This window comes from Nicotiana sylvestris, chromosome 6 (genome assembly GCF_000393655.2).
Source record: "Nicotiana sylvestris chromosome 6, ASM39365v2, whole genome shotgun sequence".
Classification (NCBI taxonomy): Eukaryota; Viridiplantae; Streptophyta; class Magnoliopsida; order Solanales; family Solanaceae; genus Nicotiana; species Nicotiana sylvestris.
In genome coordinates, this window is record NC_091062.1 from 70,322,909 (window position 1) to 70,394,997 (window position 72,089).

At 40.8% G+C, this 72,089-nt stretch overlaps 1 protein-coding gene across 5 annotated transcripts; it reads right to left on the reverse strand.

The window, feature by feature from the left end:
* Positions 1-21,821: 21,821 nt before the first annotated feature.
* On the reverse strand, positions 21,822-54,784 carry LOC104232558 (uncharacterized). 5 transcript variants are annotated; one of them, XM_009785788.2, is made up of 22 exons: positions 54,618-54,784; positions 54,249-54,436; positions 46,223-46,285; positions 42,603-42,943; positions 42,344-42,434; positions 42,180-42,257; positions 42,038-42,097; positions 41,820-41,924; positions 40,657-40,767; positions 39,639-39,680; positions 39,435-39,527; positions 39,162-39,346; positions 37,470-37,741; positions 37,010-37,131; positions 36,806-36,848; positions 36,640-36,731; positions 31,683-31,731; positions 30,386-30,456; positions 30,138-30,257; positions 24,131-24,231; positions 23,677-23,722; positions 21,822-22,267 (listed from the first exon to the last, which is right to left on the reverse strand). In XM_009785788.2, exons 2-22 carry the CDS (start codon positions 54,387-54,389, stop codon positions 22,217-22,219), a joined length of 2,277 nt encoding a protein of 758 aa, XP_009784090.1. In that variant the 5' UTR covers positions 54,390-54,436; positions 54,618-54,784; the 3' UTR covers positions 21,822-22,216. The 5 variants fall into 5 exon arrangements, with proteins under 5 accessions (XP_009784090.1, XP_009784093.1, XP_009784092.1 ...); XM_009785791.2 differs by having other exon boundaries at positions 42,180-42,242; positions 54,249-54,441; XM_009785790.2 differs by having other exon boundaries at positions 37,010-37,125; positions 54,249-54,441.
* Between the last annotated feature and the right edge of the window lie 17,305 nt (positions 54,785-72,089).

Below are 72,089 nucleotides of genomic sequence, written 5' to 3' on the forward strand. Positions count from 1 at the left end.
AGCTAAACTTCTGTCATTCTATTCTCTCACAGATGGTGAGGACGCGAGCTACCTGACGAGGTGGACGACCACCAGTGCCATCCACTGAGGCCACCAGAGGCCATGGACGCGGTCATGGACGTGGCAGAGGCAGAGTAGCGAGGGAAGCACCTGCAGATCCACCAACTGCCCTAGCTCCGGATTAGGCTCCAGTTACGGATGCTCCAGCAGCACCAGTTCAGTCACCAGTTGTGCCTATCGTGATTCCGAGTCTTCAGGAGGCCTTGGCATATATCTTATCGGTTTGCACTAGCCTGGCTCAGGCAGTTTCAGCCACTACCGCAGCAGCTACTTCACAGGCCGAGGGAGGCAATTAGACCCCCGCTGCTCGCACACCTGAGCTGGCAGTGCAGGGACTACAGACGTCGGGGGAACCTCCAGCCCAGCCGATTGCACTAGTTCAGGAGTTCGTAGTACCAGTTATGCCGGATGAGGAGCAGCGTTGTCTTAAGAGGTTTGGTAGGCTACAGCCTCCGTCGTTCAGTGGTGCTGAGGGTGAAGATGCCCAGGGTTTTCTTGACAAGTGTCAGTGGATGCTCCGTACAACAGGGATTCTTGAGTCTAGTGGTGTGGCATTTACCACCTTTCAATTCTCGGGAGCTGCTTTTACTTGGTGGGAGGATTTTGAGAGGCGTAGGCCTGTCGGTGCAGCGCCCCTTTCTTGGCAGCAGTTCTCCGCTCTCTTCTTAGAGAAGTATGTACCGTAGTCCCGTAGAGAGGAGCTGCGTAGACAGTTTGAGTGGTTGACTCAGGGGGATATGACAGTGACCTAGTATGAGGTGAGGTTTTTGTAGTTGGCCCGTCATGCTATTTGGATGATTCAGACAGATCGTGGGAGGATTAGGAGGTTTGTGGATGGCCTTAACTATCATCTCCGTATTCTGATGACTAGAGAGAGTACTGGGTGCCACGTTCGAGGAGGTGGTTGATATAGCTAGTGAGATTGAGACGGTCCACCGTAGAGAGCGAGAGGAGAGGGAGGCCAAGAGGCCTCGAGGTTCTAGCAGTTTTGGTGGTCCTCCGTCTAGGGGCCAATTCCAGCGTGGTAGAGGTCATTCTTTTAGGCCTGCTCAGTCGGACTGTCCAGAGTATATTGGGGCATCTTTAGGCTGTGGTCATCAGGGGTCTCAGCAGGGCCAGTCATCACTTAGTGCCCTCCCAGCTCAGGGTTCATCTCATGCCCCGTCAGCTTAGGGTTCTTCCATGCCAGGTCCTTCTACTGGTCATTCTGGTGCTAGGAGTTCCCTTCAGTCCCCATCTCCAGCACCAGGTAGTTGTTATGAGTGTGGAGAGTTTGGACATATGAGGAGGCAGTGCCTTCAACTTCGTGATGGTCAGCTTCAGCAGAGGGGTCAGCCCTCGACTTCTGCTCCAGTTACTTCACCACCTGCCCAGCCAGCTAGGGGTGGAGGTCAGGCAGCCAGGGGTCGCCTTAGAGGGGGAGGTCGATTAGGCGGTGGCCAGGCTCATTTCTATGCCATTCCAGGCAGGACAGATGTTATCGCTTCAGATGCTTCCATTACAGGTATTATTTCAGTCTGCCACAGAGATGCCTCTATATTATTTTATCCTTGTTCCACCTATTTTTATGTGTCCTCATATTTTACTCATTATTTGGGTACGCCCCGAGAGTTTCTTGCTTTACCTGCTCATGTGTCTACCCCGGTGGGCGATACTGTTGTTGTGGACCGTGTGTACCGGTCATGTGTTGTGACTATTGGGGGTCTGAAGACCCGAGTTGATCTATTGCTATTGAGCATGGTGGACTTTGATGTTATTTTGGGCATGGATTGGTTATCTCTGTGTCATGCTATTCTAGATTGTCATGCTAAGACAGTCACTTTGGCTATGCCGGCGGTACCGCAGATCGAGTGGCGTGGCGTGACTGATTATGTTCCTAGTGGAGTGATCTCTTTCTTGAAGGCCCAACGTATGGTTGGGAAGGGTTGTCTGTCATATTTAGCGTTTGTGAGGGATGTTGGAGCTGAGACTCCCAATATTGATTCTGTCCCAGTTGTGAGGGATTTTCCCGTTGTGTTTCCTGCAGACCTATCGGGCATGCCACCGGACAAGGATATTGATTTTGGTATTGACCTGGTGCCGGGCACTCAGCCCATTTCTATTCCGCCGTATCGTATGGCACCAGCAGAGTTGAAAGAATTGAAAGAACAGCTTCAGGAACTCCTAGATAAGGGGTTCATTCGGCCTAGTGTGTCACCGTGGGGTGCATCGGTTCTGTTTGTGAAGAAGAAGGATGGCACGATGAGAATGTGCATTGATTACAGGCAATTGAACAAGGTAACAATTAAGAACAAGTATCTTTTGCCTTGCATTGACGATTTATTTGACCAGCTTCAGGGAGCGAGGGTGTTCTCTAAGATTGATCTCCGTTCGGGCTATCACCAGTTGAAGATCAGGGATTCAGATATTCTTAAGACTGCTTTCAAGACTAGATATTGTCACTATGAGTTTCTTGTCATGTCTTTCGGGCTGACCAATGCCCCAGCAGCGTTCATACATTTGATGAATAGTGTATTTTGACCTTATCTGGATTCGTTCGTTATTGTATTCATTGATGATATTCTGGTATACTGGTGTAGTCAGGAGGAGCACGCGGAGCATTTGCGATTTGTATTGCAGAGATTGAGGGAGGAGAAGCTTTATGCAAAATTCTCCAAGTGTGAGTTTTGGCTCAGTTTAGTGACTTTCTTGGGGCACGTGGTGTCCAGCGAGGGTATTCAGGTTGATCTGAAGAAGATAAAGGTGGTTCAGAGTTGGCCTAAATCGTCCTCAGCCACAGAGATTCGTAGCTTTCTTGGGTTGGCAGGCTATTATCGCCGGTTTGTTCAGGGATTCTCATCCATTGCATCGCCCTTGACCAAGTTAACTCAGAAAGGTGCTCCATTGGTATGGTCGGACGAGTGTGAGGAGAGCTTTCATAAGCTCAAGAAAACTTTGACCACAGCTCCAGTGTTGGTTTTACCATCAGATTCAGGTTCATATCATATACAGTATATTGTGATGCTTCGAGAGTTGGGATTGGTTATGTATTGATGCAGGAAGGTAGAGTTATTACTTATGCTTCTCGTCAGTTGAAGCCCCATGAGAAGAACTACCATGTTCATGATTTGGAGTGGCTGCCATAGTTCATGCATTAAAGATTTGGAGGCACTACTTGTATGGCGTATCTTGTGAGGTATTCACCGATCATCGCAGTCTTCAGCATTTGTTCAAGCAAAAGGATCTTAATTTGAGGCAGCGGAGGTGGTTGGAGTTGCTTAAAGATTATGATATCACTATATTGTATCACCCGGGAAAGGCCAATGTGGTGGCCGATGCTTTGAGCCGAAAGACAGTGAGTATGGGCAGTTTGGCATATATTCCAGTTGGGGAGAGACCCCTTGCAGTTGATGTTCAGGCCTTGGCCAATCGGTTTGTGAGACTAGATATTTCTGAGCCCAGTCGGGTGTTGGCTTGTGTGGTTTCTCGGTCTTCCTTATATGATCGCATCAGAGAGCGCCAGTATGATGACCCGCATTTTCTTGTCCTTAAGGACAAAGTTCAGCATGATGATGCCAGAGATGTGGCCATCGGTGATAATGGTGTGTTGAGGATGCAGGTCTGGATCTGTGTGCCCAATATGGATGGGCTTAGAGAGTTGATTCTAGAGAAGGCCCATAGCTCGCGGTATTCCATTCATCCGGGTGCCGCGAAGATGTATCAGGAATTGAGACAACACTATTGGTGGAGAAGAATGAAGAAAGATATTGTGGGATTTGTAGCTCGGTGTCTCAATTGTCAGTAGGTGAAATATGAGCATCAGAGACCGGGTGGTTTGCTTTAGCAGATGGTTATTCCCAAGTGGAAGTGGGAGAGGATCACTATGGACTTTGTGGTTGGACTTCCTCGGACTTTGAAGAAGTTTGATGTTATTTGGGTGATTGTGGATCTGACCAAGTCTGCGCACTTCATTCCTGTGTGTACTACTTATTCTTCAGAGCGGTTAGTAGAGATATATATCCGGGAGATGGTTCGATTGCATGGTGTTCCGGTTTCCATCATCTCAGATAGGGGTACTCAGTTTACTTCCCAGTTTTGAAAGTCTGTTTAGATATTGGAGGACATGTTGCGTGCTTGTGTTATTGATTTCGGAGGTTCATGGGATAAGTTTCTACCGCTTGCAGAGTTTGCCTACAACAACAGCTACCGGTCGAGTATTCGGATGGCTCCGTATGAGGCTTTGTATGGAGGCGGTGTAAATCTCTAGTTGGTTGGTTCGAGCCCAGCGAGGCTAGAATATTGTGGACGGATTTGGTTCAGGATGCCTTAGAGAAGGTGAAGGTGATTCAGGAGAGGCTTCGTACAGCGCAGTCGTGTCAGAAGATTTATGCGGACCGGAAGGTTCGAGATGTATCCTACATGTTTGGTGAGAAGGTCTTGCTGAAGGTTTCACCCATGAAGGGTGTTATAAGATTTGGAAAGAAAGGGAAGTTGAGTCCGTAGTTCATTAGGCCTTTTGAGGTACTTAGGAGGATTGGGGAGGTGGTTTATATGCCTGCTTTACCACCCAGCTTGTCGAGTGTGCATCCGGTATTTCATGTTTCTATGCTCCAAAAGTAAGTTGGGGACCCGTCTCATGTTTTGGACTTCATCATGGTTCAGTTGGATGATGATTTGACCTTTGATGTGGAGCCGGTGGCTATTTTGGTTCGTCAGGTTCGAAAGTTGAGGTCGAAGGATATAACTTCAGTGAGGGTGCAGTGGTGAGGTCGTCCCGTGGAGGAGGCTACCTAGGAGACCGAGCGGAGATGCGGAGTAGATATCCTCATCTGTTTGAGGCTTCAGGTATGTTTCTTGGCTCGCTCGAGGACGAGCGTTTGTTTAAGTTGGGGAGGATGTGACGACCTGACCTGTCGTCTCATGAGTTACCGCTCCATTTTCCCCATTTCTGCTTCTTTATACTTCGTTATCCGTGTTTTATGTGGTCGAGTTGATTGGATTGTGTTTGGTGTGATTTTGGTAAGGAATGAGACACTTAGTCTCTTTTAAGAAGGCTTAAGTTGGAAAAGTCAACTGGATGTTGACTTATGAGTTAGAGGGCTCGGATGTGAGTTCCTATGGTTCGATTAGCTTCGGAAGGTGATTTATGACTTAGGAGTGTGATCAGAAGTGGTTTTGGAGGTCCGGTGTAGAATTAGGCTTGAATTGGCGAAGTTAGTATTTTGGCGATTTCCGGTTGGTAGATGAGATTTTGATCCGAGGGTCAAAATGGAATTCCGAGAGTTGTTGTAGCTTCGTTATGTGATTTGGGATGTGTGTGTAAAATTTCAGGTCATTCGGAGGTGATTTGATTGGATTTTTGATCGAATACGTGTTTCGGAAGTTTTAGAAGAACTTAGGATTGAATTCGATGTAATTTGATGGTTTTGGTGTTATTTGAGGTGTTTTGATGATTGGAACAAGTTTGGATGGTGTTTTAGCAGGTGTTGGTGCTTTTGGTTGAGGTCCCGGGGGCCTCGAGGTCATTTCGGATGGCTAAGCGGGAAGAATTTGGACTTGTGATGTTGCAGATTGCTGCTGTTCTGGTATTTTCGCACTTGCGGTTTGGAAGCCGCAGGTGTGGTGTCGCATATGAGGGCTGGAGGTCGCAGAAGCGGAAAGGCAAGGCAAAGGCTGGGATCGCAGATGCGGATAGGGGACCGCAACTGCGGAACCGTAGATGCAGCTATAGGACCGCAGATGCGGTCAGGCTGGACATAAGGAATTCCGCAGAGGCGGAGGTAGGACCGCAGAAGCGGCACTGCAGAAGCGGTTTTTGACCGCAGAAGCGGTTATGACTGGGTAGAAGGTAGTTAAGTTCTCCTTCACGAATTTTATAGAGTTTGTCATATTTCACTTCGGGCTTGGAGAATTATGGGCGATTTTGAAGAAGGGTTTCAAGGAGCTTCGATAAGGTAAGGATTCTTGGACCTCAAACACAATCCTATGGTGTTATTACATGAAGTAAGACTGAAAAATTAAGAAAAACAAGCAGTAAAAGTGGAGGTTAGGGCTTGAACTTAAGAGAGCTAAGATTAGGGATTTGAGGGGTCAATTGAACTTCGATTCTTGTGATTTTGATATGTATGAACTCGTGGCGTGATAAGGAATCTGTAGATGTAAAAATTTCTGAGTTTCAAGAAGTGGGCTCGGGGCTCGGGTTTTGCTAATTTCGGGATTTTTTATGCTTTTCGATTATTTTCGCTTGGGTTTTGTTCCCTTAGCCTATTGTAACATATCTGTTGTGGTTCTGGTCAGATTCGACGCGCGAGGAGGTCGATTTGAGAGGAAAGGGCATAGCGAGCTAGAGCTTTAGCCGGTTCGAAGTGAGTAATGAATGTAAATGATGTCCTGAGGGTTTGAAACCCCGGATTTGCACATCATAGTGCTATATTGAGGTGAGACACGCGCTTGATGGTGAGCATGGGGTCGTTTACTATTGGGATTGTGACTTGGTCCGTCCCGAGTGATGCTTTAACTGCATATTTGATTGAAGCATAATTGTTATCATCATTATTTGGACTCATTGCCATATTTGGGCTTTGTGCCAACTATTTGGACCCTTCGGGGATTGTTATCACTGTTTCTTCACTATTTGACATATTACTTGATCTCAGTCCTATTGTTTAATATTGTTTTACAAACTCAACCACTTTTACTCAGATTTGAAACTTAAATAATATTTCTACTGACGTTTTGGACTGAGGACTACTATTTTATTATTGCCCGAGGGGCTGTGATTTCTGGACTGAGTATGGGATCGGGCTGCGTGCCGCAGCGGTATTATATCGATATTGAGGCCGAGGGCCTAGTTGATGCCACGAGATGACTTGTTATTGCGCTTGGGCCGTAAGGCGACCCTCCCAGAGTCTGCACACCCCTAGTGAGCGCCGTCGACGATAAATAAATGGATTGGGCTGTACGCCGCAGCGGGTACTAGAGAGTACCGGTTTATGTGTTGCATTTCCTTATTTATCTGCCATTTATCTGCTTATCCGTGGGAGTAATTCTATACTTCGATTTCATTGGTTTATCGCTTTCATTCTAATTGTCTTAAATTGCATAATTATAGATTACCCTGTGCTTTTCTATGATTTCTTATTCTCAGCCATTATTTATGTTTATTACTCACTGGGTCGGAGTACTCACATTACTCCCTGCACCTTGCGTGCAGACCCAGGTGCATCTGAGGTTGAGTGAGGATTATTTCAGTTGAGCAGCGTATATCCGAGAGCATCGAGGTAGCTGTATGGCATCCGCAGCCCTGATCTCTCCCTTCTATCCTTGTTTTTAATTAGTATTCCCTAGATGGACATGTATTAGGTTTATAAACCTGTATTAGAGGCTCAGACTTGTGACACCGGATCCTTTTGGGCTATGTTGTAGGATTATTATTGAGATTCCGCATGTTTTAGCTCTTATTTCAGACTTCAAGTATTATGACTTGGTAAATTATCTGTGGTAATTAATCACGAACTGTGTGAGAAATGGGTTAAGGTCATTATATGGTCGGGTTTGCCTAGCAGTGTGTTGGGCGCCATCACGACCGGGGTTGGGGTCGTGACATCGATGGAGACTACATTTATAAATAAATCAATGACGGCTCTTTATGGTCAATAATAAGCAATAAATGAAGAACAATAAATAGAACACAATAAGTATAAGCAATAAATAAAGTGATGAGATCAAGAGAATATGTTAGAGAGTAGAGAGAATGTTCTTGTGTATTTAGTATTGAGCAACAGGTGTTTACAAAATGACAATGATCCCCTTTATATATGAGGGAATCCCAACATAGTACAGATGCATTGATTACAAAGATATGGGGCAGGTACAACCATTTAATGTCTTGATTCGCTTTTTGGACTAGTCCACTAGGCTTTGTCAGCTATATGTATGCGCCTTGGGAACTTTGCCATGTTCCACCGAGACCACTGATTTACATTGCCTAGAGGTCGGTCGTTATTTACACCACCTCGAAGTCGATCACTGAAAATCCTCGAGATGCCTTGATGATCGTAAAATCGAACCATCAATTTCTACCATATACAGATAGTCCTCGCATTTCCTCGAGCAAAGTGATAGGAAACGATTTTGAACTCCTACTCCTTAAGCACCATCATCATCATGACGTTAGCCTATCAGAGCATTAAATGCCATGACTCAAAAGCCGCGCAAGGATCGCCGTCAAACACAACTATCGAGAAGCCCACGAACCGCTATTGGTTCGTCTTTTTCGCTGCCCATATGGCTTCTATAAATACATCAGCCATTTGATAATTCACACTTTTACAACATCTTCAAGTTTTCAAAGCCAAATCCATCCCCTTTCACATTCTTTCTCTTTCGTTCTTGATTCTCTGCCTACTTTCTCAGAAAAGCCTTTTTACCATCATGGCTAGAACTTCCAAGATAGTTCCTCGGAAAGATGAAGCTACCTCTTCATCTCGAACATCCAAAGGAAAGCCCAAAGTGATACCCACCGTTGAACAATGCACTTCTACCGAATTCAACACGGCGAAAGATTTTTCCATCAACAGACCCTCGTCTACACCGAGCTGATGCGAACACGTGTCCCGGTATATTAGCGATGTGACCGACATAGGGAAGGTGAAGGAAGACTGCCAATAGAGGGAGGCAGTACTGGTTGAGATCCCACGTTCTAATGAGAGCATAACGGACCACAACGTTGGCTTTCTTTATGTATATACATACCCATTCACTTTGGGTCTGGTCGATTCTTCGAACCCTCCTTCCCCGGTGATAGATCCAGTCATTATCGACTTTTGAGGCAAGTACCAAGTGATGCTTGGCCAAATCTATCCATCTTTCTGGAGAATAGTCTACATGTTCCGCCACTATTCCAACAAGGTCGAGGGTGTGAACTTTACCCTCGACCATTTGATTAGATTGTATAGCCCTCGATTTTATCAAGGTTTGATTAAGCTTCACCATTGGTCCAAAAAACCGTTTTTCTCGAGCATCGATAAGGACAAAGATCAAGGGTGGATGAGCAGGTTTGTCTGAGTGAGGACCTCGGACATTATCCCTGCCGAAAGGATGCCCTTCCCGGAGGAGTGGAACACGCAGCGTAAGTACCTCTCCTTCGAACATGCTTTATGGTCTTCTTACTTTTCTCCCAAAAAATGATCTCCTCTTGGTTTTTGCAGCTACAGTTTGGTATCCTGAAGCGGTTCAGGATCTGCCGGGATGGACTAGGCGATTGGATGCCTCATTTTTGATTCTCATGCGGTCTTGGCCCAACCTGGCTAAAACGCGGTGGGTGGCCAAGAATCATGGTAAAGTCCTTCTTGCCACCTATATCTTATTTTTATGCTTCTCCCCTGTATCATTTGTGCTGATAAATTTTGGCCACTATGTTTGTGAAGGCCTTGGTGATGGAGTGCAGATGAGACCGCCTCCCGACGGCGAGGTAGAGTCTTTGAGGCCTGATAAGGGAAAGAAGAGGAAGAATAAGGCAGTTGATGATCCTCCTGCAGCAAAGAAACCTAAATCACGCAGACCTTGAGCTGCCGCCAGGACCTCAGCTTCAGCTTCCGGAGCAAGTCCCAGTACTGGGGATGAAGACGATGATGAGGACAAGTACCATTTGGTAAAAAGAATGAGGTTGGGCATAGATGTCCCGCAAGTGTCCCAACTGGAGGCCGCTGAACTGGAAACAGTCAATTTAGATCGATCCCGTGTGGTGGAGACCCTCGAGGAGGGTGCGAATGCGGTCTCTGAGCCCCTGATCGGATGTGGCGCAGTTCCTGCTAGGAAGACCGTTACTGCTGGTTCCAAAGGGTCCGGGCCCGAAGCTTTTCGGGGGCAGGATTTGCCCCTTGGTGACATTAATGCCCTGGATGGCCTTAATTTGGGTCCTCAATTCTCGTCCAGGGAGTTAAAAGACGCTCAGTACCCGAATGCTGCCAACGCGGGGGGTCCTCTCAAAGGGGGAGGTGTGCTTGGTAAGTTCCTTGATGACGTTGACGATGTCAGCGAGGACATCGAACTCGATGCTCCCAACGCTATCGAGGCAGTGGAGAAGTTCCAGCGGCAGGTGATAGTTGTTCATATATGCTTTTTTAGTCCCAAGCATTTTTCCTCATTTTTTTGACTCTTCTGTTGCATTGTAGTCTAAGGAGATGTATAATCACGCCTTCTCTAGGCTTCAAGATGAGCTTTCATGACGTGGAAAGGAGATCGAGAAGCTCACCTTGGGACTGCAGGAGTCGGAGGCCTCCTCTGCCTGAAAGGAGAAGGAGTTAAGCGAGCTTCGAGCGACCTTGGAGGGAGTGCTCCGAGAAAAGGCTGATCTTGCTGAGCAGGTAACTTGTTATTCATAAGTCCATTAGTCGTTCTCATAATTCGATGTTTACTGACTTACCTTTTCCTTTGTAGATCGGGCAAAGGAATGTGGAAATGCTCGAGCTAAGAAAGCAAAACGAGGTAGTGACCTCGGAATTGGCATCGACCCAGGGTCTTCTCCAAAATGCTCGAAAAGAAATTATTGCGCTATCTACGGCCAAGTCCGAGGTCGAAGAAAAAGTCGCTACCTATCTGAAAGACGCCGCTACTGCGAATCAAATAGCCCAAAATATATCGATGGAGGCCGAGCAAAACCTGATTCAAACTATCGCTCACGCTAGTGCAAAGGCGAGGATGCAAGCCTTAGAGGAAGCCAGTGCTAAGGGTGCTGATCTCTTAGCTGAGATCGAGGAGGCCCGAGAGTGGGAGGAAGAACTGGCACTCTTAGTCGCTTTTGACGAAGGTCCCGGAGATGGTTCGGAGGGTAGTGGCGATGAAGAATAGGTCTGCGTCGCCTTTGCTTCTCTTTTTTTTCTTTTTGTGTACATATTTTCGGGGAAACAGGTCTTGTAAAGACACCCCTTGTAAATATATTTTTTGGCAATGCAAGAAAATTTTTCTGCTTCAAATCATTGAATTCTTTATATTCCAGCGTTCATGCGGAGTTAGCCTTTGAATTTTGACCTTGGCTCTTCGGAGTCCATACTTGGAGTAATCGGGCCCCTCGAGATTAGGTTGATAGCTTTTTTAGAGCCGATGCTTGTAATGGCAGAAATCCTCGGGGTCTCGATATTTTTCGAGCACAGCATGACAGTATTATTCATGCGACATGGTAGTGGGCCCTCAGGGGTAGTCCCACCAGTACACTTCCAAAAAGTGGTGCTGTTATGGTCAGACCTAATTGGTTTTCTGGATAGGCAAAAATTTGCCACTTGCTTCTATATATACATTCACTCATTTCTCAACTGGAGATTCTACTATTCTGGGTAATCATCCCTCTCATAGAACTTTTGTTCTTTGCGCTAGTTTTCTCGTCGTTTCAACTCAAAGCCTTCACCCAAGTCTTCATCCTCCTCTTCCTATTTTACCATAGCCATGGCTGCTACATCGACATCCGCCCATCAAGGAGAGGGGAGTTTTACCTCTGTTCTGTGTTCGATCGGTGGTATACCGCCGGTATCCGGTAAGCGGGCCTCAAGGTGCTTTGTCTCGAGGAGATACTTTACGTTGGAGAGACCTCCTAATGTTCAAGGGCATTGGGAGCATGCATCGAGGTTCATCTCCTCAATAAGGGAGGAACACCCGAGACGATTAGGAAAGACTGCGGATGGGGAGAAGGAGTGGTACTGCATGTACCTTCCCTGGAGGAGAGCATCATGACCCATGTCTAGGGGGTTTTGAGCATGTATATGTATCCTTTTACATTGGATCCCCCTGACAGGGTCGTGCTTGAATTTTGTAAGAGGTATCAGGTTACCCTGGCGCGGGCTCACCCATCCCTTTGGAAGATAGTGCTGATGATAAGGTACTTTGCGGATAAGGCCGGGCTCGAATTCACCCTTAGCCATCTCGTTAGGTGATCACGCCCAACTCTAGTCCTAAAAAGGATAAGCGGTCGCTGCAAATGTAATCCAGTCTTAAAGTCCGGAGTCGAATCCCACAGAGAACTAAGGCTTAGCTATATCTGTTTAATATCACAAAAAAGACAAGTTTGAATAATTTTCTAAATTATAAAGATTGAGATTTATATTTCTAACTAATTAACTAGCAAATACTAGAAAACGGTAAAATTATCAACTAACGAGACAAAGGGTTGGAGACTAAATTAAGGAGGTCTAGAGTTATGATTTCCCCAATTGTCGGAATCCTTCTAGCTATGTTCCCTACAATTTTTCCAATGTATTCTCTACTGATCGTGAGCACTTTAGATGTCGTAATTCTCTCTCGAGCAACTACAACAATTTACTAGACATATTCTCTCAAACTACGCTAGTTGGCTTTATCTAACCGCTCATTATGACCACGTCAAGGCTTTGTTATTGCTAAACCTGCTTTAAACCCATTATTGATTTCTCACATATGTTAGGAGTGACGTTGTTCAACAACTACCTAAATTTGTACTCTATCTCGAGCACTACACACTAAATAGGCACAGTCAATTGATGGCCATTCAATCAACAACAACAAACACGTAGTTGAACAAGTAGAGAAATCCAACGACTCAATTATTTAAAAACATAACAAGAATTTATCCTACAAAAGGTTCTATCAAAATCCTAGATAACAAATTAGCTATTCATAATAGTATGTAAAACTACAATACTAAAAATCATAACCAACAATAAAAAAATAGGAAGAGGAAGGAAAAACTCGTAGAAGAATTCTCCGCCTTGCTCCTATTGTGCCTCTGCCTCCTTAGGTCGAATCTGTGTCAAATATTGGTCTCTTCCTCCTCCGTAGGTCTAAATTATGTCAAAAGTGTGTCCAAACCCTTAAAATACCATTTTCCCATGTTTATATACCAAGTAGGGTCGGGCCCAAACAATTATACCTTCTCCTACACAAAAAAGGACAGTTTTTTACATCTGGACAGTCGCAGTCGCGGTCAACTGCGGTACGGGCGCGGTACATTGCAAGGCTACTGTTTCTGTCCACGTTAGGTCCGCGATCGTGGTTTCGACCACGTGTTTCACCCTGTTCTGTTTGGAATTTGGAAAAATATGAAATACTAAAGTTGTAGCCCTTTGAGTTAACTTTCCAACCATATATTGTGGAACTCAAATGCATTTCTGAGTGAAAAGTTATGTGTATTTTACTAGACGGTGCGCAATATGCTTACTCAATTCTTTGTTTTGTTGCTCTATCATCCGTTGATCCCCGAATACGATCCCGGCTTAATTCCTTGGGCTTTTACTCAGACTTCAAAGCTCTAAATCACTTGAATTTATTTCATAACATCTATATAGCTCGGAATCACTCCTACAAGGCATAAAACACACCGTTAGTGCAAAACACTAGCAATTAAAGCGCAAAATCAACTAAAATGCAGTAAATTTGAGTGTAATAAGCGACTAAAATACGTAATTATAGCCTATCATTATTAGGTTATATCGGCCTCTTCACTACCGGGGCTTGATTACTATGCGGCATCGATTCACCCGATCTCCTGTTATTAACAATGAAGAGGATGAGCATCGAGGGTGGATGAGCTGGTATGTTCGAGCACGGACAACCGATATTATCCCTGGAGAGTTTTTGCCATTTCCTGAGAAATGGAATTTCACACGTAAGTGGTATGCTTGTATTTTTATTGCTTTGTCCATAGTGGAGGCGGGCTCCGTAAAGGCATCTTTTTATTCCTTTTTAGCGATTCCTTGGTTGCCGAATCAGGTCCCTGATCTGGTTAAATGGTCTCGTACGCTAGCAACTTGCTCAACCTATGATGAGCGCAAATAGCAAGACCTGTCCAAGGGGAGATGGGAGTCAAAGCATCACGGTAGGTGTTTTAGTGGCTTGTTTCTTCAGAAAGGTACTTTCTTTTCAGCGCACTAACTCTGACGCTGCAGGTGTTGGAGGTTTTTCCGAGATGAAGCCGTGCCCCTTGGAGGAGGAGGAGAGATTGCCGACCTAGGGGTCGAGGATCGATAATAAGCGGAAAGAGTCTCCGAGGTATGAGGACGCTCACGGCGGGGCGAACCCTTCTCTTAGGTTCAAAAGAGATGAGTCGACCGATCTTCTGACTTCGGAGGCCTCTGTTTTTGAAAGAACATTTCCCATTCCCATCAAAGGTACTTCGAGGGACAAGGGTCATGTGACACCTTCCTCCTCTCCTGCCGAAGGCACTTCGGGGGAAGCTAAGACATCGGACGTAGGCTCGACCTTTGGCGAGGCTCAGTGGATTAGCTTTATGGTAAGCTTTGGTAGCCGGTATAGGCTTCCTTCGGTTTTGCGCCCTCCCTTTCTTATTGAGTTTTATTTTGCAGGCCTTTGACAAACTTAAGTCCGAGCTGCTTCGCCGTGAGGCCAGGATGCGGAAAGCTTTAAATAGGAAGAAATACCTTAGGCTCCTTTGTACGAAAAAGGAAGGTGAGCTGGTATACCTATAGTGCGAGGCAAATCGAAGTCAGAACTACGAAAGTCGTCTCGAAAAATAGGTAACTTGCATTTTATGTCGATGTATGCTCCCCCTTCCACTTTCGGAGATTAATATTTTGATATTTTAGTTGGAGAGCAAAATAGAGGAGCTGGAACGACTTTGGGGCGAAGTTGGCCGGGTCAAACGTGAGTTTAATGAGTTAAAGGCTCAGGTAGATGCCCAAGTTGCGACCAAGGAGGGTGCTTTGGCTAAGGCTTCTTTCCTCGAGGTGCAAATCCGGAACGTTCATTCAAGCGATTATGTTTGTGCAAATATGATCACAAGGCTCGAGTCTGAGCTTTTGAAGGCGAAGGCCGAGGTGTGGATGCCCGGGCTGAGGCTGTAATGAGTCGCGCTAAGGCTGACCAGAAAGTGGCGGTCTATTTGAAGGGCATTGTTGATGCTAGATCTGAGCTGAGGAAGGCTCTCGACCGTGAGAGCAGTAATAAAAAGTATGTGAGGTGTAAATCTCGAAGGGAACCCTCGAGGAAATTCATGCCAGGGGCTTCGACCTCTCGGAAGAGATAAAGTAGGCGAAGGTGGAAGAATACGATGCTAAATTCCTTCTATCTGATACCGAGGATATCGAGGATGGGGCTGACGGTCCATAGTCATTTCCTTTTCTATTTTTGTATATAGTACTTTCAAAGTACGTTGTAAATGGAGCTTGTATTTCTCGCATGTATGTATAAAGAGGAAACCTCGAGGTTTTGTTTCTCCTGCATTTCTTTTTGCCTTGATTTTAGCCAGATGAACTGGTCTTTGAGTTAAAAGGAATCCTTAGATTCGTGGTATGGCCCTGGGGCTCAATAGGCTGGCCCGTAGGCTTTTACGCGTTTGGTCGATATGACCTTTTATTATAAGCCGGCGTTCGAGCTCTTATGCGTGTGCTCTTAGGCATGTATGGTCAACTGTTTTGGGTTCAGTCTCTGAGACGGGTATCGACTCGAGCTCATTTGACCCTCAAGTTTTTGAATTTCAAGCTGGCCCTTAGGCTCTTACGCGTTGGGCCAGTACGGCCTTTTGTGTGGGCTGGCGACAATAGCTCTTACGCTTTGGGTCGATGCAACCTCTTATGTGGGTTGGCGATAGTGGCTCTTACGCCTGGGGTCGATGCGACCTTTTATATGGCGGGTGATAGTGGCTCTTATGCCTTGTGTCGATGCGACCTTTTATGTGGGCTGGTGACAGTGGCTCTTACGCCTTGGGTCGATGAGACCTTTTATGTGGGCTGGCAATAGTGGCTTATACGCCTTGGGTTGATGTGACCTCTAATATAGGCTTTATTTTTCCCTCGATAAGGATTTTTTGAAATAATGTTTGCCTGACTCTTCGACGGTTTTTATGGCGATGATCGAGCACCTCGGGAGGTTTGGCTCGGTGGCTGAGTATCTCGAATCCTATATTTAGGAGCTGACATGGTCGAAGCTCTTTTTCCTATATCGAGGGTAGCCTATTTAACCGGTTCTTTTCGAAGTATATTCAAAGTAATTGAAGGCCTGTGATTTTATAGCGACGGTCTGGCATCCCTAAGTCGCGTTAGTTTGGCTGGTACAGCCTTGTGACCGTAGTCATTTGTATTTGGCCGGAGCTTTTTAGTCTTGAGTGAAGTAGTTTCGGCATCTATATCGAGGGTATGCCTTTTAGGCATATATAGCCTTAACTTTGAGATCGAGTTTATGCATTTAGTAAGGTCTTACAAGTTTTACATGCCTTTAAGGTCTTACAGTTTTGGATACTTGGTACAAGTATGGTTCATGCCTTGCTTGAGGTCTTACAAATATTTTCACTTGGTACAAGTGTGGTTCATGACTTGCTTGAGGTCTTACAGATATTGTTGTTGCCTTATATAGGTCATACGAGACCGAGGCTGCCCGCATGTGGTCTTACGGCCTCGGATTTTGATAAGTCGATGGAGATGGTGATTGATGGTAGTCCCCAAGTCGTCAAGGATTTCTCGGCTCGGGATCCATTACTTGTAAACTTGGTATTGCCTCATTGAGGGGTTACGATTTCAGAGTTTCCGACTCGAAGGTCATGTGGCCTTAAGTTTTCGACGCCAGTCCACGAGTGTTCGGGACGTTTTTGGCTTTGGAGCTGTTTTGTGATCTTGTTGTTGCCTCATTGAGGGCTTATGAGTTTGAAGCTCCGACCCGAGGGTCGTACTATTTCGAGTTGTTGATGCCAGTCCCCGAGTATTCGGGACGTTTTTGACAGAGGAGCCGTTTTTTGCAAAAATATCGAGTTTCCTTTGAAGCGTGAAATGCTTTGATGGAAAGTATTCTTCGATTACTTGGTACAAGTATACATGTTTTCGCTGTCAGGGGCCTGGCTATTCTATACGGACATGGTTCGTTCGACCATTTGGCCAGGTACATCATTTTCCTATCGAGACTTCATTTGGCGTATCTTGGCTTCTCCGAGTAGGTGACCTTCCGGGGGGATGCCCCCCCCAATATTCGAGGTTGATTGAAAAAGAAGCCTTGAATACTTGTTGAGTATTCCTTAGGTAGCATATGGATGTTGCCTCGTTAAAAACCTTGCCGGTAAAACCTTTTTTGATAAAAATCCAGTCGAAGGAAAAGAATGCAACGCATGCTTTTGAAACCTAAGGCCTTCGAGTTGGACGGTGCTTTGGCCGTTTCGACCGAATACCTGCACTCAGGTTAGTGTAGAATTTAATTGAAAGAAAAAAAGGAGACGGTCAAACCTTAGTGTAGAATATGCCGGCGGTGTTTTGAGTCCTGGTATGTTTCAGTCGCTTGTGATGAGGACGTGGTACGGTCCTCTACTTTGTTCATTCGGGTACAACCGAGAACATGCCTCGTGGTCGCTAGTTCACTATTTGTTTATCCTTCAGCCCCTTCGATGGTGGAGATATTGGTGTTTTGGGTTGTGCCGACCACACTGACTGGTATGGCGGTTTTCCCTTTCGTTGTTTTGTTCGCCGTGTTGAGTCCGTTGAGGACTTAGAAAGGCAGTCATAATTTGGTCAAGCAATCAGAGTTGCTCTATCACCTTCGATCTGATAATATTGGCCGAGCTACCTGGACCCACAAGTACATGTTTAATTTAAAATGTGTTCACAAGAAAAGAAGTTACTAGTGTGCCATTATGGGGCTGGGATAGAGCCTCGAGTTCGCGTTTCCCTGTCGATGGATGTTTTTGTTCTCCTGGCCGTGGGTTCCTGCAGGGCGCCGACACCTCAAAAGATCGTATGGATGACATGTTGCGGCTTATCTGCTTCGCTCTTTTTGGTCGTCTCTCTTTCCCGGAACTGATTTTTGGCCAGGTCGCTGAGGAATTCCCGGAGGTGACCTTTGCTGAGTAATCGGGCCACTTCTTCCCGGAGTTGTAGCAATTTTCAATCCTGTGCCCATGCATATTGTGAAATTCACATAATAAATTATGGTTCCTTTGTGAAGGGTCTGATTGTACAGGCCTTGGCCACCTGGTGTCTCTGATTTTACTTATGGCGAACATGATGTCCGATATGTCGACATTGAAGTTGTATTCCAACAAGCGAGGTGCCTCCGTTGGCCCTGTGTACCTGCCGAACCCAGTTCTGCCGACAAGTCCCCGTGGATTCTGGCCTCGGTCCATCCTTCGATCATTGCGGGGTATGTTGCACCTCGGGGCATTTCTTTTATCTTCAGTATATAGTTGGTATCTTTCCTTGTTTGGCTTTGGCTCTTTTGCTGGAAGCCTGCTGGGATATACTGAGCCCGAGGGGGCTCCTAGTTGGTCGTCTTTGACCCTGATCTTTGACTAGTATCGGTTGTGGAGGTCCGACCAGGTCACAGCGGGATACTCGACTAGGTTCTATTTCAGCTACTTCGAAGCCACCGAGCTTCGTTCATCCATACCTTGGGTGAAGTCCTACACTGCCCAGTCGTTGGAGACTGGTGGTAGTTCCATTCGTTCTATTTGAAAGCAAGATATGAACTCTCGCAGCATCTCATTCTCCCTCTGCTTGATCTTGAAGACGTCGGATTTCCTTGTTGCTACTTTGATGGCACCGGCATGTGCCTTTATGAAAGAATCTACCAGCATGGCAAACGAGTTTATAGAGTTAGGAGCTAGGTTGTGATACCACATCATGGCCCATTTCGAGAGTGTTTCCTTGAACTTCGTTAGTAAGACGGACTCGATCTCGTTGTCCTTTATGTCGTTGCCCTTCACTGCGCAAGTGTATGCAGTGACATGCTCATTGGGGTCCGAGGTTCTGTTGTACTTCGGAAGCTCGGGCATTCTGAAGTTCTTTGGGATGGGTTTTGGGGCCTCTTCCTATGGGAACGGCTTTTTCACGAACTTCTTCGAATCTGGAATTGTAGGTCTCTACCTTCTTATCGTTGGCTTCTATCTTCTTCTTGCCCAACTCAATCCTCTTTGTGAGGTCCTCGAGCATCTTTACGATGGTGGGGTCGGCTGCCGACCCGTTGTTGCTTGATCTCTCCGGTACCTGCTCGGCTGGGGGAGCCGTCCCTGGTGTTACCGTACTGGGAGTTTTCTGGTGACTTTGCAGCTGAGCAATCGCCAGTTGTTATGCCTGCAACATTTCAAAAATAACGTGAAGGCTAACCTCCCGTTCTTCCCTAACCGGGGTTTTCTGAGCTTCTTGTTGGTCTCCATGGTGCACGCTCCTGTTAGTGTGGGAGCTTATATCGACGTGTTGGGCATCGCGTGAGACCACGTCCACGGTAATTGGTTCTGGTGCATTCTCAGGGTTTCGTGGTGGTACACTGACACCTGGAACGTCCACACCATTCTATCCATGGTCCTCAAGATTATTGTTTCTGCCTCCATTTACCGAGTTAGACATTTTAACCTGAAATCAAAGATCTTGGACAAGAAAAAGTGTCAAAGGTAACTTGCGTTGTGTAGTAAAACTAGCAAGAAAATAATCACTATTATGTTTAGCCCCACAGTGGGCACCAAACTGTTTACCGTGAAAATGGTAATAACAATTAAATTTAATTTTGTGATTCTAAAAATACGTGATTTATTTCTATGCTAGTTGTTAGGGCAATAGATGCTAAGTGAGGTACTTGGAATCAAGAAATGAGCTTAAAGCAAGATGTTAACCAAACCGAATGGCTGTCGATCGGGGCCTCGAGCTTACTTATTCGGGGCTTCGGGGTCGAGTCTAATGCCCCGCCGAGGTAGTCGATGGAGACTAACAGTTATAAATAAATCAATGACGGCTCTTTATGACCAATAATAAGCAATAAATGAAGAACAATAAATAGAACACAATAAGTATAAGCAATAAATGAAGTGATGAGATCAAGAGAATATGTTAGAGAGCAGAGAGAATGTTCGTGTGTATTTAGTATTGAGCAACAGGTGTTTACAAAATGACAAGAATCCCCTTTATATATGAGGGGAATCCCAACATAGTACAGATGCATTGATTACAAAGATATGGAGCCGGTACAGCCATTTAATGTCTTGATTCGCTTTTTGGACTAGTCCGCTAGGCTTTGTCAGCCATATGTACGCGCCTTGGGAACTTCGCCCTGATCCATCGAGACCACTGATTTACATTGCCTCGAGGCCGGTCGTTATTTACACCACCTCGAAGTCGATCACTGAAAATCCTCGAGATGCCTTGATGATCGTAAAATCGAACCGTCGGTTTCTACCGTATACAGTTATAAAAGTTTCTCATTAAGGGTAAAATGAAGAATTTAAATTTAAATTATTTTCAATTGTAGAAATAGGTCATTCTTTTTTTAACAGACTAATAGGGAAAGTGTGTCATCTAAATTAAAACAGAGGGAGCACCATAAATGATTTAGTTAAATGCAAAGTTGCTATTGTAAAAAGGCCTCAAATAACTTGGCATCAATTTTTTTTTTGGCACTTCATCTCAGCTATGTTCCATTTTAGCATTCTAACCCTATTTCTATGTGTCATTTTAACACAAAAACTTTTATCCGATGTAAAAATGCAACACGTATTTATACTTGCTTCTAATGTGTAACAACCATCCAATTAGATTTAGACACTTGTTTTTTTTATCCTTGTCAACTGGATTTAACCCAAAAACTCGGTTATGTAAATTATTTACCCAGATCGGTTACCCTAAAATAAAAATCCCTTATTTTCTCTAATTCCCAAAGTCGTCTGTCCTAAACCCACTCCACAAGTCCCTAGCCTTAGGAGATGAAACCAACGATTATTGAAGGATTCTTTATCATATAAGGACAAGAATCATATTTTTATAAATTAATTCTTCATATTTCATTGTACAGTTGATAGTTAAGGCTCTTTTCGGGAGTAACCATTGTTTATTGTCGTGGTTCTTGTACTGATAGTTAGAGGCGGAGCCAGAATTTAAAGCTTATGGGTTCGGGATTCTAGTTCTTTTAAGTTACTGGGTTCAAAACTATTAATTTGTACATATAACATGAATTTCACAAGACAAACGCACAAAAGCTACTGGTTCAGCCGAACTCGTAAGCGGAGGGCTAGCTCCGCCCCTGCTGACAGTGTCCCTTTAGCCATGCATTAAAGTTTTTTCTTTTTGTTTTTCTGGTGGTTTGAGAATTGGAGACATGGGTTCACATGAAAAATTCAAGCTTCGGATGAAGATCTGGGTTTGGCTTTGGGATATTATTAAATGAAGAAACGAAACAAAGAATAAAGAAAGAAATTGCAAAAAGCCAGACTTTGAAGTTATCACGGAGATGAAGAGCGAAACAGACAGGAAATAAGGATTATTTTGAAGAGGAGATGGAAGATAATGGGAGAGGAGGGTGGGCATTTAAATGGACTTTAATTGTAATTTTATGGCCTTTTATTATTATTAAAATAAAATCTTACGCGCCTATCAAGTGAGGAAACTCAACTAATGTAACAAGTTAGCTTTTTGTGTTAAAATGACACGAAAGGAATGGGGTTGAAGTGCCAAAATGGAACATAACTGAGATGGAGAACATACCTGATCTTAAAAGCTTAACTAAACAGGCATCAACCCTGTGGACTCCATTTCCTCCACTTTAATTTAACGTTCCAACAATATTCATCTCAAGATTTCTTTTAATTTCTGTATGGCTTAATTGACTAGCTTAAGAAAAAGAAAAAAAAGGGTCAATTAATTATATAGATCTAAAAGGAAAATAAGATTGCGTCCACAGGAGCTAGGCATATAAAGAAGATAGTCTCCATAAATGATCTGGGACAGAAATAGAAGTACATAGCATCTCATTTTTAATGGCCAAATGATGGCATCTAACTTGACATACGAACCATTTTACTTGCGGAATGGAAAAACAATTCAAACGCCTAGACTTAATTTCTCATTTAGTTTAAAGGCCACCAAAAGTTATTAACCACAATCACTTCTGACATCATTAAAATTTTGTAAAGTTTTCGAGATTTACATGAATATTCAAATTACTTCAAGAAAATGTTTTTCCTCCAATTTTTTCTTCCTCTGTAATGATGCATATTTCATCTCTTTTTATCTTATTCGGATAAGTCTTTTCTCTTTCTTTTCTTGTAAGATATAAATAAAAAGAAAAATAATAGGTCGGGGATGGGGCCAATGATAACCTGAACTTACAAAATATAAGAGGACGATTAACCCAAAAATAACAAAAGAAATTCAAATCTAGAAGCTTAACTACTCACAAAAGAATACAAGTATCACTAATAAATATGGTTTTTGGTAGGCTGACAATGGCCTTTTCACTTGTTGAAGAACAACCCTCTCCTCCTTCCTTTTTTCTTCTCACCAGCCTGCAACAAGTTCAACAATGAGATCCAAAGGAGAATGTCACAAATAATTGGAGCTTCAAAACTGATGTTAGAAACAAGCTAACAACTAATGAAGAAAAAAAACACCTTTACATCAAGATTTTAGCACCAATCCTTGCCACTCATCACCTTCACAATTAACTAGCCATCTAAGAACTTCACTGATTTAGCCACAACAAGAAGACAAAATGCTCTAGAAATTTCATCGCTGAATTCCCAAAACCATGATTTAGTATCCACATGGTATTAATTGACATCAGTAAGCATGTGGTCATCCTCAAAGACTGGCGTATCAATACTCTTCAGTAATGTACAAAGATCACATAATTCTTTTTATGATGGTGGTGTTAGGGTCAGCTTTCGCGCACCCCAACTATTCCACCGGCTACCTACTATCTCCCACAAGCACAACTACCAGGTAATTTTGCCCACCAAGGCTTAGACAAATAGGAAAAAAACACCCAGTGTTTTTTGCCTAGGAAGAAATCATAATGATGCTGCAGTAACTTAACTAGTAGGTACTAAAAGATGCAGCAACAGGTTCCAATGTCAAATATGTGAAGAATATAGAAGTGCCGCTCCACAAAAAATAACACTAGATTATAAAGAAGCATCTAACACATGAAAGATATAACACCAGATACGCTGATGGTTGATTAAAGATCCTGTGTCGGTCTCATGTACTGGAGTTAACTCTATTCTGCAACTCTTTTGCCTAGCATCTGCCTGATGCTCTTTAATGATATCTTTTTACTTCATCATCAAAAAGAAAAAACCTGTGTCGGAATTTGATTAATGAAAAGAGAGAGCCTTTTGTGCAAAGATACACAGTTTTGCGGCTATTGTCAATCAACAACTATGCCTCAGTCCCAAACAAGTTGAGATCGGCTATATGGACCCTTCTTTCTTTAAGCTCAAGTCATATCATAATCACTACCAAAGTAACATAAAAGTGAATAATTGTCAACCAGAACGTACAAATTCATGTGTGGGAATCTTATATTAGATGCTAGCTGAGTTTCATGCTAAAGCAAAGAAATAAAAGAAACAGGTACAGTACAGATCTCGCCGGAAGAGCTTTTGGTGCTAGCTGACAGAGCTCTTCGTGCAGAGAAATTCACAGTTTTACCAAGACATACAAATTCACATGTGGTAATGCACCTATCAGATGCTACCCGAGTTTCTTGCTAAAGCAAAGAAATAAAAATTACATGATCTGAACCATGACTCAGAATAGGAGTAAAAGAAAAGGAGCACATGACAGATCTAGACCACAAATGCATTATGTTGTAACACTCAAAATAGCCCGTAAATTTCTTTGGAACCCAATAGAATACATGTATCATTCACATCATATTATAGAAATAACTTTCAGATTGTAGAAGTCATACCCTTATAATAAACAGTCTCATGGTTAGGACAATTGTATCCCTTGAACTGCAAAATAGAGCCACATGTCACTTAAATAGAGAAAATGAATTTTATGATAATTTGTTGGGAAAAGTAAAATGGACACATGCAGAAGAAGAAAGTGAAATATAAAAAAGGTAAAATGTCGATGACATATTGATGTGACATGAATGCTTCCTAACAGAAGCAGAACATAAAAATGATAACAGGTAAGGAAGTCAAGAATCTGCTATGTGTTGCTTCATCTGGGTTGAAAGATTTTGAGAAGCAGATGTTAGAACCACTTGAACAACTCTTTTTAAAAGCTGGTTTGTCCATAACTATGAAAAAGGAACATACCAATTGTTTTTTTCCTTTTTCTTCTTTATTTCAGTCTTTCTTCTTCTTTTCCCTTTTTTTTTTTGTGGGGTGGGGTGGGGGTGGGTTGTGATTTACCAGCTAATGTCTCCTTGATCGTTCTCAGCCTTCAAAAGATGCTCAACTCCCCGACTATCGAAGATTGAAAATTCTGTAGGATTTCCATATGGAATAGAAACCTAGAAGCCAACAGCATAAAATGGTGAGAATGGAGTGGAGATTTAGGAAACAATATGAACTAATACTATTATTTGAAGTTATAGCAATATGAACTAAAACTATTATTTGTAAACTAGAAGTCCTGAGAGAAACATTATACAACTAAGTACCCATCGATTTCAAGAAGCTTATGTGTCTCTTTCTAGTGTCTTTACATCGGAAAAAAGAGCTATCATCTATTAGCAATGCTTCTTAAGCTTTTGATAGAGTTGGAGTTGCCAGCTTAGCACTTCCATAGGAAAGCAGTTTATCATCCTTTACCTTTATGAAGACCCCAAAAAATTTAGCTTTTTATCCTCCACAAAATGTACAACTTTACTAAGACTAATCAACAGAAAAAATGTATGCAGTCACTAAGAAGTTGAGAAGGTTGAAGAAACAAATTATTTTGTCAAAGTTGTTCCCTGTAAAGTTCAGTCAAATGTGACTTAAACATGCTGAAGTTACTGGCTTTCAGCACATTCCAGCCAACTTTAACTACCGACAGAAATAAATAAGTGTGTGTGTGTGTGTGTGTATATATATATATATATATATATATATATATGTGAGAAGGCACGGGAGAAAATATGATATATTGATATTGTTTGTGATGCAATACAAAAGGTGTTATTTATAGCTACTCTATACAAAGGGGATACTACTCCTATTCCAATGTGGGACAATTACATAGCTATCTCTAACACTCCCCTCAAGCCGGAGCATATAAATCATATGTACCGAGCTTGTTACATATATAATCAATGCGAGGACTAGTGAGGGACTTGGTGAAAATATCTGCAAGTTGATCATTCGATCTCACAAACTTCGTAGTAATATCTCCTGAGAGTATCTTTTCTCTGACGAAGTGACAATCAATCTCAATGTGTTTAGTTCTCTCATGAAACACCGGATTTGATGCAATATGAAGTGCAGCTTGATTATCGCACACAAGTTCCATCCGACTGATTTCACCAAATTTCAACTCCTTGAGCAATTGTTTGGTCCAGACTAGTTCACATGTTGCCATAGCCATTGCTCGGTATTCTGCTTCTGCACTAGACCGAGCAACTACATTCTGTTTCTTACTTTTCCAGGACACCAAATTTCCTCCTACTAAAACACAATATCCAGACGTAGAACGTCTATCAGAAGGTGATCCTGCCCAATCAGCATCCGAGTACCCAACGATCTGCTCATGACCTCGATCCTCAAACAGTAATCCTTTACCTGGAGCCGATTTTATATACCGGATAATGCGGACAACTGCATCCCAATGACTATCACAGGGAGAATTCATAAACTGACTTACAACACTCACAGGATAAGAAATGTCGGGCCTAGTCACTGTGAGATAATTTAATTTACCAACCAGCCGCCTATAGCTTGCAGGATCGCTAAGCGGCTCCCCCTGTCCAGGCAGAAGTTTAGAATTCGGATCCATCGGCGTGTCAACAGGTCTGCAACCTGTCATCCCTGTTTCCTCAAGAATGTCTAACACATATTTCCTTTGAGAAATAACAATACCTGAGCTAGATTGAGCAACCTCAATACCTAGAAAGTACTTCAATCTGCCTAGATCCTTAGTTTGAAAGTGCTGGAAGAGATGCTGCTTCAGATTAGTAATACCATCCTGATCATTGCCCGTAATAACAATATCATCAACATAGACTACCAGATAAATACATAGACTTGAAGCAGAGTGGCAATAAAACACAGAGTGATCAGCTTCACTACGAGTCATGCCAAGACTAAAAGGACAACCAGGAACATAAAGAACGGAATCTAGGGTGATAGAAGACAATGGGTTGGCTTGTCCAACTCCTTGTGCCTTAGTTTGACATCCATTGGCTAAAGTAACAGTAGGAAGAGACTGTGAATATACAATATTCGACAAAAGTGATTTATTACCAGAGATATGATCAGAAGCGCCTGAGTCCATGACCCATGGTCCAAGAGTACTAGACTGGGAAACACAAGCAAAAGAATTACCAGCAATAGGAGTGTCAGTCTGGGCAACTGAGGCTACTTGTGGAGATGTTTGCTTACTTGCTCGATACTGAAGGAGCTCATTATATTCTTCTTTAGATACAGAAAAGCCCTGGTTACCTGTAGTCTCGCTCTGAGCAACGTAGGCATTTTTGGGTGGACGGCCATTTAAGGAATAACACATTTCGCGAGTGTGTCCAAGTTTGTGACAATAAGAACACTTGGGTCTAGATTTCCCAAAACGACCGCCTCCTCGTCTATTCTCCATAGCTTGAGATGCCCGAATATCCACTGTCTGGGATGCAAGAACAGAGGAATCAAGTATCTGTGATGAAATCACTGGGTGACTTGGTGCTGCAGCAAGGCGAAGTAATCGAGAGAATAATTCATCAACTGTAGGGACAGTCGGACTCGCCAAAATCTGGTCTCGTACTGAATCAAGATCATGAGGAAGTCCAGCGAGTGTAAGAACTAGAAACATTTTCTGTCGCTGCTCTTGTTGTTTTGACACACTAGCAGAAACTGGCATCAATGTCTCAAATTCCTCCATGACTGCCTGTACCTGACCCAAGTAAGTAGACATATCTAATTCTTGCTTCTTTAAGTTTGTCATCCGTGATATCACATCATAGAAGCGAGATATATCATTAGTGTATAACGTACGAGCCTTTGCCCAAACCAAATAACATGTCTGGAATGGCCGAAACAAAGGCATCAACTTAGAATCAATAGAACGCCACAAGATGCTACATAATTGAGCATCAATTTTTGCCCAAAGCGCTATCGCCTTTTCATCTCCTTCGCTAGACTGTTTAATCAGATGATCTTGCACACCTTGACCTTTACACCACAACTCGACAGATGAAGCCCAAGCTAAGTAGTTTGAACCTCCCATTAAAGGTTCCGAGGTAATCATAACATTAGAGTTTCCAGAACTCATGCTTTTAGACCCAAAAACATCAATTCCCAAAGACATCTTGTAAATTATTACCAAATAAGAGAAATAATCAACTGTAATCCACTGAAAATAGAGTAAGGAACACTGAACCAGAATAGTAAACTACTGTAGCAGTTGGAAAGTTACTGTTGCAGTCGGAAAATATTCAAAGTGGTCGGCATGAAATAAAAACAGTAGGGGTAGGATCGGAATTACCAGAAGACCCAACTGTTCTGAAGGAACTTTTTCAAAAAAAGGCCGGAAGTCAACTTTTTGAAATCACTATTCACGTCGGAAAAATAAAAAAGTGGTCGAAATTTGGTGTAACCTGGATGGGTAGGCTCGGAATTGCAAGGGAAACAATTTGTCCTGAAGAGTCGTCGCCAAAAAATGGCCGGAAGGTGGCCCACGCAACGTTGGAACTTTGCCGGAAAATTTTCTTTGGACAGCTACAGTACCGCCGGAGATTTTCACTGGGATTTGGTCGCCGGACAGTGACTACTCTTGTGGTAGTGTTGGATTTTGTGCACAACACTGACCGAGACAAAGCAGACGCAAAACAACTTTGAAAGTCGCCGGAAAAAAGGGTTCTGGTGACTGATTTTACTTCCCGGAATCGCTGGAATTTATGCACAGCGATAAATCTCTCACGATAGCTCTGATACCATGTGAGAAGGCACGGGAGAAAATATGATATATTGATATTGTTTGTGATGCAATACAAGAGGTGCTATTTATAACTACTCTATACAAAGGGGATACTACCCCTATTCCAATGTGGGACAATTACATAGCTATCTCTAACAATATATTTTGTTGAACATAATTTTATTTGATAGATATTGCAACATACACAAGTACAGACACTTATTACAAAAAACAATACGAAAACAAAAGACTAGGTGTATCCTTGATAGTTGGGTACATTCGACGAACTTGCACCAGGAGCTGGATTACCACCGCCACCCACACCAGCTGAAGGACATTTACGACAGTCGTGTCCTGTTTGCGAGCATATGTATATATATATATATATATATATATATATATGTTAGCATTGTATGTTAGCATAAAGAATAGTATGTTAGCATACTACATACTACATGAAGGTAGTATGTTAGCATTGTACCCAAATTTTGTTTCCATTAATTGCCCTTTAAAGCACATTGCTATTCTTTATTAGTGAGGATATTTTTGTCTTTCCACCAGAAAATTTTAATACCAAATAATCATTTGGTCTCTATCCTCTCCTTTTTTTTCCCCATTTCCCGGCAAATTTCTCCAGTCAATTTCGTATATCGAATTGCGCCGTCCATTTTTTCTCCTCCGATATCTCTCTTTCTTCGTTTCTTTCCTCCATCATCTTTTGTTGTGCTTCCATTTTTTTATTTTCCTTCAGTCATGAGTAAAGACAATAGGGGTTGCTCTGATGGTAAGCAACCTTCACTTCCAACCAAGAGGTTGTGAGTTCGAGTCTCCCCAAGAGCAAGGTGGGAAGTTCTTGGAGGGAAGGATGTCGGGGGTCTATTTGGAAACAGCCTCTCTACCTCAGGGTAGGGGTAAGGTCTGCGTACACACTACCCTTCCCAGACCCCACTAAGTGGGATTATACTGGGTTGTTGTTGTTGTAGTCATGAGTATAGCCAAGTGCTTCAAAAACAAATTGAAAGATACGCATATCAGATTTGCAATTCTGTCAGTTCAGTTTCAGACTCCGGAATTCCTTTCTTGTCAAATAACTTTCTCTGGTGAACTCATTGTCCTTTCTTTGTTTCACTGTGCCACTTCTTTTTCTGGGTATACTCTCCCTTTTTTCTATCGTAATAGCAATTCCAACAACCATTATCGTTTGTCAGATCTCCATTCGAGCCACCATCAGTTTAAGTTTTCAACCAGTAATGGGACCCCAAGCCTGAAACTGGTGTGATTGCTATTCTTAAAGTTAATTTCGCCAGAATTTTTTGTTCACGACAGATCAAGATGGAAACGAAAAGGGGAGAAACTAAAGGAGAGAAAGAGATTCTTTAGGCCAAAAGTACGAAAATAACCATGGAGTGGTAGAGTGACAAAAGCAATTTAATGGGCAATTAATGGAAATAGAATTGGGTACAATGCTCTATACACACACACGCGCGCGCGCAGACGCGCACACACAAAAATCATTTTAAATGACTTTTCCTGACTGATGCCAAAGGTACAACTCACTGAGGAATATGCTTTCCGAGTATGGTCTGTGGAAATGACAAACTTTCATCCTTGAAGCTATACTTAAATTCCTGTCCAAGTTGGATGAGATATTGTTGCTAAATTCTGTGGGTCCCAACAGATGGAAGTTGTTCAATGCAACTAAGAGAAGAACTGGAAGTATTTATGACCCATATCCATTTCGGTTACTAGTGGGCCTCCTTTACAGCTCTAGACAACCAAAGTTCAACAGAATTAATCTATGCTCAACCAAGAAAAAGTTTTTTTTGTTTGATAAGGTAAAAGTTTCAACCACGCAAATGTTTGATCAAGCCATGGTCTACCTCAGTAAATAAATAAGGGAGATATCCTCCGGAAGAGTGGCTCTCATGATTTAGGGACAAGTTCCCTAAATTTATTTATGTAGCGGATAATACTCCTTAAGCTGTGAGGAAAAAGTAAGTCCTGGGTCAAAGAGTAGGGAATATTCCATCTCCTGAGGGTGACAAGCATCAAATCGTGGAAGGCTACCTTTTGCTTGAAGATTAAACTAGTGAACGATAGCAGGCACAATTAGAATGGATACTTCAATGAATATCCTCAGCATTCAAAAGACTCATGAGCATCTTCAACACCACTCACCAGAGGGCTCACAAACATGGAGTTGGAGAGGTGTACAGATACGTCACAAACTGTTCATGTATACATAATTTAAGGTATACAGATACGTCACAAACTGTTCATGAATATAAAAAGGCAAAAGACAAGAAGACATACAATTGTAGATTGAGAAAACTTCTCACTGACTAGAACACCACCAGGCCCATTACCCTTGATGCTGTAACCATCTCTCTTGATGGCCAAGGTAGCAGGTTCCCATATATCAAGATATCGTGTCTGTACAACCAAAAAAGATAGAGCAAGGGAAAGTGATAGATCAACCACAATAATTATTTGTGATCATAAGAAACTGAATAAGGCCATCATGATATTATCCACACCTAGAAAATCACAAATTTCCTTACCGACAATGAAACTTTATACGAAGCATGACCACTATAAAGGGTTTTCTCTATGCAACTATGCATTACAGGATCTGCAAACATGGAAAACAGAGAGTTCATACAAAATGACTTCAAAGTATGTGGAGCAACCAAACAAAAATTAAGACCAAGCATCCCCGGATTTTAGCTTTCCTGTATATTGTGATTCATGCAAATATAAGACAGGAAATTTATTTGGCTCATGAAATCGTGACAGTCCACACAGGCATCACTAAACATGTAGGTAAAAGTCCAAGGAAAAGATTTTAGTCACCCCAAAGAAGTGTCATATATTGCTATCTGACTATATGAATAGAGATAAGTTAGAGACTGGCAGAAGGTCAGTGGATTTTCCCTCCACAGAGCTTAGTCCTTAGAAACCACAACTATTCCCAGATAATAAAATAAAGGGAAAGAGAAAGAGACAGCTCGCAGAATGATGGATAGATCTAGACAAATCTCCCAGTATTACCCCAAGGTTGTAGCATCACTTGCGAAAAACAAGATCAAGCAAACTCTAAATAGGGTTCTTTTCACGTTTCTCTATAATCGGTATGAAAAAACAGATCAAGCAAATAGAATATTGATCACTTCAGAACCCTGACAAAGCAGCTATGAAACTGACTGAACCCATGTTAACCACATAATAAATTTCAAAAACAATCCTCCCACCATCTTGTTAAATAGTGTTGGAGACAATATTAAGTAAATAAAATGTGCACTCTCTAACAGTTTAAACTTTTATACGAGAAGGACATACACTTCAATGTGGTACCAAAGCAAGCAGAGGTCAAGTCTAACTGCCGTCCATTATCAAAAGGAGTTTTAGCGTGCTTGGCTCATGAAAAAGAAGCAAACCCACACATGAGGGGGCGTGTGGAAGATGTAATTACGTCAATAAAAATATGCTCTCCAACAACTTAACCTTTTAGATGAAATGGCCACACATTTCAATAAACAGAAAGCCTATCTTTCTCCTTCTGAGATGAATGATGAAACATCACCAAAGAATAAAAAAAGAAAAAGAATAAGAAACTACTGACAGATTAAGCATTAATTCAAGCTTGCATCCTTAAACATTTATTCAATATCGTGAGCTTTCAAACTCGAAAATCCACCTTTCATGAAGTAACATGTTTGCTCAACATGGAGAATGATAGCAACAATTCTAAGGGGTTCGCATATTTGTCTCCTAGTATTGATGGAAAGAATATCGACTTCTGTAATTTGCAAAACAGTCAAAAGTTTCAAATATTGGATGAGAATCGACTTAAAGTACCACAAGTGATCTTCCTATGCTCATTTGCAAAGACCTTCACGAGTTCACCCTGATAATCAAAAGAAGAAAAGTCATTGCAGTATTTCCCTTCAAGATAAACCTAATAAAAAGAACAGCTTTTTTCATTAGAAAAAAACAGTTTTTATAAATAAATAAAACCACATTATTTTTGCAGTCTTCCTTTTTTTATTATTTATACTAAAATAAGCACCAAAGGATGTTTAGAAGCTGCAAAGTTGGATGTGAATGGTTGCAGTTTCACCCTACACCACAAGGTGCATGGCCTTCTTCTTCCCCCCCTCCCCAACAAGGAAAAATTAAAAAAAAAATACAAAACGGCCATACACGAAATATATTATGTTGACAAAAGGCTTGGAATTTTTTTTTTTCTGAAAAAAGAAAAACAGTAGCAAGTATGCCATCTCAATGAAAAGCACTAGAAACCATATGCCCTCCTTGCTATTTCAGGTGACAGACACTTCCATTTTGGAATGTTGAATAACATAGAAGACTTCAATGAATAACGAAATTTTGAGCTTTGGCAACTCTCGGTATGCTAATATCCCTGAGCATTTCAAATTAGCACAAGAAAATTCCTTTTCCTTTAGCAACAACTTAACACTTCAACATCCAACTGTAAATTGATACTCCCTCCGTTTCAATTTATGTGAAACACTTTCTTTATTAGTCCGTTCCAAAAAGAATGACGCATTTCTCATTTAGAAAAAATTTAACTTTAAAATTCTCATTTTACCCTTAATGAGAAGCTCTTACAGCCACACAAATATTACGACCCCATAAAGTTTTTAACCTTTAAGTTTTTAAGACCACAAGTTTCAAAAGTTTTCTTTATTTTTTCCTTAAACTTTGTGCTGAGTCAAACTACATCACATAAATTAAAACGGAGGGAGTACCTTATTCCATCAACATAAAAATTATATTATGTCAATGAAATTAAGATGAGATGGAATACGACCTTTTCTCAAAATTATAGGTAAAGGTTCATTGTTTTGCTACCCAGGAAACATAGATTGAAGCAGAAGATCAATAATGAAAAAGGGATAACACATTTTAAAAAAAAACTTGTAATTGTCCCGAATTTCAAATTGTACACCTGAACTTTGTGGAGGTCCTACGACTACTCCCCCACCCACAACCCCTCTTTGACCGAAGTAGTATAAAATACCACCTTTTCTGACCAGCACCAATATTAAGGAAACATTATTTTTAAAACCACCAGCAAAAATTTACCTCTTTATATTTTCCTCTTTTCTTTTTCCTTTCTTCTTTTTTGCTTATCTATGCCAGAAGCATGCAGGTCGAATTGTTTCACCGACAAACAACTACAGCGGATAGTCATGATGCATGGATGATGCAGAAATGAGGATGTTGAGGTGGATGTGTAGGCACACTAGGCTGGATAAGATTCGGAATGAAGATATTCGGGAGAGGGTGGGTGTGGCTCCCGTGGACGACAAGATGCGGGAAGCGCGACTTAGATGGTTCGGACACGTGCAAAGGAGAAACCTAGGTGCACCGGTTAGAAGGTGTGAGTGGTTGACTTTGGCAGGTACGAGAAGAGGCAAAGGATGGCCTAAGAAGTATTGGGGCGAGGTGATCAGGCAGGACATGGTGCGGCTTCAAATTTTCGAGGAAATGGCTCTTGATAGGAACATGTGGAGGTCGAGCATTAGGGTAGTAGGCTAGGGGGTAGTCGAAAGTTCCTCCCTCTTTGTACCGAATAGTCTGATAGAGTTTTGTTTAGGTTTGTTAGCGGTCTATGTTGTGTTCACATTGTTGTTTTGCATAGTTGTGTGTATTGTCCTTTCACTTATTCGTTATTGTTATTTTTTTCTGGCATCTTTTGTTGTTATGCCTTTTCTCTTGTTTATTTTCTGATATTATTGTCTCTCCTGCTGAGCCGAGAGTCTCCTGGAAACAGCCTCTTTACCCTTTTCAGGGTAAGGGTAAGGTCTGCGTACACTCCACTCTCCCCAGACTCCACTAGCGGGATTTTACTGGGTATGTTGTTGTTGTTGTTGTTGTTGTTGTTGTTGTTGTAGTCATGATGCATGGAGATGGGGAACGGAGGTAAATGGTGTTTTATCCATTAAGTCCTATTATGAGAAGCTTCTGATTAGAGAGGAGTCTGGTTTTCCACATATTTCAATATGATCCTGAGGGTACCGAGAAAGGTGTATTTTTTTCACTTGGCTAGCTGCAAAGGGGTGATACTGATGGCAGATAATTTGAGGAAGAGGAAGATTACATGCATTAATTGGTGCTTCATGCGTAAAGACTCGGGAGAAGATGTGGATCACCACCTTTTACATTGTGAATAGCGTCTTGTTTATGGCGGAGAAATTCTGAGATGGTTCAATCTGAATGGGTGATGACGGGCACTGTGAAAGAAACTATGTTTAGCTGGGCGTTTAGAAGACGAAGTCACGGAAGAGAAGATGCAGAGGCATGGGATGTCGCTCCTCTAGCACTTACATGGAGAGAGAGGAATAGAGAGCTTTTGAAGGAGTAGAGAAAGACTTTGTACACTTGAGGAATAGCCATTTTTTCCTTGCTTCCTTTTGGTGCACCCATGAGATTTCTATTTGTATAGATGATTGGTGCCATTGGTTAAAAAACCAAGTTCTTTTGTAAGGTTTTCTATTTTATGCTATACTTCTTGTATACGGACACATTTCTGCCATTTCCTTTAAAAAAAATTTAGCTTATCCAAAAAAAAGGTGTGCTGGTGTGTGTAGTTGATCTGAGCAATTCTGGCGGTATCAAGCTTAGATCAACAGGAGCTTCCCGTTTATCCATGTTAGCTCTGCTGCTTCATATCCAACGCTCACATTTTTTTAAGTCGTCACACCACCTTCCTCTTCTCTCCCTCAAAAACAATCACACAAAGACCCACCAAAAAACTAATTGATACCAGTTGCACCAATTTGCCAAGATTTGACCCAGAAGAGGTTCAGACGGTCGAAAACTTTGTTGGCCAAGTTGAAGTTGTCTATTTCCGGTGACAAAACCACATAAACAGAGAAGATAAAGAAGAGAAGAAATACAAAATAGAAATGATCGGGGAGATCCTGGAACAGCTAGTAGAAGCCAAAATTCTTGTGGAAAGTTCGAAGTTCATCACCACCCCCCAACCCTCCTTTTTCTGCAATTTTTTGTGGTTTAATGGTGAATATATGTTGTTCAAGTTCAACGTCCATGGCCAAAACAATACTCCACTTTAAGAAAGGAAATATGGAAGCGACCTTAAGAAACAAGAACTGGAAAGTTGGGCTCCAGCGATGACATTTCTTGTGATCTTTGAACTTTCGCGATCATGAATGACTTTCGGTGAACTTTCGAGTCTAACAATTCTGTATGGAATGAGGAGCCTAGTAGAATAATTTTTAGTTTAATTATTCTTAGAATTGTCCGTTCATTTTGCTAGATTGTTTTGTTTTCTAGTTTGGGGTAGAACTGGGGCGCAGCAGGTGACAGTGTGTTTTTATGAAGAAGAAGAAAGAGAAAAATGAAAAGAAAAAAGAAAGAAAAGGAAAAGTAAAAGATAAATAAAAAAAGTACAAATGGAAAATGAAAATAGATTTGGGGCAGATTTTTTTATTCTCACGTGCTAGGAGTGCATGCAAAACATTGTAGGTGCCACATGGGCTCAAAAGGTGGTAAGGTGGTACTTCTACCACTTCGAACAAATATATGAGGGTCATAGGACCCCCGCGAAGTTCAGGTGCACAACTGGAAATTCAGGTCAAGTACCAGGGTTTATTTATTTATTATCCCAATGGAAAACGAGAATAGATTTGGGGCAGATTTTTTCATTCTCACATGCAAGGAGTGCATGCAAAACATTGCACGTGCCACATGGGCTCAAATGGTGGTACTTTTACCACTTCGAACAAATATAGGGCCCGCGAAGTTCAGGTGCACAACTGGAAATTCAGGTCAAGTACCAAGGTTTATTTATGTATGATCCAATAGAAAACGAGAAGGGTAGACCAAGCATCTGGAAACAAATCATAAGAAACAAAAAAGATGAAGTCAAATCAAAATTTTCCACTGTTTTCTTCCCTTTTTCCTTTACTCAAACCTCGCCCTTTTCCACCTTTCTGCCTTTTTCTATTCCTTCCATCCCAAAAGAATGGCAGAGCTTCGACTACAAAGGGTATCTAATTTTCAGCAAGAATTCAGACACTGATTTCTTAATTTCTTAAAAAATAAAATTGATACTCAGAAACTACGTAAAACTTACTAAAATCACAATTCTATTAAAAGAATTAAAATGTTTGAAAATTTTTACTCAAAGAAAAAGTTATCTGATTTCACAAATAGTAATTGTGCAAACAAATTAGGATGGATGAAGTCTTTTCTTCAGAGCGCGGGCGCGCGCGAGGCTGATTCAATTGCAGCACTTACTGTAACAAGAAGAGAGCTAAGTTGCTCGGGCTTTGGTGCGGGTGTCCGATATGGGTGCGTATCTAGAGGTTGGATCCTTCAAGATCTATCTCTAAAGATTCGGAGGTACGGATACGGGTGCGAAAATTCGGCTAAAAACAATTCAAATATCTAAAAATAGAGTTATAAAAATGTATAGATTATGAGACATCACGTGGAAACTTACAATGTGTTCCAAGAAGGAGAAAATAATGATCAAGAGGAGATCTGAGAAGGAGATAAAAGGAAAAGGATTGAAATAGAAATTTCTAGATACAACGTATTCCATTTTCTTCAATTTCACCTGGCTTTTGTTTTGATTTCTTGTCCCGGATTTCTCCGTCGAATTTAGTCAAAGTAACCAAAATTGGTTGACTAGATCAGGTACAAATCATACACCCACATCGTGTTCGAAATGGGTGCAGCATCGAAAGTAAAGAGTCCGAGCAACTTAGGAGGGAAGCATGGAGGTTTGATACAAAGAGACAGCAAAGGGTAGCAGCAGTACCTTCCGTTTCCGGTTGTCCAATGGCTGGACTTCAATGGCAAGGTACGTATCAACGTCATCAGCGGTGACAAGGTATGTCGGTTGCTTTGCCCCTGTCACAACAGTGCCACGTGGCCTCAAAGGAGAAATAAAACAAAACAGATATGTGAATTGTTTAGTGACATACCCTCTATATAGTTGAAAGATCCATCCTCCAAATGACGAACCCACTGCAAGTTCAAGAATAACCAAAAAGAAAAAGTAAGTTTAAACAGAAGGCTAATAATATACAGCATGAAAGATCAAGTGATAAAAGTGGAATCAAAAATCAGAAACAGCAGGAAAGGAAATGATTGAGGAAGGAAGCTAGAAAGGCTGAAGCACGAAACACCTCAAAATTGCAACTGGTTGTTCCATTAATAGAGTAGCCACAAGCTTGGAGTGCCTGTCCAGGATAAGCTTCACCAGAAATTTGGAGACCCTCTATTGCAGGCAGTGCCTCTTCATCTGCGGCTGAACAATGCTCAAGTTTAGGGCACAGTAGCCAGCATAAGGTCTGACCTATTTTAACAAAAACCTAAATTGGGGAACAACACAGTTCTCCAACTGTTTTCCTAATCTGGTAAGACGTGGACAGTATAATAAACCCTGCAGTGAAGCTTATTTGATTTCACATTTCACTTTAACCTTCTTACCCATCAAAAAAAAAACATTTCGCTTTAACCTTCTTATCTAGAACGTTCCATTTTGGTTCAGTTCAATGGGCTTCTGTTTAAATTACATTTCTCAGGTCTCTCTCCAGGTTTTAAAAAAAATAAGAATAACAGCAATCAAAGGCACTAAAATTTCACCTTCCGAATAGGAGGATGAAGGTTCCTCGAGAACTGGTGGCAGGTAAGGATACGATGAGCTTGGATCATCTAGCTGTGATGTATATGTTGAGCTTTTATGGGCCCAATTAGGCTCTATATCGTTTTGATGTCTCCCCATCTCAGAATCATCCATCTCATTGCTGCTGATGAGATCGCTAAAAGTGACTTGCTTACTGGGTGTTTCTTCACTTTTAGGCTTCAAATGCATATTACCTGCAAGTTGTGATGGTATGACTTCGGTCGTAGTATTCCTGTAGAATCAGGCATATTAAAGACCGAAAGAACAAAGTTACCCACAATGGAACAAAATCATTAAACAAAGTGAAATCAAGAAAATCGTACGAAAATAAGCAAATATCAGAAAAACAATCAAAAGGTGAACCATGATACAAGAACAAACTGTAGAAAGCATGAACATCCGCTTGCAAAAAAACAAAGTTTATACTCATGGAAACAAATGCTTAACCAGAGAGATCAGCAAATCAACACAAACCAGAATACCACATATGAGGGAGAAAAGAGGAGTAGATGGAGTCCTAATCTAAACTGTGAATTTATGTTTACAACTGCTAGTGCCCAAAAATTAGTCCACAGGTGATCAAGTGTTGCATGATGCTCTTAACAGTTGTGATTTGCCTGCAGCTTTCCAGTTCACAACTATGTTGACAATCTTTATATTGGTCATGCAACTGCAGACAAAGGCTGAGACGATTCCATATAGCTTGATTGGCAAGACTGTCATATGGTTAAATGATGTTAACAAATTTTTCCAGACAGTCATACATTGTAACAAGTGAAAGAGTTAAAAGCAAAGCTAATGTCATACCCCAAGAGAGAGGAAAAACAGATATTTAAATATATCTTTCCAAGCAAATGCCTTGTAAATCATAAGCTAAAACGGGAATGAATTCAATATCCAATACATAACAATGCTGATATTAATCCAACTCCTTAAAAGCAAAAAGAACTGATGACTTCCAGTTGGAATCATTTTGCGCGTCCTTGTTTGAAGCGCACACAGACTTCTCTGAAGCTCATTACGAAGACCCATGAAATGATAACCCCTCACTTCAAATCGCTTCAGCGTTTTAAGCGACGAATCGATGCTTTTAAATTTTAATAACACTGAATACAACTTATCCGCTCAAACGCTCTTTTAATCGTCAAGAAAGTCAAACAATTTCATCTAAATTGGGATAAAGGGAGTCTACTAGAACCAGCAATCTCAATTAACCAACAAAAGGAAATAAAGACAGAATCAACCTATACAAGCACCATGCCTTCACACCAAAAAATAAATAAATAAAAGAGAAGAAGAAGAAGAATCATTCGCTTGATAAGGAAACATACAACTATTGTTTATCCGAAACAAAATTTTGAAGAATTTGAGCTTTCCTAATCTTTTCCTGGGTATCAAATTTACTTTTATGTAATCTATTTAATGGCACATACTATGAATCATTATTTTCATCATTTTCCAAAGAGCCAGAAAAAGTGGTTGGGAAATACAATTTATTTGTGGAAAGATGGGAACATGATTTTGCCATCAATTTCATCCAAAAATGACCAAGCATTTGGAGAAGTCAACGATAACAGAACCCACCGCCAAAAGCAGATGGTTGGAATTGTACATGCAGTTCACAGTAGCAGTCTCCATTTGACCAGGCTCACCTGCTTGTAAGAGGTGAATACCTCCCCAAGTCATCAGTCTCCAGATTTATTGCAGTATCACGGTTTAAACCACTCTGAGAATTCCTCAAGGGATCCCATGCTGTTGTAGTCTGGGGATCTGAAGAAAGAGGAGCCTTTTCACTGGAATATGCTTGTTGTGGTACTAGTTCAAGGCCTTCTTTAATCTGTAAAAGAACATGGGAAGTAAGAAATCCATCGTACATTGGAAAAAGAATTCCTTCAACACGTTATGTCACGGAATATTAGACTTGCCTCAGCAGAACGAGGAGGTGATTGAGCAAAATTTGACAGGTTTATATCTGATCGCCAAGGTGTCATTTGGTACCGAGACTCCTTTAACTTTGCCTACAAAAAGAGTACCTATATATCTTTAAAATGTTCAATTAGGGAAGGGAAGTTTATATCCATGGGACCAGTGGTCAGAACGAACAGAATGGGTACTTCCAGCAAACATACCTCAGTAACAAAGAGCTTCTCTTGTAAATGTCTAAACAGAACCTGCAATATTTTGCTTATTGAGCTAGAAAAATTATATTGGTATTTAGAATGGTTGAGTTAAATAAACTCTACCATACATTCCATCAACACTGTTACAAGTTTGGAAACCATGGTCTTTTTTTAATTACAATTGATACAATCATCAGAATCAATTTTGAACATTATACTTGTTCTCCCCTCTTACTTTGTCAACAAATTACATCTTGAACTTTCACTTTTCTTAACTTCAGGCCAGTTAATGGAAATGAAGATAATATGATGACAAGACTTACTGAAAAAGAAGACGAACAAAGATAAAACTTGACATAGCAGATAGGATAACATGTTTGACCCATGAAATGAGACTATTTGGTGGTCCCTGTCTTATGTAAGGAGTAAGAAAGCTGACAACTTATAGCGCATGTATGCTGCCGTAGGAGTCACAAAGATGAGTCCTAGAGGATTAAAACTATAAAATATTACACCCTCTACTTTCAGAGAACTCTTAATTTGTCCATAAAGATAAATCATTGGGTATTGGAATGAAATAGAACCAACTAGAGTGGAACAGATATAGAAATTCATATATAGCTGCTCCCAACTAACTTCGGATTGAGGCGTACTTCTTGTTGTAACGTGACACTAAGCAGTGATTCCAACTAATCATACAACTTTTGCTGATCTGTGGAAGAGTTAATCAGTTTACACTGCTAATGTAGTATTTGCTTTCACATATAGCATCTGTATGATGCAACCCCTTGGTGCCTTGCATATATTAATTTCCTTTCCTTGTGCATCTGTACAGGGAGTGGCATAGCATTGGTTCCTTTATAAGTGTCTTTCTCATCCAATCCACAGGCGCGCGCACACACAGAGACAGAAAGACATGTATACACAGACACACACACACACAAACAAAAAAAAAACACGCATATATATATATATATATATATATATATATATATAGAGAGAGAGAGAGAGAGAGAGTTATGTTTACCTTGACATTACTGACAATTGATTGGGCATCAGTTACGGGTGGCTGAAGAGAATACTCTGCAAGAAGCGGCAGCAAAGATGATACAAATGTTGATCTTTCTTGCTGTGCAGCCTGAAGAAATACATGAACCTCAAAATAGAATCATGGAATGGGAAAATATTTGCAATAAAAAGAATCAGATAGCAGCTCAACAGCTTTACTGACATGTAACTTGGTACAGCAGGCTGGCCCTGATTATCAAACACAAAATAAGAAAAATTCTAGTCGTGATTCAACAAAGTTGCTGAATATTCAAAAAACTGTGCATGCACCTTCGCAAGAAATTTTTTTTTGTAATTGAGAAATCCCCGAGGAAAGTGGCGCACGGATCAAAATTTGGTGGATAATGGGCATGTCTCTTTACCCTTATCCACCTAAATACCAGGCTTTTGTTTGCGGCAGGGTTCGAATCCTATCACTACATCAAATCGGGCACCTTCCCAAGAAACAATTGGGCTAATCTTCAGAAATTAAGCTCCCGTTTGGCCATAGATTTTGCCTTCAATTTTTCAAAAAAAAATTGAAAACATTATTTCATTATGAAATACGATCATGTTTCGGGGAAAAAAAATTCAAAAATTTTCAAGTTCCCAAAAACTGGTTTAGGGCAGTTTTTGGGTGAAAATTTGTCTTCCACTCACAAAACTTCAATTTTTCTTCAAATAAAATGCATGTCCAAATGCAGCTTCAACTTTCAAAAATTATTTTTTAACACAACTTCAAAAACTTTTTTTTCAACTTTCAATCAAATCTATGTCCAAACTCTTCAGTATAAAGTATCAAAGCCATAGAACATAAGTTGATCGCAAACAGATAACATAGTATGACTAAAACAAAAACTAGAGAGAGGTAGATAGCTACATGGGTACCTATCTGGGACAGATCCAAATAGAAGAACAAGGAAGGAACATTCAACAAAATATGAGATCACAAATAATTCTTAAAAGCAACATCTTCAACCCCTACTCACCAAGCAGCAACAAGCAAAACCAAAAATTTGGATTACGGGCACTAATGAAAATAACTGATCATATTCTTCTCCATAAGGATTATAAAATCATTAACACACTAATTGATAAACAGAACAAAGCAAAATATGAGTCCCTGTGAATGCACAGGCATACCTGCAGTGCATATGTAAGACGTATATTTTCCTCAATTATGTCTTGTCTGTACGATATCGCTTTAGATGCAGCATCAACAAGATCTTGTTGCTGCTGATCGAAGGCCTATACAAATATTAAGAGCAAATAACCTCGGTAAGTTCAAGGACTAGTAAGAAGATGGATTAATAAACAGAAAATGAGTGGAATCGGTAAGTATGACAGTCACTCTGGCCCACCATGCGCATATAAGCAATTCGCTTTTCCAGAACATATTTCTCGTTGCGAATTTGTGCTTCCTACCAAAAACATAAACCATTCACTTTGACAATGAAATAACAAAACGAAAATGGTATACTAAAAACACAGGCTCTTATTTACCTTGATGGAATATTCAGAAAGATGTTTCCTCAATTGTATAATCTCCTGTTCATGCTCCTGGATCTTCAAAACAAGATCCTAGAATGATACATTACTTATAAATAGGGGGGGACTCAGTATGAATTGTTAGAAGACGAAATTTCATCATAGTGACAGAGAGGGACCTGCTTCATACTGCTGCTAACTTCGGCCACTGGTATCAGACCTTGTCCAGATAAATTGAGCCGTCTGTCATATTCTGCTTCTATTTGATACCTACCTAAGCCAGTCTAATGTCACTATTTCTGTTTGTATCTATGAAGAAAACCGCTGCCTTTATCTCTTTTCTCAAACATTATTAATACAGCAGCAGTAACACGTAACTTGTAATGTCTGCGCCTGGTAAACTGATGTTTAGATGATGAATTGTACTTATGCTAATACCTGTTTGGTGAAAATGATGCCGAAGGTGATGAGAAATGAGAGACGCCAGAATTATCAGTTGTTGTCTGACCACCAGGTAGTGCTCTCAATGTACCATTCACCTTGCTGTATTCGGTGTGGCTTTCTCCCTGATTTTTAAGAGTCAAGTTCAAATCATTTTGCCTGGGATCTTTTGCAAGAATCATATTACTAGACAAATTATGTCCTATACTGTCCATGTATGTAAGTTCAGGAATTTGACTTCCAAAACCCAAAGTTGATGGATGAGCTCCATCAGCCTCATTAAGATGATCCAACTGACCAACAGAACAAGGAGTTTGACCTTTCAGTTCTCCTGATCTCTGCAAAATGTGGAGACCCCAAATATTATAAGAACCTTGGATACATGAGAGGAATTAAAATTTCTTATCATAAGACTATTGACTATGTTCACATTACACTCTTTCAAAGAGGTGCCGGGTGCACATATTGTATAATTTGATAAGAAGAGGCAAGGAGTCACAGAATCTTATCCGAAGCAGAGTCTTAAAAGTAGAACATCAGCACGACAACGGATTTGGTTAAATATCTACCAAACAAAACTGTGAGTGAAAATAGAAAACTTTGACAAAAAACTAGAACTGGCACATAAAATTAATCCATTTAACTCCTTGATGATCATGTCAGTCCAAGGGATAATATTGTACACATAATTACTATATGTTGACAGTACATAAGACGTACCGAGTTGAAACATTGCTCTAAACAGTAATGACGGGACTTTTTTTACCCAAAAGAAAAGGAAAGTTCTCTTTCATTACTATTTGGAGCAATGCTTTTAAAAAAAAGGTTGTCTGACAGAGAACTCCAAAGCTAGTTAAATACAAGCATATGCTATTTCACTGTATTCATTTTCTTCTAGGGTTAGAGTACACCTAAACCTACAATCTCAGAAAGTGCAACAATATCGATTTAAACACTGTTGCAATTATAACAAACAGTAATTACACATTTTTATTCATTGAAAATGAAGCTAAAAGCTATTCAGCCATCCTCCTTTTCTTTTACAGTTAATTTCTCTTTCCTGTTTGCTGCCTTTTATTTCATTTTCTTTTCCTTTTTTCTAACTGTTGAAGTTAAAGTATATTAACTTCAGCAACAAGAGAGCGCTGCAAAATAAGTACAAGAAGAGGCTACATTACGAATTGAATAATGAGCTCAAGAAGTCAATCATGGCATCTACGTCATTTGCAATAGCCATGTTCTTGTAACACCCACTATCTGAAGCCTATGTGCAGACTTACTCAATGAGAATGAGACAAACTTATTACCACTACAACAACAACAAAAAAAAAAAAAAAAAAAAAAATAGTATAGTGCCACAAGTGGGGTATGGGGAGGGTAGTGTGTACCCAGACCTTACCCCTACCTTGAAGGTAGAAAAGTTGTTTTTGATAGACCCTCGGCTCAAGGAAAGATGAAGATAAAGCAGTAGTACCAAGCAATAACAACAAAACTTATTACCAATAATGTCGGAAATACAAAATGACTTTTGTGCTCATATGTTTAAAAGAGATTATGGTACTTGTATAAAAAAAATCAAATACGTAATCCTTGTAAAGGGCAGCCCGATGCACTAAGCTCCTATTATGCGCGGGTCCTGGGAATGACCGGACTACAAGGGTCTATTGTACATAACCTTACCCTGTATTCCTGCAAGAGGTTGTTTCTATGGCTTGAACCCGTGACCTCACGGTCAAATGCGTAATCCTTGTAATTGAAAAAAAGGGAGGGTCTGTAGTGCCTGTACTACTTGTCGTGACTGCACTGAAAATTAGGGGTCCACTTCTATCAATAGGCCCAATGTGGTTTGGCCCTTCCAGGGACCACGTGCATAGTGAGATCTTACTGCACCGGGCTGCCCCTTTTTGGTAATGGTAAACCATTATTGAGACATTAACTTTCCCACACTTTTCCAAACTGGCAGATCGAAACTACTGCTGACTTCCATCTTCTGTATAGATGTGATCGTCACAAGAACCAGAATCAGAAAATCGAGTATCCTTTGCAAGTAAAAAGTTGTCTGATCTCCTAGTTATAAATTTGTTATCACATGGGATAATCATTGACAGAAGCAATCTTCGGCAAACACTAGTCAAGAGCTATAGCTAAGATTTCTGTTAACTTATCCTCTTTAACTTAATCCAGGCTATGTATTGCAACTATATTTGCATTGTGTATTGTCTTCCTCCCCCAATCTCCTCATCTGTAAATCAAAGCACTTCGACGATCCATCCACCAAAATACAAAAACAATACATAACTTTAGTCTTAACCACTATCTGCTTCAGTTCTTTGGAATCATACTAACAGTTCTTCTTTTTCTTTCTTTTTTCTTTTTTCTTTTTTTTTCGCTTCAGTGGCTATAGCTAAGATTTCTGTTAACTTATCCTCTTTAACTTAATCCAGGCTATGTATTGCAACTATATTTGCATGTTGTATTGTCTTCCTCCCCCAATCTCCTCATTTGTAAATCAAAGCACTTCGATGATCCATCCACCAAAATACAAAAACAATACATAAATTTAGTCTTAATCACTATCTGCTTCAGTTTTTTGGAATCATACTACAGTTCTTTTCTTTTCTTTTTTCTTTTTTTCGCTTCAGTGGATCCTTTTCTTCCATCACCAAAAAAATTTTGTGTGATAATTTATCCAAGTTAACCAAATTATTTTAATGAATGCTACTTTTTAATTAAATCGTGGTGTATGGGTTAGCTTGTGCACACCTCGACTAACTGCTACCACCCACCAACACAGGTATAACTCAGTCCATCAAGGTTTAGGACACCTATTATTTTTATTTTTTTTGCCTCTGTTGGGATTTTAACCTGAGACCTTATGGTTCTCAACCCATTTTATTGGCCATTAGGCACACCCTTGGGTGCAATGCTAGTTACAACCTTAAAACAAATAGATTAATGATCTAGCAGCATGTTCTCTGTCCATGGAAGTTACATTTAACAATTCCTTAAGGGGTAAAATGATCATATATAAGCGGCAGAGAGAACCTAATCGGCATAGATGATGTGCTAACTGCTATTGACATGTGCAACAACTATTACCAATCCTCAATCTCAAGCAAGTTGAGGCCACAAGCTCAAATTTATAGTCTACAAAATGTTGCACAACCATGTATACCCTGACTGTATAATGATACTACCTTCTGCAATTTCAGAGTTGAATTATTCAACTTAAAAGTGAAGCTAGATGGTCTGCTTTATGAATTGCTACCTTTAAGTAGAAGTATGGAGCAGCTAGCAATAGCTGCCACCTTTTTATCAGCTGTTAGATCCGTACGATCAAATATAGTGGGAATATAGGTAATGTCACTAAACATGTGTAAGTCTAGCAAAGGGCACTACATACATAATGTTGAAGTGCCACAAAAAGTGATGCTCTGCATTTGCAGGTAACAAACAAAAAATTGGATTGCAGTGAAGGCTACAAGTGGAAGGGCAATAGAAGATAATAGATAGCCAGCATAATGATATTCAGAATTTTTCATATTCTGGAACCAAATAACGTAAAGCATAAGACAACTTTGGTCCACAGAGTAACCACTGATCTGATTATTACTTACAAATTTTTCAACTTCCAGAATCTTCTTTTGAAGTTCTGCTCTTAATCGATTGTTCTCGTCAACCTGTAAAAGAAGAATACAGATAGGATCAGCAGACAGTCCTCTTCTCTTTGTGTGTGTGTGTGTGTGCATTTTTTCATTTTTTTAATAGTAAAATCAATTAACAGCCTTAGATATCATCAAGAGCCCACATCCCATTATTGAAGCAGCCACAAAGCAAAAAGGATTCATACGTGACCAGTTATGAACACAAGAACGAACCATTCCATCTCCTTCACACTGCAAGTTTTTGATATTCAGCTAATTGTCCAAAAGAAGAAAGAAAGAAAAGAGGAATTAAACATCCGCAGACGAATTTCCAAAATTTTAAAGCACTGTTCTTCTTGATTCCCATGGCCACCTCCAGTTCCGTCCTAACATCCTGAAGTGATATATGTGTATGTAATAATAGCAGTAATAATTGGTAATAGTTCAGCAATCATCCTTGACTACTACTTTATTGCGCACACTAGCTTCTTTTGAGATGACAGAAGGCAGGTAAATGATACTGGAAAATCCAGAAAGTCCTCTTAAAGCATGAGGAAAACAGTAATAACAACAAACCCAGTATACTACCACAAATAGGGTTCGAGGAAGGTAGTGAGTACGCAGACATTACCCCTACCTCGAAGGTAGAGATGCGGTTTCCGATAAACCCTCGGCTCAAGGAAAGATGAATAAAACAGCAATAGCAACAAGCAGTAACAACAACAAGATAATAAGAAACCGAAGCAAAAGGAACAGCATGTAAAATAGAAATCTAACAATAATAGAATACAAGACTAACACTAATACTAATGGTATGGGAAATAAATACTCTCGACTACCTACTAGCTTTCTACCTTAATCCCGACCTTCACACCTTCATATCAAGTATCATGTCCTCAGTAAGTTGAAGCAACGCCATATCCTGCCTAATCACCTCTCCTCAATACTTCTTTCGCCTACCTCTACCTCTTTGCAGACCCACCAAGGTCAACCTCTCACACCTCCTTACTGGGCATCTATGTTGCTGCTCTTCACATGCCCAAACCCTCTAAAGTCTCGTTTCCCGCATCTTGTTCCCCACCAGAGCCACTTCCACTCTGGCCTGAATATCTCAACATCCTCATTTCTGCTACTTTCATCTTCTAAACATGGGAGTTCTTGACTAGGCCAACACTTTACCCCATATAACATAGTCAGTCTAACAACCACACTATAGAAATTACCTTCAAGGTTAGGTGGCACATTCTTATCACATAAAACACCGGATGCGAGCCTCCATTTCACCCACTTCGCTCCAATACGATGTGTAACATCCTCGTCAATCTACTCATTTCCTTGGATAATAGACCCAAGATACTAGAAACTATCTCTCTTAGAAATGAATTGTGTATCAAGTCTCGCGTCCACGTTCGCTTCATTGGTCACATCACTGAATTTGCACCCAAATATTCTGTCTTGGTCCTACTCAACTTGAAACCTTTAGACTCCAGGGACTGCTCCAAAACTCCAGTCTCGCATTAACACCGTCTCGTTTCTCGTCAATCAGTACAATATCATACACAAATAACATACACCATGGCACCTCGCATTGAATGTGGCGCATCAGTGTGTCCATCGCCAAGGCAAATAAAAAAGGGCTAAGAGTTGACCCCTGGTGGAACCCCATCACAACTGGAAAGTGGTTTAAGTCCTATCCCCGCTATCTTCACCGGGTTTTAGCTCCATCATACATGTCCTTAATCACCCTAGTGTAAGCAACAGGAACACCTATAGTCTCCAAACAACTCCATGAAATTTCCCTAGGACTTCATCGTATGCTTTCTCTAGATTAATGAACACCATATGCAAGTTTGTCTTTCTCTCCCTATGCTACTACACCAACCTCCTTACAAGATGAATGGTTTCCATAGTTGAACGCCCTGACATGAATCCAAACTGGTTTTCGTAGATAAGCACACTCCTCCTCACTCTCGCTTCCACCACCCTCTCCCAAACTTTCAAAGTGTGGCTTGGCAGCTTAATACTCCTATAGTTGTTGCAATTTTGGACATCATCTTTGTTCTTGTACAATGGAATCATCATACTCCACCTAATTTTTCAGGCATAAACAACCCAGTGAGTCATTCCAAATCTGCCCTGCTCGCGCTCTTCCAAAATTCCACCGGAATTTCGTCTGGCCAGGTCGTTCTTCCCTTGCTCATCTTATGCATATGTCATAACCCTCTCAATGTCCTCAATTTTAATACGCTGACAATAACCAAAATCTCGACAACTCTCAGAGTGCTCCAAATCACCCAACATAATATCCTTGTCCCCCCCTTCATTAAGGAGTTTATGGAAGCATGTCTGCCATCTACGTATAATATGTGTGTCTTCCATCAATACTCTGCCTTCAGCGTTTTTGATGCACTTCACTTGGTCTAGGTCACGGGCCTTCCTTTCTCTCACCGTGGCTAACTTGTACAGCTTCTTGTCCTGACCTTTGTCTCTAAGTTCTTTATACAAACGTCCAAACACTGCAATCTTAGCCGCCGTAATCTCTAATTTTGCCTCCTTCGTGGCCTTCTTATACCACTCCCTATTCGTCCTCTTCTCCTCCTCTTGATGAAAGATTTCTGGAATTTTTCCAGTTTTTAAAAATTGGAAAAACTTTTCAGAAGTTTTTTCTAACCAAGCACGGCTAGAGAAATTTTTTTTAGTTTTGCTAAAAGTGAGAAACTACTCCAGAGGTGTTTTTTAAGTTTTTGCAATAATTGAAAAGCTCTTTCCCAATGGGGTCTGGTCAAAAGATTTTTCGAAATAATCTTTAGAACTTTCAATAAACAAATGGCTAATTAACTCAAGATTTTATTTTTATAATGGTGTTTGGGCCAGTTTGTGTGCACCTCGACTAATTCCATAAAGTACCTCCTACCTCTCATGTATGTTGTTCGCTGATGATATAGTTCTGATCGATGAGTCGCGTAGCGGTGTTAATGAGAGACTGGAGGTGTGGAGGCAGGTTCTGGAGTCCAAAGGTTTCAAGTTGAGTAAGACCAAGACGGAATATCTGGAGTGTAAGTTCAGCGGCGTGTCGGGGGAAGCGGACGGGGTGGTGAGGCTCGGCTCACAAGTCATCCCCAAGAGAGAAAGTTTCAAGTACCTAGGGTTTATTATCCAGGGAGATTGACGGGGATGTCACGCACCGTATTGGGGTGGGGTGGATGAAATGGCGGTTAGTATCTGGAGTCCTGTGTGACAAGAGGGTACCACTGAAACTCAAAGGTAAGTTCTACAGAGCGGTGGTTAGGCCGGCTATGTTATATGGGGCTGAGTGTTGGCCAGTTAAGAATTCACATATCCAGAAGATGAAAGTAGCCGAGATGAGGATGTTGAGATGGATGTGCGGGCATACTAAACTGGATAAGATAAGGAATGAAGATATTCGAGAGAAAGTGGGCGTTGCTCCCGTGGACGACAAGATGCGGGAAGCGAGGCTTAGGTGGTTTGGACACGTGCGGAGGAGAACCATAGATTCCCCGGTTAGGAGGTGCGAGCGGTTGGCTTTGGCAGGTATGAGAAGAGGTAGAGGGCGGCCTAAGAAGAATTGGGGCGAGGTGATCAGGCAAGACATGACGCAACTCCAAATTTCCGAGGACATGACTCTTGATAGGAACGTGTGGAGGTCGAGCATTAGGGTTGTAGGCTAGGGGGTAGTTCATAGTTTCTCCCTCTTTGTACCGAGTAGTCTGATAGAGTTTTGCCTATGTCTGGTAGCGGTCTATGTTGTGTTCACACTATTTTGTTGTTTTGCATATGATTGTATTATTGCACTCCCTTTCACTTATTTGGTGTATTTTAAGACATTATTACTTCTCTTGCTTCTTTTGTTGTTACAGATCTCTTCTTTCGTTTCTTTTCTGAAATTATTATCTCTTCTGTTGAGCCGAGGGTCTCCCGAAAACAGTCTCTCTACCCTTCCGGGGTAGGTGTAAGGTCCGCGTACATCCTACCCTCCCCAGACCCCACTAGTGGGATTATACTGGGTATGTTGTTGTTGTTGTTGTACCTCCTACCTCCCACCAGCATAAGTATCAGTAGGGGTGTCAAAACCATTCTAAAAACCGACCGAACCTAACTGTACTGATTATTAGGTTTTTTGAGTAAAAGCGTAGGTTCCAATATAAATTTATAACCTTATTAAAATTAGAGTAGGTTTTTTAATATAATAAAGAATAGCGCAAAAAATACTGAACCGTACCAAATAAATTTATATGTATAAAATATACTTTATATGTTAAGTTCATTAATATTTTAGACTTGAACCTTGGGCCTTGGGGTAGATTCAGATGGAACAACTATAAGATACCCAACCTACCCTACAACTATTAAAACAAAGGTATTATACATTATTTAAGCTTTTCCCAGCGGCAATTGTCGGCAAAAAGCAAAGATATCTTCTTTCTGTTTCTCCTCCTTTTTTAGATTCTTTTCCATTGATTTGTGAACTATTCCGATGATTCATCCTAATAAAAACAAACATTCAATAGTTTGGTCATAATCAATTATTACGATTTGCTAGAATTTTTCCCCATAGAATTTACATGCTTGAATTTGCAATGTACTTGTTATATTACTTCTTAGCTTTATTAATGATAATTAGATTGAAGTTCGAAAGGGAAAAGGAATGACGCTTGGTAAGTTCTATTTTCACTAGCATGTTTGGTCATATGCTCACGTGTAACTATTTGTAAGGATAGAATCACTGTTGTATGTGCAAAAACTTTGATAAATTGCCCAAGAACATATGATAGCAAACTGCTTCTAGTATAAAAAAAATCTTTGAGTTTAGTGGCACAATTTATATGGAATTCTCCATATTTTGTGGAGAAATATATACTTCATGCGTTATATTAAAGCTTATTATTATTTAATATAATGAATTAGATATTCGTAGGACTCTTAGATGACACTATAAAAAAGGTACCGATATCGAAGAGAAACAGATATGATTGGTACGGATTTGAGAAGTTTAATTTTCGTTATGCATAATAGAGTAACCAAAAAAATGGTATGATATAATTTTTAAAAAATAACTGCCCGGACTGTACCATTGACACCCCTGAGGTGACTTTGTCTACCAAGGCCTAGACAGTTACACAAAGGCTCCCCTTCACCAAGGCCTAGACGGATTGGAAGAAATAACCTAGTAATCCACTGGTATTTGAACCTGAGACCTCATGGTTCTCCACCCACTTCATTGACTATTACGTTACACCTTTGGATGCCTAATTAACTCCAGAATTTTATTTTTTATTTCTTTTATGAAGTTAAACTCCGGAAATGTTTTACCTAGAGTATAATTTGATTTGTCATAAAATCATTTATCTCTAAGCAGTACTTAAAGTCCCAGCTCTAGGGACTACATGTCCAAAAAACCGTGTTTTCAGTAAATAAAAAACTTATTTATATAGTAGCTCAAAGACATTTCACTCGTTAATATTGTACAGACAGATGTTTAATCTAAATGCTATAGCACGGATAATAAGCTAGATGTCAGTTAAAAAGATCCATACAAAATAAAAATGAATGCAATGTTTTCCAACAACGTTATTAAACCTTTCAATTTTCCCCTTTGTAATTACAACCACTCTTCTTTATCAAAAAAATTACAACCACTCCCTTATCCCAATTTATTATTAAGCTATTTGATAAAGTATGATATGAGAATACCCTGGCTTATGATCTGAGAATACCCTGGCCATTGCAATTTGCTTCACATCCTTAAACACTTCACTCCACTCAGTAAAGATAAAAAACCTTTCAATTATACAGGCTTGATCCTCCCCTCTTGACCATGTGAATTGTGCTCCCCGTAAAGCATGGTCAATAACAGTAGCTTTAGTACATGAGTTAGTATTATTTGTGTATTTACGTATTCCTTGACTTCGATGATTACTTGTTGTGCTTTCGTTTCGGCTTTCTGATCGCAGTACTTAGTTTTAGTTTTGTATTTTTGCTTCAGTTTTCTAATTGGTATGCTTGTTCCTGCTCTTCCTTTTACTTTTCTTTAGCCGAGGGTCTACCAGAAATAGCCTCTCTGCCTTCTTGAAGGTAAGGGAAAGGTCTGAGTACACACTACCCTCCCCAGACCCCACTTGTGGGATTACACTGGTTTTTTGTTGTTGTTATTGCTATTTGATAAAGTATGTTGTTATGGATTCACTTGTGGCAAGGAAGACCTTTGATAAGAAAGATCTTTGATTTTTCGACTTGTTATAAAGGAAAATCTTTTGAATTTATTTAAAATTTTAACTTTAAATTCCTTATGGCCTTTAAATGGACAATTTTTAGTATGGAAAAACCCCTGATTTTTTGTTTGTGATCATGTAATTTCACTTTAGAGTTTCGAGTTCCTTATAACTTATAAGCTCTATAAAAAGGCCGTTGTTGTTACAATCTACAAGCAAAGATCAACAATTCCCACCCCATTCCTATTCTTCTCTCTCATAATACCATAATTAATAACCCGCCTTACCTATCTCTCTAGCCTTTCCTGTCTATTTAGTTTCCTGTAGGCATGTAATATCAACTCTCCTTTTTAGGGTATCCACTAATTCCATCGGCTTGCCTGTCAAAGCACCAAAATTTAACTAAGTACCAGCACCTAATGGGGATTAGAACACGTGACCTCGCTCAAGGCTTGAAACCACTTGACCACCTTTACAAAGAGAGAGTATACCTATATAGCCTCTAAATTCTAATGAGCAAGAACTACTGATCAAAAAAAAATTCTAATGAGCTAGAACTACATTGAAGTCAATTCTTTAATGATACATCAGAAGAACCAAACATGTATGTCCCTCTAAGGTAAACTCTGTAAATATTCAAGCTGACAACATGATGAGCCAAAAGATACAACAACAATTACGTCTCAATCCCAAGCTAGTTGGGGTTGACTATATAAATCCACTCAATCCATTTCACTCCTTTTGGACCGATTTCATTCCAATACTGAATGCTCCATTAACCAAAAGATAAGTAAATAAATAAAATTATGATGCCGCATGGTAGGAAACAACACAAAGATCCTTCCTTTCTCCATTACATAACAACCCAAGTACTGTTTTACGAAAACTTCAAAACCCAGAAACTCTTTTCATCCCTTTTTGGACAAGTATACAACCGTTTTTTCACATAACTAGACACCCTTCAGTATGGAACTTTTTGATTGATATACATTCTGATGTCTTTTGGGGGAGGATCCGTTACTATAAACTGTAAGCAAAAGAAAACTATACTAGGAGACCTACCCTGAACAGGATCAGCACCCAGATATAGTAGCATTACAACCACAACAAGATACAACTCAACAGAACCATGGAATATTTCACACTATATGCTAATTGGACAGGACAATGACTGATGTATCATTTATCTATCTCTAGACTACCTTTTTGCAATTCATTTTGCAAAACATGGCATAGGTTGTTTAAAAAGGACTAGAGTTATCCATCTTGGACAGGACAAAGATATAGGTCTAGGACAACAGCTTTATCTAATGCCACATTCAACATTGTCTTTCAAAATCCTACTGGTATGATTGAAGTTCATTTGCAGCTTATGTAGCTTCTATTTGAGATACACAAGATAGCTTTTTTAAAGATTACACCTGCTACCGTAAGTCCATAACTATGGAAATTTACACTTGCATTGAATACAATAGAGAGAATAGAATACACATATGCAAGAACAAAAATTTCAACTTGCTAGAATTTAACCCTTGATAAGCTCCAAGAAAAGTGCCAACTTGCTAGAATTTTTTAACTCCTTGAAACCTCAAAATGATATTAGAGTCTCCCCCATCGCCAATTTAATATCTAATATTACTTAGCCAAATGCAGGCAGCTTAAAACCATCAAACAATCTAGAAATCAAAAACTAAAATTACAACGTTCCAAACAGACTCATCATCAGAATAATTAAAACCCACATTCAGGTGGGGGAAGGAGTAGCAAACCTGTTGCTTAATGGTGGCTTCAGCAGCTTCAACTGCTTTCAAAACCTGAAACAACCCGTCATTGTTCTTTGGAACATTATTTGAATCATTCAAATTCAATCCCACAAGTTTAGGCACCAAAGTGTCTCCTCCATTTTCCATATCTCTCTCACTCTCTTTCTCCTCCCTCAACCTTCAACACTTATCTTCTTCACTATCAAAAAATCTCTATCAGAAAATGGTATAATAAGAACAACATAATCCATACAATTTTCACCCATGTATATTTACAACCCTATTCCCTATAATTTCAAGAAAATAACATAAATGAAACAAAACCCCAATACCCATATAAAATAAGTTAATAATATATTAGGAAACAAAAAGTACCTCAGTTCCCTATTGAATACATCGAAGTAGGGGAAAATAAAGCTGATAATAATGGGGGAATAGGTAAATAGATACAGGAAAAGTAGAAGAAGAGAAGACGAAGACTTGGATGGTGGTTCGGTGGAGGGTGGGGTGATAGTAATGTGATTGGGGGGGGGGGAGGGGGCGAAGCACGCGGGGTTTATCTGTCTTTCGGCCTTTTCTGTCGTCTTCTTTGTTTCTTTTGGATTCTTGCCCGAAACGAAGTTAACTCAGAATTTCCGCCTACTTGCTACGTATTATTTTTTTCTTTTTATTTATACTACTTTTATTATTGTATTAGTATCGTGATTTTTTCTTCTTTTATTTTCTTTTTCTTTTTCGCGAGAATACTACAGCGTAGGGGTAGCTGTTATAATTATGACGAGATTTTATTAAGCAGACAACTTTTATTATTTATTTGTTTTATTTGTTTGTTGGGTTACTTTTTTAATGTGTGAATTGCAAATTTGGTCCTTGAAGCTTAACAGTGTACTTATACTTGGTCATTTGATATTTTCATATTGAAAAATGTACACTTAGGTCGTCTGAATCTTAATAATTCAGATTTCAGACACTAAATGCATTTATTTTTTAAATCTTAATCATTAAGTGTGTTATTTTTTTTTCACTTAATAAATCTGAATAGGTCTGTATGATTAAAATCTATAATAGACACTTAATTTTATTAACATGCTATTATCCATATTTATTATTAATTGTCGTCACCGCCTACTATTATCAACTACCATCATGCTACCACCCCCACCATACTCAACCATCATCATCATCACACTACCATCATTCCCAATCATAGACGCCATCACTATTGACTATCACCACCCACCATCCCCACCACTCTCAGCACTATCATTCTCAACCACAATCAACACTCATTCATCTCAACTACCACAACTAACCATCTAATAACCATCAACAGCAACAGTTGGCACTACTCATCATTATAACCTACCAACACCCATCACCACCTTTCTCAATCACAACTACCACCACCACCTTCCATTATTAACTAGCACAACTCACCACCACCATCCTCAATCATAACCGCCACCACTACCAATCACCAGTAGCTACTACCCTAAACCACCATCATCAACCAAAACTACCACCGCCTTTAATCGGCATTCACCAGTCATCACCACTAATAGCTATCATATTTTTAAAAATTATATATTTATTGATAGATATTAGATTGATTAATATTTTATTTGAATTTTATGTTTATTAATTTTCAAAAAGATAAATTTTATACATTCAGATATTAAAAATCAAACAATCTTAATCATTTAGTATTCGGATCTTAATACACATCTTAATATTCAAATGTGTATTCAGATTCAAATGTCTTAATCTTAATACATATCTTGATATTCAGATGTGTATTCAGATTCAAACGTCTTAATCTTTAAAAAAACAAATGAGGCATTAGGTCTCATTTGTTTGCACTTAATGGAAGTGTGAATTTTAATTATTCATATATCAGTCATTAAGTGCATTTGTTTTTTAGATCTGAATTTTAATCATTCAGATCGTAACCATTAAGATTGTTTATTTTTTTTAATTTTACAACCACTTGATGGGTCTGAATAGATCTTAATGATTAAGATCTTCGCTTTACAAATCTTGCACCCAAATTTCTTAACTTTTAACAAAACCACATACCATCCTTGTTCCCTTTTCTTCTGCTCTATAATGGCAAAGACTTCCAAAACAGTACCACAAAAGAAGGTCGCCTCTTCTTCACGGCCCGCTGGCAACGGAGCGGCGGCGGATTATCCCCTTGAGGATTTCATTCCGGGAGGGTGTCCTACTATCGTCGATTTTAGGATTGAAAAGACCTCCTCAGTTCCTGGTCGATGTGAACCGGTCTCGAGGTACATATGCACGATAACCGACGATCTCCTTCTAGAGTTAAAGAGGATTATCATTGGGTTGATAAACATGTTGTGGTACTTTCGCCCGAAGAGTCGATCAATACCCACGTGGAGGGTTTCTTAAGTGTTTACACTTACCCTTTTACGTTGGGTCCCTTAGACCCTATCATCGACGCTTTCTACAAGAGGTATAACGTGACCCTCGGCCAAATCCATCCATCCTTCTGGAGAATAGTGATTCTCCTCCGATTTTTCTTGAGCAAAATCGAGGGATGTCCTTTCACCCTCGATCACCTTATGCGTCTTTACAGTCCTCGACTCTATCAAGAAGGGCTGATTAAGCTTGCTCGTCAGGCAGGTAAGGCCCCGTTCTCGAGCATAGACAAATCTCAAGACCGAGGTTGGATGGGCTGATTTGTCCGAATAATGACTTTGAACCTGATCCCTGCTGAAGACTTGTCATTTCCTGAAAAATGGAACATGAATCGTAAGCATTACCCTTGAATGTCCAACTTTGTTATTTTACTTCTTATTTTCTTTCCTCGTCTATATTTTTGGTGTTGCAGCTGTGGCCCATGTGCGGAAGTAGTCCTCGATCTCAAGCAATGGATCGAGGGTCTAGTGTCGCAGAGACCATACTCCGAGCGTGCTTGGACGGAGTTATCAAAGGGTCGATGGGAGGCCTGTAATCATGTTTATTTTCTTTCTCAGAACGGTTATCGTTTGGCGATTCTTTTCGAGTTTACTCATCTTTTTTCCTTTATAGGCCTCAGGAAGGATGAAGCAATGACGAAGAAGAAATCCTTCCCTAACCACCTGCTCCAAAGCGCGCCAAAGAGAAGAAGAGAAAAGGGGCTCCGAGTTATACGGGCTCGGAAAAGAAAAGATCGGTGAGGAGGCCCCGCAAGCCTAAGGGGGACACCGGTGCTATGCTTTCGGACTCGATCCGCCTATTAAGGGATGAATCCGAAAAAGAATAAGTGGATAATAGTTCCAAACTGGTGGCCCGCGTATGGGTCGGTGTCACTGTACAGAAGTCCTCCGAACCAGAGGAGGCTGATAAGGGAGCCTTGGGAAAAGTTTTAGAACCAGAAAGAGCTGAGGCAACTCCGTCCCAAGCTGAGATGGTCGATGGAGAAACTAGGGCCGAGTCTTCCCGAGTAGATGAATCCCGAGGTACGATCTCAAAATGATTGACATTTTCGAATCCCCTCAATTTTTGGACGCCATGATCCATGAGGCCAATATGTTGGAAGGCCGCTCTTGCGAGGGTCCTCAAGGGGTGATTGATATCCACGGCTTCTTAAATGGGGTAGAGTTCACCAATTTGGGAGATGTCACCGGGCTTGGTGACTTACCGGTGCCAAAGAAAGCACCGTCATCGGGTGCTACTGGGTCTTCATTGAGCCTAAAACTAGTGGATCGATTCCCTGCCCCAAGTGTTAACCCTGATCACAGGCATAATATAGTGTTTTCTATCTCGGAGGATGCCCTGGTCTTCTCTCCCCTCATGGGGATTGCTAGCTACCTCAGATGCTTGGTGACTGAGGAAGACCAAGCCGTGATGAATGCGGGGGGAGCCGCTTGCCTGTTCAACAATGCCCACCATGCTCTAAATCGGGTAATTTCGAGGGCCATTCCATTATCTCTTTTAAACTTAGAGTTTTAGGTAATTCTAACATCCTTTTCCTTGTTTGTGGCTTCGGTGTTGCATCACAAGGCTTTTCTTCGAATTCAGGTGGAGCACGAGGCTGAGGTTCGAGACTTACTGAGAAAAATGGCACTTACAAGCTTCTAAGTGAGAAGCTTCAGGTAGATTTAGTGACAGCTCGGGATGAGCATGCTGAGATGGCCGAGCAGGTATTCCGAGTCCTTCAGTGAAGATGAATTGGAGATAATAACTAACGATCTGATTCTACAGGTCCGGCAGAGGCTCGAACAAATCGGGGAGCTTCATAAACAAGTAGAGACAATTCGAGCTGAGGCTGAGGAGTTCAAGAAAAATATGGACATCTTAGCCTCAAAAAGGGAAGCTGCCCAAACACAACTGGAGTCGGTTGAGATCCAACTTCGAGCTACAAGAGAAAAGGCCTCAGTGCAAGCCAAGAAAGTCGAGGAGCTTCAGTCCCAATTAGAAAACTTGGCCAATGAGCTCGAGGCGGCTAAATATGATGTGGCTACGGCCAACACCAAGGCTCAAGCTAATGTGACCCAATACAAGGTCGGCGTATAGGCCATCCAAGCGCATGCCAAAATCATGGTGGATCATGCAAAGTGGCAAGCTTGAAGGGAAGCCCTCGAGGGAGTCCATGCTCAGGGCTTTGATATATTGGCTGAGCTCGAGAACGCCAAAGCAGAGGAAGACAGGGCTCGAAAGGTAGCCTTTCCTGAGGAAGACTCAGATAGCTTAAGTAAGTCTGAAGGCGGGGAAGATCCCGAGGGTAGAGATGTTGCCTCCGATGAAGATCAAGCCATTTAGGCCTTTGTATTTTTTGCTTTCCCTTTGCATCTTTTTTAGGACATTTCGGCCAATGTAAATTTTTTTGAATTAAACCATTTTGGCTTTTGTAAAAATCATTGTGTAAAAGTATACAAGGCTTTTTTCCCTTTTGGCTTTCGAATTTTTCCTTTGCTTTATTACTTGAATTCACAAAGGTTGGGATGCCTTAGCATAAAATAGCTTGGGGTGTGTAAGTTTGAAAAACCTTACCTTTACATTATTTTTGTTTTTCAGTCATCTTGGATGTTCGGGGTTATCTAGAACCTTATCCAAAGTAAGTAACTCAAACCATAGTTTGCCGAGGGTAGCCTTTAAAAGGTTATGAAAATTTCGAAGGCCTATTTTTTGTTACGGTTCTCGGACGTCTCCGAGCCGTGTTAATGTGGTCGTAGCCTTTTAATTCGGGTGTAACCCAGTGAGCTTGCTTTCCCGAGTTATCCAGGCTTGCCTAAGATAATAGTCCCCGAGTGAGTATGGTCGTGGCCTTTAAAATTTGGGGGTTGCCTTAGAGGTCTTATGCCCTCAATGCTCAATAGTTCGATCTGTTCGAGTTTGTTTTTCGGACGGCAATCCCCGAGTGTGGGGGTGATTATTCGAACTCTAGTTATAATCGGCCCTTGAGCTCATTTCCATAAGAGATCGAAAGTACGAAATTGTAAAGTAGAAAAAAAATTTCTAAGACATAAGGTAATTGTAAGGGAAATACTTCTCTTTATTCTTGTAAAAAATGGTTACGCACGCGTACATGTTTTATGCCAGGGCTCGATCAACCTATTTGGGCATGGTTCGTTTGACCGTTTGGCCCTTACAACAAATCTAACCTATCGAGACCTTACTATTATGAAGTAATTTCCTCACAAAAAGTTGACATCCTAGGGCAATGCCCCCCAGTATTCGAGGTTGATTGTAGAGGAACCTCGGATACTATTAGTTCTATCTTTGACACCGATTCATGATTGGCCTTCGATTCCAAGTTAGCTATATCCACTGTTGCCTCATTAAAAACCTTGCCAAAAAACCCACTTGGGACAAAAACAGTTCAAGGGAAAAATAGTGCAATGTGTGCTTTCATACCTAAATGCTTCGTGTCGCTCCTTGTTGATCACCTACAAGTGTTAGTAAAAAAATAGAAAGAATTGAAATGGGATCATACCTTAGCAGTAATATCGTTTAAGATGAGTTACGTTCCAATTGTTCAATAGTTGTTCTCCGTCCATCGTTCTGAGCTTATATGACATTTTACCTGTGATTTCGAGAATTTGGTATGGCCCTTCCCAATTCGAACCCAATTTCCATTCGTTTGGATTCCGGGCATTTAATGTGACCTTCCTCAGCACTAACTCCCCGACATTGAAATATCGAAGGTTGGCCCTTCAATTGTAATACCTTTCAATCTATTGCTTTTGGGCAGCCAATCGAACAAGGGCAGCTTCACACCGTTCATCCAATAGCTCCAGGCTCGTATTCATGGCCTCGTCATTTGATTCCTTCGTTGCATATCGTAATCTGATACTCGGCTCCTAGAATTTGACTTGTATTAAAGCTTTAGTGCCATAAACCAATGAGAATGGGGTGGCCCCGGTACTAGACTTCGAAGTTGTGCGATACGCCTAAAGAACTTCGGGCAGGATCTCTCTCCATTTCCCCTTTGGCGTCAGTCAACCTTTTCTTGAGGTTTTGGATTATGGTTTTGTTGGTCGATTCGGCTTGTCCATTCCCTCTAGGGTGATAAAGTATTGATAAGATCATTTTGATCTTATGGTCTTCGAGAAATTTGGTCACTTTGCTGCCAATAAACTATTTTTCGTTGTCACATGCAATTTCGGATGGTATTCCAAATCGACATATGATGTTGTCCCAAATGAAGTCGATGATTTCCTTCTTCCTGATCTTCTAGTATGCCTATGTTTCAACCCACTTAGAGAAATAGTCAGTCATAAACAAAACAAATTGAGCCTTACCTGGTGCCGATGGAAGAGGGTCGACGATGTCCATCCCCTACTTCATGAACGGCCACGGCGATAAAACCGAATGCAACAGCTCCCCGGGTTGATGAATCATCGGAGCATGTCTTTCGCACTTATCACATTTTTGGACAAACTCCTTTGCATCTTTTTCCACATCGATCCAGTAATAGATGACTCTAATTACCTTTCGAACCAATGATTCGGTGCCTGAGTGGTTCTGGCATGTGCCTTCTGGACTTCCCTCAAAACGTACTCGGTATACCCCGATCCCAGACATATTGCTAGTGGACTGTCGAACATTTTCCTGAGTAAGGTTTCGTCCTTGGACAAGCTAAATCGGGCTGCCTTTGTGCGTAGGGCCCTCGATTCATTTGGATTTGAGGGAAGTTTTCCAGTCTTCAAATAATCTATGTATTTATTTCTCCAATCCCAAGTCAAGCTTGTGGAGTTTATTTCGGCGTGACCTTCTTCTACTACCAATGTCATGAGGTGTACGACCACCCCCGGGTTGAGCTAGTCATTTTTGACCGATGATCCTAAGTTCGTAAAGGCATCAACCTCACTATTTTAATCTCGAGGCATGTGCTGCAAAGTCCACTCTTTGAGCCGATGTAATGTTACTGTAGCTTGTCTAGGTTTCTTTGCGTTCGTTCTTCTCTCACTTCAAACGTTCCATTAACTCAGTTCACTACAAGAAGGGAGTCACACTTAGGTTCGATCACCTCCGCCCCCAAGCCTTTGGCCAGTTCGAGTCCTGCAATCATGGCCTCATGTTCAGCCTCGTTGTTAGTCAATTTTACTGTTTTAATAGATTGTCTAACTATATTGCTTGTGGGTGGCTTCAGTACGATGCCAAGTTCGGACCCTTTTACATTCGAGGCACCGTCTGTAAATAGGGTCCAGATTCCCAAAGACGTTCCTGAGTTTATCAACAACTCTCTTTTGACTTCGGGTATTAGGGCCGGCGTAAAGTCTGCCACGAAATTTGGCAAAATTTGAGATTTGATGGTTGTTCGAGGTTGATATTCGATATCATACCCGCTGATTTCTATAGCCCATTTGGCCAGTCGTCCCGGGAGTTCGGGTTTATGCATTATATTTCTTAAAGGGTAGGTTGTCACAACACATATAGGATGACACTGAAAATATGGTGTCAGTATTCTAGAGGCACTTAGCAAGGCGAGTGCCAATTTTTCTAGGCGAGGATATCTAGTTTCGGCCTCACCTAAGGTCCTACTAACATAATAAATTGGAAATTGCATACCTTGTTCTTCTCGGACTAGGACTCCACTTATCGCTATTTCCGACACCGCTAGGTACAAGTATAGTCGTCTGTTCGCCCTCGGCGTGTGAAGCAATGACGGGATCAATAAGATCGCTTAAGTTCCTCTAAAGCCCGTTGGCATTCTGGGGTCCATGTGAAGTTATTTTTCTTTTTCAGCAATAAGAAAAATCAATGACTTTTATCGGACGACCTCAAGATGAATCTCCCCAGGGCTGCAATGTGTTAGGTTAGCCTTTGTACATCCTTCATATTATCTACTACCGTGATATCCTCGATAGCTTTGATCTTGTTGGGGTTGATCTTGATCCCTCGATTGGATACCATGAATCCTAGAAATTTACCAGACGTGACCCTGAACACACATTTTTTTAGATTCAATTTCATGTTGTATTTCTTCAATATACTGAAGGTTTCCTGTAATTGCTTTAAATGGTCCTCTGCTCGTAGGGACTTAACTAGCATATCGTCAATATAAACTTCCATGGTTTTTCCTATTTGTTCTTTGAACATTTGGTTTATTAGTCGTTGGTAAGTGACACTGGCATTTTTTAATTCGAACGGCATTACGTTATAGCAATATGTGCCATACTTAGTGATGAAAGAGGTTTTTTCTTGGTCGCCCAAGTTTATCCGTATTTGGTCGTACCAGGAATAGGCATCGAGAAAACTAAGAGTCATATGGCCAGCCGTAGCATCGATCATGCGATCGATGTTAGGCTAAGGGAAAGAATCTTTGGGGCATGATTTATTTAGATCTTTATAATCTACATACATTCTTAGATTGTTCCCTTTCTTAGGAACCACTACTACGTTCGCTAACAATTCTGGCTATTTGACCTCCCGGATGAACCCTATTTTAAGGAGTTTAGTTACCTCGTCCTTGATGAAGGCATGCTTGATCTCGGATTGGGGTCTCCGTTTCTGTTTTACCGGGCGGATCTTCAGGTCCAAGTTCAGCTTGTTAGTAGTGATCTCCGGTGGGATCCCTATCATATCGACATGGGACCAAGCAAAACAATCCATATTAGCTGTAAGAAATTGAACGAGTTTTTTCCTGAGCCGGGAGTTAACCCCGTGCCCAAGTATACCTTTAGATCGGGCAGATGTTCGATCGATACGACCTTCTCTAGCTCTTCGACCATTGACTTAGTAGCATCGGAATCATCGAGGGTGATAAAGGATCAAGGAACCCCGTAGTCATCATCTTTGTTAATCTCTTGCTTGTCCGATTGGGTCGAAGCTGGCATAGATGATTATTATTTGTCTTCTTATTTCACCTTCGAGCCTAAGTCCTTCGTTGATGAGAGTGTTGATATTGGAATTACTTCATCGACGACAAACATCTCCTTCCTGGTGGGTTGTTCCTCGTAAACCGCCTTTATCCTCTCTGGTGTTGGAAATTTTAATACCTGGTGAAGGGTCGAAGGCACGACCCTCATGTTGTGGATCCATGGTCTCTCGAACAGGGCGTTGTATCTTATGTCCACCTCGATTACATAAAACTTAGTCTCCTGTGTGGTACTGGCAACGTTTACCGGCAATATTATTTCTCCCTTAGTAGTTTCGCAAGCCATGTTGAATCCGTTAAGCACCCGGGCTGTAGGTACAATCTGGTCCTGTAGGCCAAGTTGTTTTACGATCCTTGTCCGAATGATTTTGGTCGAGCTACCTAGATCAATTAGCACACGTTTAACTCTAGTTTTATTCATAAGTACAAAAATTACCAGTGCATCATTATGGGGTTGCATTATTCCTTTTGCATCCTCACCGTTGAAAGATAGAGTCCCTTCTGGTAAGTAAGCTCGAGTCTGTTTCTCCCTTATGATTGACACTTTGGTGCGTTTCATCATCGTACCTTGAGGAACATCGACCCCTCCAATGATCATATGGATGACGTGATGGGGTTTGTCTTCTTCATTTTGTTTGTTGGTTTCCTTGTCTCTAAAGTGATTCTTAGCTCAGTCACTTAGAAATTCTCGAAGATGTCCGTTGTTGAACAACCGAGCTACTTCTTCCCTCAATTATTGACAATCCTCCATCCTGTGGCTGTGTATGCCATGGTATTTGCATATTTGGTTGGGATCCCTTTGTGTTGGATTAACTTGTAAAGGTCGAGGCCACTTGGTTTCTTTAATGATCCCGATAGCCGATACAATGGCAGCCACATCAACATTAAAGTTATACTCTGACAATCGTGGTGCCTCTTTGGGTCCCATAGATCTTTTGAAGCCGTTCATGCTCATGAGTCTCCCTGAGCTTGAACCTCGATCATTTTTTCTTTCATTTCGTACAGAGTTTCGCCCATATTTGTTGTTCCTACAGTCTCTATTATATGGTTGATATCGCTCTTAATTCGACCCTTGGTTCTCGGTCAATATCCCTCTTGACTCTATCGATTGGTCTGATAGGATAAACGAACCCAAAAAGAGCCCCCAGTTGATCATCCTCGACCTTGATCTTCGACTGATACTGATTTTGCACATCGGCCCAAGTGACAACTGGGTATTCGATCAAATTCTGCTTCAACTGCTGTGAAGCAACTGAACTTCGAACGTTGAGACCTTGAGTGAAAGCTTGAACAACCCAATTGTCGGCGATAGGTGGCAAGTCCATCCATTCCATTTGGAATCGAGACACAAATTCTCTGAGCATCTCGTTGTCCTTCTACCTAACCTTGAAAAGGTCCGTCTTCCCGGTTTCGACCTTGATAGCCTCGGTGTGTGCCTTTACTAAAGAATCTGCAAGCATAACAAATGAGTCAATAGAATTAGGTGGTAAATTATGGTATCATATCATAGCACCCTTCGACAGAGTCTCCCCGAATTTCTTTAGCAAGACAGATTCGATCTCGTCATCACTAAGTCATTCCCTTTGATAGCACATATGTGGGAGGTGGCGTGTTCGTTTGGATAAGTCGTCCTATTATACTTAGGAATCTCGGGCATGCAGAATGTTTTGATTGGCTTTGGAGCCGCACACAGGGGGAAAGGTTTTTGTACGAACTTTTTGGAATCCATTCCTTTCAATATTGGTGGTGCCCCAGGGATTTGGTCGACCCTGGAGTTATAGGTTTCCACCTTCTTGACGTTTTCCTCGATCTTCTTTTCTCCTATCTCGATTCGCTTTGTCAGTTCGAGCATCTTCATGATAGCAGGATTGGTCTCCGATTCCTTCTCGTTCAATTTCCTCGAAACTGATTCGACCCTGTGTACGATTTCCTGGGATGGCTCGAGCTCGACCCTGCTCGATGTGTGGTTCTGGTTTTGGAGCTGGGCTATTGTCGTTTGTTGAGCCTGAAACATTTCAAAGATCACCAGCAGGCTAATCCCGCCATCTTCACCCCCACGTGCGTTCTGAGTAGCTGATCGGGCATCCCCGCAGACGCTGATTTCGGGATCAATGGCCAAATTTCCATTGATGGCTACATGTGAACTAACGTCGATTGGGTCTACAAGCATGACTCCATCGAGGCCAACTGGGGTGCATCATTCCCTGGTGTTGTGTTATCATTTTTGCGGTAGTGGCCAAAGTCGTTGTCAATGTGTTGGGGTGGTGACTGAGAGTTCGACATTTTTTAGTCCTGTAATCAAAGATACTTCAAAGAACAAGTGTAAAATAGTGTGTTTCACGAAATTTTATACCAGGTAATCACTATTATCCTTAGCCCCACGGTGGGCACCAAACTGTTTACCCTAAAATCGGATAACAATTAAATCTATATGCAGTTTTAAGGACACGTGATATAGCTTGGTACAAATTAAGAAGAATAAATTAATATTGACACTGACGATGAAACAATAAATGCAAACCACACGAATTGAACAGTGTTGTCCCTCGAGTTCAGTCACCCTTGAACCAAATATGTTTCAACTTGCTTATGAACAGAATAACAAGGTAACAGAAGCTAGAAAATGATAGTATATTACTTATTATTGCGTGAATATGATCTGCTTTACAAATGATCAGACCCCTCTTTATATAGTAGGAGAGTCCTACTCTAGATATAATTCTATATGAGCTAAGAAATCCCATGATTGGCTAATTAATCGGCCTCTTCTTGATATGTGCCGGGATTCGCGCCGTGATCCTTGCCCGATTGCGAATATTTTGACTTTCCATTATTTGGCTCGGTAAGCTTCCTTCGATCTCTATCTTGTTCGGTCTCGATCTTGGTCGATCTCGATCTTGATCGGTCTCAAGGCCACGACTCGGCAACCTAACTTTATGTTTATATGCATTCTGAAAGAAACAGAAGCTTCAACCAACTTAAAAAAACGTTGGAAACAAGTGTAGCTTAAAACCATTCCTTAGTTCACAAATTTTAGAAGCAGAAAGCAAGTTCGTTCAATTTCAAGGAAGCCCAAGTGTAGTTTCGTTCATATTTCATAGAAGCAGATTCGTTCAAAAAATTCATGAAACAGGTATGTTAAGGCTAAGCCCTTATTTCATTTTGCATGATCTTGTCATTACACGATTTTGTTAATGAGCCATAAAGAAAAATTCATATCCCGGTTTTGCGTATATTTTGCTAGTCTCGCAAGTTACATATATTTTCCCAGTTTTGTATGTTACGATATTCTTCTTATCGGGACTTCGTATTCCATGGAGTATTTTCTTCTTCCAGTCAAGAGAGCAGAGAAGTTACATATATACAGTATTAAAAGTATTTTCATTACCATAGAGCTATAATCGATGGGCAGGCCTCTATTGGGCAACCTCTGATATGATGGTAAGTTATATACCGAGCTTACTGCGGCCGAGCGCCTATGAACGAGCCCAGAATGGTCGAGATACAGAGCCTAGTATGGCCGAGCGCCTATAAGAGAGCCTTATAGGGTCGGACAACTATTTTACTTACTATATTGAGAGAGTTGAGTCAGTATCAGCAGGTAAGCATATCTTCAGATTATCTTTGACTTCCAGCTACTTGCAGTTATTATATTATCAGTTCAGTTTCAGCTTTCAGTATATTGTCTTACATACTCGGTACATTATTTTGTACTGACGTCCCCTTTTCCTGGGGACGCTACATTTCATGCCCGCAGATCCAGACAGACAGGTCAAGAGTCCACCAAGTAGGCTATTAGCTCAACGAAAGATGTTGGTGCGCTCCATTTGCTTCGGAGTTGCGTGTTTGGTTAGTATAATCTAGACGTGTATTGTTTGGTATGGCGGGACTCTGTCCCGGCCTTTATGACATTTATGTACTCTTAGAGGCTTGTAGACATATATCGTGTATGTGAAAGATTGTACGACATTGTCGGCCTATGTTTTGAATTATAAATGATCATGTTGGCATATTAGGCTCGTATGTCACGTGTATATAATGATGTAATAAGAAAGATACGTTACGTTGGTACTCGATTGAGTAAGGTAATAGGTGCCCGTCACGGCCCATCGGTTTGGATCATGACAAAAGTAGTATCAGAGCAGTTCTGTCCTAGGGATTCTACAAGCCGTGTCTAGTAGAGTCTTATTTATGGATGTGTCGTGCACCACACTTATAAGCAGGAGGCTATAGTGCATTTAAGATTGTCACTCTTTCTTCTTACTCTAGATCGTGTGGTAGAGCTCAATTATAGGAATTCAAATTCCTAAATTCTATTCGTAATAAGACGATACCTATATCTGAAAGAAGGTTGGAAAGAGAGAATGTTGTGGAAAAGCTGAGTCAGAGGAATTGGATTTTTGTATGATGCCTACAATAAGTAAATGTGAGGTCTTTAGTAGATCATGGGTGTACTGAAAGGTGTAAGCTTCCTGATAAGAAGCCTTAAGGCAAGAATGTCTATCCATCTTTATGGTGAAAGACAATGAGAGATTAAGAAGATAAATACAAGTTTCAACAAGCAAAAGAAGCAAGATGAAGAAGGGTACGAGGCGCCCAGTTAATGAAGGTTAATAGCGTTTATAATTTAGGCAGAGGAACATAAGCTTTTTGAGTTATATTCAACAGTAATAAAGGTTTGTACAATTGGTCACACCCATTTTAGTTATGCCCTATGGGGGCTAATAGGTATAGTTAAGAGAAAGATAGGATATCAAGATCTGGCCGGGGTTAGAGTAACCCAAAATGGAGAATGGATTACTTGTGTTAGTTGACATTTACGAAGGGTATTACAAATGTGCCAATAAATCTTCTTGTGAGACACCCAGATGGTGCATTCTAGAATATTACGATTAGATGTGAATACTAGCATTCAGAAGATAGGAACTGGAAGCCTGGATGGGATAAATATTACCTTAAGTGTGGCTCTCATCCCTAGTAGAGCGAGGATGTTGAGCAACCCAAAGAGCCGATGAATGAAGCAAGGAGAGCAAAAAGCGAAAGAATACAGTGTTGAAGTTTTCACAAGAAAGGGGATATGCAGAAATATTAGTAGAGTAATGAGAAGAGAGAAAAGGAGGCATTATGAATAAGGTATGATACATGGATAAAGACGGTAGGAAAAAAAAAGAAGAAGAAATGATAGTATTACACAGTCTAGTCAAGTGAATGAAGAGATGAGAGGTGACAGGCCTTAGGACAACAAAAGAGTATACGCCATAAAGTCATATCATCATTTTAAGGAATTTTGTCATCCTTAGTACAGAAGGATTTCCGCAATGCGAGTAAGGGTAATCGATGATGTGAAAAGACGCCAAAGAGGAAGAAGTAAAACATCTATAAGTAGATCATCATAACACTAAATCCTAGTACTCCTCTAAAGGGGGGAATATGGAGGGATGTGACATTAAGTCATAATTAAATGGTTCTAGTAACTATGGAATGGTAAAGGAAGAATGCGATAAAAATTAAAGGGATGAGATTGCACTTATTTAAATCCCACAAATATGATACAATTCCAGAATATTGTGCTAGCACGACGTCAAGGAAAGGAAGTAAAGGTTCCTGCCCGAGCTGTTATTAATAAATAAGGAGCCAGTGCGAGACGTAAGTTAAGACAAAGGAAATAACCTAAGAAAGATTACGAGGAATATTGATATGAGATGGGCCAATCAGTAGTTAGTAATTGGTTAGGATGATCCCAGTTATGGCTAAACAGGAGGTTACAGATGAGTCATCAGATTGCGTAAGATAAACATAGTAGAACCCAATGTGGAGAATTCAACCTCAAAGAATATCATTATAATACTTGAGATATATTCAAACAAGAGTCGGGGTAGTTAAAGGTACCGTATGAGTGTTACGGGGATAAAAGAAAGTGCCATTGGGAAGGCAATTAAAATATCAGTTCAGAAGCAACCATACAAGCACAAGGGCATGGAAGTAAGCAACTACAGATGATTATAGGCAAGTAAGGACATCAAAAAGGTCCGTAATAAGCCCAAAGCTTTATGAGAGTCAAAGGTTCTCCCTAAGTACTACAACGAAAGACTAGCTGAGGAAATAAGGAAGAAAGATTCAACCTAAGCACAACGACCTAAAGAGAAAATAGTCGTGTAATAAAAGTCTCGCAACAACATTGTAAGCACTCCAAAGGAAAGTGGCACCTACCGTGGCTAATAAACTGGAAGTAAAGTTAAAAGTAATATTCGAGATCATATGAGTTATATGAAAACTCTAGCATGTGTGGACACTAAGATAAGCTAAGTATGGACACAACAAGGGGCAGAAAGACCAGGAAAAGTAATATCTTACGTTGAAATAAATCTAAGATGGAAAGAAAGAAATTATTCGATCAATGATCCAAAGTTGGTTGTGTTAAGAACTCTCTTAAGAGTTTGGAGTTTTATACATGTAGCATATACAACCGTAGAACATTCTGATATAAGTTAAAAGAAAAAATTGAGCCCAGGTCATAAACGAAGGATTAAATTATTAAAGGATTGTATCAGGCATATTTCTCAAGCCCATGAAAGGCTAGACAGGATAACTAATGCCATGAACCACAGATCGGAAAATAGCTTAAGCCTACATAAAGGTTGATCAGAGGGAAGAGGAAACTAAAGAGTGACATCAACTAAGTAATCAGGAGTCTGATTATTAGACCCAAAAATTATAGGAATCATGATTGAGAACATAGCAGAATCACTCTTAATATTAGAGGTGCAAGAGAGATATCACAACAACTATATTTTATAACAGCTCTATGATAAAGCCAGTTAGAAGAAGTAACAGCCTCATAAGAAGTCAGTATGTAGCTCCCACCAGATTATATAGTCACCAGAGGTGTAAGTATTATAATAGAGCTTCAAATGGTGGATGTGATTTATACCTATGTGGGAGGAAGGTTATGAAGGAGAGATAGAAAAATGTAAGGTGATATTTTAAAGTAAGTAAGGTAAAGGTGAACAACGTATGAAATACTCAAGTATAGAAGGATGAAAGTGGTCCATACTTCAGGTAAAAGACTAGAAGTGCTGGGATTCAATATCCAAGAATGATAGCAGCATCATCAGTGGCATATCTTCTAGTCAATGATTTCTAGGTATCGAGAGGTCTAGTTAAGAAAGTGTTACGACCCGGATTTCCCACCCTCGGGAGTCATGATGGCGCCTACTAATGTGAGCTAGGCAAGCCAATCCTTAACTTCTTACTTCATGAACAATTACTTCTTTTAACAATTATCAATGATAACATGAAGCAACAGAATTAAATAATTATGCGGAAGACTTAAATTAAAGAAGACGAAACAATAATACGAGAATCAACATATGCCTCTACCCAAGAACTGGTGTCACATTACTCATGAACTTTTAAGAGCACTAAATACAACCGTTTGAAAGAAAATATAAATTGTTTGTCTCGAATACATGAGATAACAGACTGAAATAAAAGATAGAGGAGACGTCGGGCCTGCGGACGCCTGCAAGGCTACCTCGGTGTCTCACTGGACTGAAGGCTGGCTCCCGCGCTACTGCTGCTGTCCAAGACCTGGATCTTTGTAAAAGAGCACAGAGTATAGCATCAGCACAACCGACCCCATGTGTTGGTATGTGTCTAGCCTAACCCCGGCGAGGTAGTGACGAGGCTAGGACTAGACTCCAGATAAACCTGTGTAGTTATACAATATATGGCAGAAAAGTAAACAAGTAATAAACAGTTAAAGCTGGGGAAGGGAAACATGCTTCAGGGATAGCAGTTAAAAGAAAATAACAAGGAATAATAAGGAATCTAGCAATATAACTTCTATCACAAATGAAGAAAATAAAGGCAACTTTCACTTTTAGTTTCATCTTGTTGCAGGCGTGCAACCCGATCCCATTTCTCATATCTCGTGGTAGGCATACCACCCGCTCCCATTTCATTATTTCTCGTGGTAGGCATACCACCCGCTCCCATTTCATTATATCTTGTGGTAGGTGTACCACTCGCTCCCATTTCATAATATCTTGTGGTAGGCGTACCACCCGCTCCCATTTCATAATATTTTGTGGTAGGCGTACCACCCGCTCCCATTTCATAATATCTTGTGGTGGATGTACCACCCGCTACCATTTCATAATATCTTGTGATAGGCGTACCACCCGCTCCTATTTCATAATATCTTGTGGTAGGCGTACCACCCGCTCCCATTTCATAATATCTTGTGGTAGGCGTCACCCGCTCCCATTTCATAATATCTTGTGGTAGTCGTGCCACCCGCTCCCATTTCATAATATCTTGTGGTAGGCGTACCACCCGCTCCCATTTCATAATATCTTATGGTAGGCGTACCACCCGCTCCCATTTCATCACACAATTACAAGAAATCCCGGTAAGGGACCATAAGCGATATAATAACCTCCTGGCGAGGGAACAAAAGTAATATAATAGTTTCCCGATAAGGAAACAAAGATATCGAAACAATCATCCCGGCAAGG

Bases quoted from the DNA above. Each gene is read 5' to 3' on its own strand.
- LOC104232558 (XM_009785788.2), bottom strand. From the start codon at position 54,389: ATGGAAAATGGAGGAGACACTTTGGTGCCTAAACTTGTGGGATTGAAT. The intron at 42,435-42,602 runs GTATTAGCATAA...TGGCTTAGGTAG, and splicing joins GCATCATTTTCACCAAACAG to GTATCAAATAGAAGCAGAAT. The intron at 42,098-42,179 runs GTAAATAAGAGC...TGTTTTTGGTAG, and splicing joins TTTCTGAATATTCCATCAAG to GAAGCACAAATTCGCAACGA.